Raw genomic sequence first — 72,089 nt, 5'->3', positions numbered from 1 at the left:
TTCTGCGCTGACATAAGGCCAGATTCTCTGTTACGGGACCTCTCTCCTCTGCCTGGGTGCCGGGGCCTAAATGTGTGACAGTGGCCTGTTCCAGTGGTGGGTGACGTGAAGCCTGATTCTCTGCTATGACATGAATACAGATTCTGCGCTGACATAAGGCCAGATTCTCTGTTACGGGACCTCTCTCCTCTGCCTGGGTGCCTGGGCCTAAATGTGTGACAGTGTCCTGTTCCAGTGGTGGGTGACGTGAAGCCTGATTCTCTGCTATGACATGAAGACAGATTCTGCGCTGACATAAGGCCAGATTCTCTGTTACGGGACCTCTCTCCTCTGCCTGGGTGCCTGGGCCTAAATGTGTGACAGTGGCCTGTTTCAGTGGTGGGTGACGTGAAGCCTGATTCTCTGCTATGACATGAATACAGATTCTGCGCTGACATCAGGCCAGATTCTCTGTTACGGGACCTCTTTCCTCTGCCTGGGTGCCTGGGCCTAAATGTGTGACAGTGGCCTGTTCCAGTGGTGGGTGACGTGAAGCCTGATTCTCTGCTATGACATGAAGACAGATTCTGCGCTGACATAAGGCCAGATTCTCTGTTACGGGACCTCTCTCCTCTGCCTGGGCCTTAATGTGTGACAGTGGCCTGTTCCAGTGGTGGGTGACGTGAAGCCTGATTCTCTGCTATGACATGAAGACAGATTCTGCGCTGACATAAGGCCAGATTCTCTGTTACGGGACCGCTCTCCTCTGTCTGGGTGCCGGGGCCTAAATGTGTGACAGTGGCCTGTTCCAGTGGTGGGTGACGTGAAGCCTGATTCTCTGCTATGACATGAAGACAGATTCTGCGCTGACATAAGGCCAGATTCTCTGTTACGGGACCTCTCTCCTCTGCCTGGGTGCCTGGGCCTAAATGTGTGACAGTGGCCTGTTCCAGTGGTGGGTGACGTGAAGCCTGATTCTCTGCTATGACATGAAGACAGATTCTGCGCTGACATAAGGCCAGATTCTCTGTTACGGGACCTCTCTCCTCTGCCTGGGTGCCTGGGCCTAAATGTGTGACAGTGTCCTGTTCCAGTGGTGGGTGACGTGAAGCCTGATTCTCTGCTATGACATGAAGACAGATTCTGCGCTGACATAAGGCCAGATTCTCTGTTACGGGACCTCTCTCCTCTGCCTGGGTGCCTGGGCCTAAATGTGTGACAGTGGCCTGTTTCAGTGGTGGGTGACGTGAAGCCTGATTCTCTGCTATGACATGAATACAGATTCTGCGCTGACATCAGGCCAGATTCTCTGTTACGGGACCTCTTTCCTCTGCCTGGGTGCCTGGGCCTAAATGTGTGACAGTGGCCTGTTCCAGTGGTGGGTGACGTGAAGCCTGATTCTCTGCTATGACATGAAGACAGATTCTGCGCTGACATAAGGCCAGATTCTCTGTTACGGGACCTCTCTCCTCTGCCTGGGCCTTAATGTGTGACAGTGGCCTGTTCCAGTGGTGGGTGACGTGAAGCCTGATTCTCTGCTATGACATGAAGACAGATTCTGCGCTGACATAAGGCCAGATTCTCTGTTACGGGACCTCTCTCCTCTGCCTGGGTGCCTGGGCCTAAATGTGTGACAGTGGCCTGTTCCAGTGGTGGGTGACGTGAAGCCTGATTCTCTGCTATGACATGAAGACAGATTCTGCGCTGACATAAGGCCAGATTCTCTGTTACGGGACCGCTCTCCTCTGTCTGGGTGCCGGGGCCTAAATGTGTGACAGTGGCCTGTTCCAGTGGTGGGTGACGTGAAGCCTGATTCTCTGCTATGACATGAAGACAGATTCTGCGCTGACATAAGGCCAGATTCTCTGTTACGGGACCTCTCTCCTCTGCCTGGGTGCCTGGGCCTAAATGTGTGACAGTGGCCTGTTCCAGTGGTGGGTGACGTGAAGCCTGATTCTCTGCTATGACATGAAGACAGATTCTGCGCTGACATAAGGCCAGATTCTCTGTTACGGGACCTCTCTCCTCTGCCTGGGTGCCTGGGCCTAAATGTGTGACAGTGGCCTGTTCCAGTGGTGGGTGACGTGAAGCCTGATTCTCTGCTATGACATGAAGACAGATTCTGCGCTGACATAAGGCCAGATTCTCTGTTACGGGACCGCTCTCCTCTGTCTGGGTGCCGGGGCCTAAATGTGTGACAGTGGCCTGTTCCAGTGGTGGGTGACGTGAAGCCTGATTCTCTGCTATGACATAAAGACAGATTCTGTGCTGACATCAGGCCAGATTCTCTGTTATGGGACCTCTCTCCTCTGCCTGGGTGCCGGGGCCTAAATGTGTGACAGTGGCCTGTTCCAGTGGTGGGTGACGTGAAGCCTGATTCTCTGCTATGACATGAAGACTGATTCTGCGCTGACATGAAGCCAGATTCTCTGCTATGGCATGAAGAGACTGATTCTCTGCTGACATGAAGCCAGATTCTTTGCTATGGCATGAAGAGACTGATTCTCTGCTGATGTGAAGCCAGATTCTCTGCTATGGGACCTCTGTCCAATTGATATTGGTTCATTTTTATTTTTTTAATTTTTATTTTAATTCATTTCCCTATCCACATTTGTTTGCAGGGGATTTAACTACATTTGCTGCCTTTTGCAGCCCTCTAGCTCTTTCCTGGGCTGTTTTACAGCCTTTTTAGTGCCCAAAAGTTCGGGTCCCCATTGACTTCAATGGGGTTCGGGTTCGGGACGAAGTTCGGATCGGGTTCGGATCCCGAACATTTCCGGGAAGTTCGGCCGAACTTCTCGAACCCGAACATCCAGGTGTTCGCTCAACTCTACTTCTGAATCGAATCACACAAAATTTGGGTTTGATAGAATCAGAAGTTCAGGACTTAACATTTTTTTTTTATAATTTGGATAGAATTTCTGAATTTTAGAATCTATTCAATCATCTGTAATATAATTTAGATGGTCAGCAGGCCCTGCCAAAATCGGGTTTGGATGTCCTTACTTTAATGTGTATGACCACCTTTAACTTTGTATGAGAACAGGGTACGGCCACACGAGCCAAAATCGGGGTGGATCATAAAAGGAGAGAAAGTATAGAGGTCAAATAAAACTTCTCTTCTTTTATTTTTTATTTACTCCTGGTCTTGGCTTTCAAAACTGCATCAAGAAACCTGACCGTGTGGTTATACCATAAAGAATCAGCACATTACTCATTATTGCCTATGATTCTCAGAGGTGCTTGATATACGGATGTAGTAGGGTTAAGACTCATGCTTTATGAGATGTGTTAACTAAACTAAAGTTAACTAAACGCGTTAAGCAATTGCTTTTCAATGGCTTTTGTTTCAAGATAATGCGATGAGATAATGAAATTTGAGTTAAGGGTTTGAGTGTTACCCCTGCTACATCTGTAACTCCTCTACAGGGTGAGTCAAAAGTTTCAGGACAACCTTTTATTTCAGAAATGAAAGGGAAAATGAATACACAACAGCAAGTAATGGGTGAGCCTATCTTTTAGGCTACGTCCAGAACATGGCTGCCATCTTGAAAGCCGCCATATTGGATCAAGGGCAAATTTTTCCAATTGGGGAGGGGATTATATAGCATATCAAAGACCAGAATTTTCCCAGAAATCGATTGAAATAGCTCTGGTTTGTTGCTAAATGAGGTTATGTGACTTTGCTGTGTATAATATGTTTCACAGACTATATATGGAAAATTAATCTCTGGCCATAGACTCAGTTGCTAGGTGTGGGCTGGTCCCATTCACTCTTAGTTGGGAGCTGTAGAATAGAGTAGTGTGCAGCTGATGTGTGAACAGCTAAACTGGCTAGCTGAAGTCTGAGAATGAAGCAGCAGACCAGGGTTACACCAGCCTTGCAAGCTGAGAGGTACCAGAAAAGTGGCTGGAAACCTGTACCAGCCTTAGAGAGGAAGGAGCATTGAACTTTGCAAAAGGTTGAGGGCCATTATAAAGGGACAGTGCATGGAAAAAATGTCCGGTAACACATGCATTGAGTCTGTGGACTTCACTGCATTTGCTTGGGGAACAGCTCCAGGTACCCTGTTATACTACTCAGAACGACTGGTCATCTGTAAAAGACTACACCCCACAGTTGGGCATTGAAGTGCCATCTTGAGATTGAGGATTTATTTGGAGAAAGAATTTGCATCCCTTGGCTGAAGTTTGCTTGGATTGACTGGGAAGTGACTCAGTGAGGTACTCGTGTTATGTCCTATATGCTTATATACAGCCTTTGGGAAACTGTACCTGTGACTGGAACAACTGAACTTACTTTTTGCAAGTGCCTGTGTGTGTGTGATCTACCCAAACTGACTCAGAAATGTACAGTGGACTCGTTACCCCAGAACCAGCCATATCATTGCCATGCATTGCTAACCTGTGCTGCTGCATCATTAGCCCTTTCTCCAATATTTCAAGGATGCCCTGCCTTGCACCCTAAAACCCACAGACACTAAGGGCACCTCACCTAGCACCAGGCAAGAGACCCCAGGGTGAAGAAAAGGATGCTTCCCTTCCATCACTACAAAACCCAGGGACCAACTGCTACTGGGACTACTACTACTACTACTACTACTACTACTCCGATCCTCATTACCACTACTACTCTTCTGCTCTTCCTTCCTGGGCTCACTGCATATTTGCCTCAAATGTCCGCCCAGAGTCACATAAATATTATAATTAAAAATGAGTCATACAAATCATGGGACGGTCGACACATGGGCCATTACAAATAACGCACAGTATATAAAATAGGAGAAGTAAAGGTCACTATAGAAAATACATTTCAAAATTACAGTGCATTTGGAAAGTCTTCAGACCCGTTCACTTTTTTCACATTCATGTTGCGGCCTTGTTCTAAAATTTAAAAAAAAATCTAGTTTTCCCACATGATTCTGCACTCAATGCCTCATAATGAGAAGGTGAAAACAGAATTTTAAAAATGTTAGCAAATTTATTAAAAAGGAAAAACTAAACTTTTGTGTGGGTGTAAGTATACAGGCTCTTTCCTTTGACACATGAAATTTAGTTCTGGGGGCATCCCATTTCTCGATTATCTTTGAGATGTTTCTATACCTGGATTGGAGTCCACCTGTGGTAAATTCAGTTGATTGGACATGATTTGGAAAGACTTCTGTCTATGAAAGGTCTCACAGCTGACAATGCATATCAGAGCAATAACCAAGCCATGAGGAGAAAAGAACTGTCTGGAGAGCCCAGAGATAGGATTGTGTGGAGGAACACATCTGGAGAAGGGGACAAAAACATTTCAACTGCCCTAAAAGTTCCCAAGAGCACAGTGGCCTCCATAATTCTTAAATAGAAGAAGTGTGGAATGACCAGGACTCTTCATAGAGCTGGCTTCCCACCAAACTAAGTAATCAGGGGCGAAGGGCCTTGGTAAGAGAGCTGACCAAAAACCCAATGGTCATCCTAGCTGAGCTCCCAAGATCCTGTGAGCAGATGGGAGAAACTTCCAGAAGGTCACCCACCACTTCAGTACTCCACCAATCTGGGCTTTATGGCAGAATTGCCAGAAAGAAGCCTCTCCTCAGTAAAAGACACATGAAAGTCTTCCTAGTGTGTGCAAAAAAAATCACCTAAAGGACTCTCAGACTATGAGTAACATGACTGTCCGGTCTGATGAAATCAAGATTGAACCTTTTGGCCACAATTCTAAGGTTCGTGTCTGGAGAAAACCAGACACTGCTCATCACCAATACCATTCTTACAGTGAAGCATGAGGGTGGCAGCTGGTGGGGTGTTTTTCACCGGCAGAGACAGAGAGACTGGTCAGATTTTAAGGAAAGGTGAATGGAGCACCTGATCCGGAGTGCTTTGGACCTCAGGCTGGGCTGAAGGTTCACCTTCCAATAAGACAATGGCCCTAAGCACACAACCAAGACAATACAGGAGTGGCTTAGGGACAGCTCGTGAATGAGTGGCCCGGCCAGATTCCTGACTTGAACCCAATCGAACATCTCTGAAGAGACCCGAAAATGCCTGTCCACCGATGGTCCCCTTCCAACCTGACAGAGCGTGAGTGGATCTGCAGAGAAGAATGTATGCAAACCTTGTGGCATCATACCCAAGAAGACTAGAGGCTGTAATTCCTGCCAAAGGAGCTTCAACTAACTCCAGAGTAAAGGGTCTGAATACTTCTGTCGATGCAAGGAAATATGTTAATGAGTTAAGATTTTTGAATATTATGTTTTCTTCTTCTCATTATGGGATATTGAGTACATAATAATCGGGGAAAACTTGAATTTTATTTTATTTTAGCACAAGGCCACATCATAACAAAATGTGAAAAATAGTGAAAGCGTCTGAAGACTTTATGAATGCACTGTATTAAGTGTGGACTAAGGCTATGTTGAAACATGCATCAGGGCTAGTGCCATGTCAGGAAATGTGGACTTCCCCTGACAATGACTGGTACTGGTGTGATAAGCTCTTTGTTAGAGACCTGTATTGTAAATAGGTGACATGACCAACTCAGTCCTGCTGCATCTGGACATAGAAGTTAATTTGTGATGTAATGTCCATGTTTCGATGACACTCCCTCTATAAAGTAATCTTCTTCGGTCGTTCCAAGATCATAGTTGCTGATCTGTCACGCTGATGCTTGTAATTCATTTTATTTTTATCATCGCTGCGTCTATCTTCTGGATAACTTTGTAGAGGTTTTGAATTTCATAAGAAGCTGAGAAGATTGAAGTCTCTGGGGGATCATTTATGAATAACAGCTGGTAAAAGAAGACGGTAACACGGTGGTATCGACTCATCTCGCAAAGAAATATAGACACTGATACATATGTCGTCTAGCCTGTCCATTTTCTTATCTACAGTAAAAACCCCCGACGATGCTTGATCATCAGCCTGGCCCCATTCTTCAAATATTCTTATGTCTGTACTGCTCAGTTTTACATAATTTCTTCTGTCTTGTCCATTATTTCCCCAAAACAGGTTTCAAATGCACCTTAATACTTGAATAATGCATACAGTATGGGGGACATAAAGGGCAATTTCTCCCCCTTAAGACCTATGTACTTCTTTTATTTAAAAAAAACTATAACAAGTGTGTAGCAGACTGCATGTGACCACGTATTTGAAATGCCATAATGTCATACATATATCCTGCAGTGGCCACTGCAGAAGAAATGTGTGGCGAGTTCTCAGATCATCTTAGGAGGTTTCGGCAGGCAGAATTCTAGTGATCGGGTGATCCAGTTTTGACACTTCCACTCTCCAAGTCAAAGTCTCCATCTAGCATTGCTGCCGAAATCCACGGGGAGCCTCTGTGGAGCCAGAGTAGAGGATGGGAGTGGTAGTGGCTCTGATGAGATGTATCACTGTGTACTCCCTCAGGCCATTGCTACCTGATGATCAGTGCAGTGGAAATGTAGTTGGAAGAATGAGGCCAGACGTGAATGTATAATAGTCACTTCAATAGCAGCAGATTCAAAGTGCAGTTTCTGGAGATATGAAGGTAACTTGGATGGCTACAGTGTCCTCTGTCTGGTTCAAACTTGAGCTTTGTCTGGCATAGTGGTGATTTAGGTGATGGGTGTTTGAGTCGTAGTCCTTCACCTTACAGCAGTGTCTATAAAGCGCTTCTCAGCTTTTTACTTTGCTGTCTTGTCTCTCAGGTACTTTTCCTGAGGCTCACTCGAGTTGGTCTTTCTAGAGAAGATTTATCATGAGCAGGAGCTCTGCAGTTTGCAGATACCTCCAGGTCTGGGGTACTGCACCCAGCCATCAGCTAGTATTAGGCAGCCACAAGTTTCCTGCAGAGAAAACTTGGTATACCCTAATAGGGCATTTAAAAAGGCAGGGGCCAATAGGTTGCTGGGGCCCCCAGGAGTCTAACATAGAATAAAAATTAAATAATTTGTATGTATCCCATGATACTAATGAAAACTACAAAGAGAACTACACAGAAATCAAGTCTTCACACAGCTAGATCAAAGGAAAAATAGAAATGTCATGCCTGTTGGAATGCAGCAAAATGGAAATAAGCGACTATTTAAAAGTACAACAAAAGAATTATTTATCTAAAGCGCTGACCGAAATAAAGCCCAGCCTGCTGCAACCACCTAGCTACAATACTTCAGGATCCAATAAATGGCTGGCTTTGTTTTTACCTTTTATTCACAATAAAATACCCATTAACAACAATACAAAATAAAAATATAATAGAATTTGTGGTCCTGGCTACGGCGCGAAGCCTGATGAGTGTGACTGAACCTAAACTAGCTAAAGTGGCTGGTGGTGTGCCTGTTGCCACGTGATGAGGCCAAATAAAGGGGGCATACCCTGGGAGATGTAAGGAGAAGGGCCGGGAGGGAGGGGCGAGAGAGGACGTACACCAGGAGAGCTGGGCGGCGGAGCTTAAGAAGCCCCCTACGCCCCTCCCACAAAAGCAGGCTGGATTCATCCTGCTGAATTTGTGGTCCTGGCTACGGCGCGAAGCCTGATGAGTGTGACTGAACCTAAACTAGCTAAAGTGACTGGTGGTGTGCCTGTTGCCACGTGATGAGGGTAGGCCAAATAAAGGGGGCAAAAATACAAGTAGGAAAGGTTTAGGAAACAACTCTTTATTGTGGAAGATGGAATTACAGAACCAAGTCAGAGAAAGCTGCGGCGATTTCGGCTTTTGGATGCGGGATGTATTGTGAGAAACAAGAGGACTTCCAGCGACCCATTTTGCGTATGATGTGGGCCGGTACCCCATGTTTGGATGCGGCGGAGGCGGCTCCGATCCTGAATGAATGGCCCGTGATGGCCTGGGGGTTGAACCCTAGCCCTGACGCGAGGCTGCGAATGTGTTTGACGAACTGCGAGGAGGCGAGTGGCCGTGACGGGAAAGGAAGGAGAGGGCTGGCGGGAGCCCGGTTGCCCAGGGTGATTAGCAACCTGTTGAGGACGGCCACGGGACACCAGGAGTTGGAGGTAGGGAAGTATTCTATGCGCACTGGGGGCCCGATTTGTGAAGTTTTGGAGACTGGCATGGTGAAAGTGAAATGCTCGTGACTACGGGTGAGTTGGTTTAGAGTGGGGCCTGTGTTGTGAGGAGAGGTGCCGGTGAATTCCCCGGGCCGGAGAAAGCCGTAAAAGCTTAAGTAGAGGGCGGCTTTGAGAATGCAGCTTCTGAAAGGGCCAAAAGGACTGCCGTCTAGGGAGGATGAGAGTTTCCTGAACAGGTCCCCTGAGACGGGTCGCCTGGAGGGAACGGGTTTGTGAGAGCTTTTTTGAATACCCCGCAGTGTGGCTTTGATGGCGTGGGAAGAAAAGATTGAGTTGCTGTCTGGATGACGGATTATGAGGTGATGTTGGACCCCTGACAGATACGATCTGATGGTGCTGAAAGAGAGGTGTAGATCCTTGTGGCAGTATGCCATTAAAGCCATCACAAGAAAGGTAGTAGGGAGGAATCAAGCAACTATAGACCAGTGAGTCTGACATCAATAGTAGGCAAATTAATGGAAACCCTATTAAAGGATAGGATTGTGGAACATCTAAAATCCCATGGATTGAAAGATGAAAAACAACATGGGTTTACTTCAGGGAGATCATGTCAAACAAATCTTATAGATTTTTTTGACTGGGTGACTAAAATAATAGACGGTGGAGGTGCAGTAGACATCGCATATCTAGATTTTAGTAAGGCTTTTGACACTGTCCCACATAGAAGACTTATCAATAAACTGCAGTCATTGAGCATGGACTCCCATATTGTTGAGTGGATTAGGCAGTGGCTGAGTGACAGACAACAGAGGGTTGTAGTCAATGGAGAACATTCAAAACAAGGTCATGTTACCAGTGGGGTTCCACAGGGATCTGTACTGGGACCAATTTTGTTTAATATCTTCATAAGTGATATTGCAAAAGGCCTCGATGGGAAGGTGTGTCTTTTTGCTGATGACACAAAGATATGTAACAGGGTTGATGTTCCTGGAGGGAAACGCCAAATGGAAAAGGATTTAGGAAAACTAGAAGAATGGTCAGAACTCTGACAACTGAAATTTAATGTGGATAAGTGCAAGATAATGCACCTGGGGCGTAAAAACCCAAGGGCAGAATATAGAATATTTGACACAGTCCTGACCTCAGTATCTGAGGAAAGGGATTTAGGAGTAATTATTTCAGAAGACTTAAAGGTGGGAAAACAATGTAATAGGGCAGCACGAAATGCCAGCAGAATGCTTGGATGTATAGGGAGAGGTATAAGCAGTAGAAAGAGTGAAGTGCTTATGCCGCTGTACAGAACACTGGTGAGACCTCACTTGGAGTATTGTGCGCAGTACTGGAGGTCATATCTCCAGAAGGATATAGATACTCTAGAGAGAGTTCAGAGAAGAGCTACTAAACTAGTACATGGATTGCAGGATAAAACTTACTAGGAAAGGTTAAAGGACCTTAACATGTATAGCTTGGAAGAAAGAAGAGACAGAGGGGATATGATAGAAACTTTTAAATACATAAAGGGAATCAACTCGGTAAAGGAGGAGAGCATATTTAAAAGAAGAAAAACTACCACAAGAGGACACAGTTTTAAATTAGAGGGGCTAAGGTTTAAAAGTAATATAAGGAAGTATTACTTTACTGAGAGAGTAGTGGATGCATGGAATAGCCTTCCTGCAGAAGTGGTAGCTGCAAATACAGTAAAGGGGTTTAAGCGTGCATGGGATAGGCATATGGCTATCCTTCATATAAGATAGGGCCAGGGGATATCCATAGTATTCAGATATATTGGGCAGACTAGATGGGCCAAATGGTTCTTATCTGCCGACACATTCTATGTTTCTATGTTTCTATGAAAGTGGTTTCGCTTACGTTGCCCCTGGGGTGAAGGTGACGAAAAACCTGGAAAGTTTTCCAACCTGACTGGTAATTCCTGGTGGAGTTTTCGGACAGGGACTTGCGGATGAGATTTTGAGCCATGGATAGGTGTCTGTCTAGTCCAGGATCAGGGAGCCGAAGTCCGGGGGGGGGGATCCCGATTCTCTCGGCTTGTGGCATGACCTGGAAGAAGAGAGTTAGATTTAGGCGAGACAAGGCATCCGCTGCGACGTTTCTGATGCCCTGGATGTGGGTGCAAGAAACATGAAAATTGTGTTTGAGGGCAAGCCAGGTGAGTTTGCGTAGGAAGCGCATGACTTTGGGTGAGCTGGATCTGCCTTTAGTGATGATGTCGACGACCGTATGGTTGTCGGTGATGAAACGTACTGGCATGTTACTCCATTCTTCGCCCCAGACTTGTGGGGCTGCCACGATGGGGGACAACTCAAGGAGAGGAGAGGACTGAATGGCTTGAGGGTCTGAGTGGATTTGAGAGGGCCAGGAATCGGCGAACCACTGGTGGCCAAATAAGGCGCCAAACCCGATGGACGCATCGGAGTACACGGTCGGACAGGTGGGACTCCAGCGAGGGACAAACATGGAGATGCCATTCCATGCCGCCAGAAAGACCCTCCACATGTCTAGGTCGGCCAGGGCTTCACGGTCCAGTTGAATCAGCGAGTCCTGGGTTGTGGCTGTCGGTAACAATTGGAGGAGTCTTGCTGTGAAGGATCGTCCTTGTGGCATGATGCGAGTTGCGAAGTTGAGAGAACCCAGTAGTGACTGCAGGTCGCCCTTGGTCATGGTTCTGGATCCTATGTGAGCGGAAATGGATGATTGGAGTCTGACTAGTTTGTCCTCTGGGAGTCTGGCTTCCATTCTGCAGGTATCTAGCGTGATACCCAAGAAGGTGAGGGCCGTATTAGGGCCATCGACCTTTGATGGCGCCACTGGGACCTGTAAGGCGGAGAAAATGCTAAGGAGACTTTCCAATCGGTCGGGCACGTGGTTGGGGTGCTCGATCAGCAAGAAATCGTCCAGGTAGTGTATGACTCTGGGACAATTGCCGTGGTTTACCAGGATCCAATGGAGGGCCTGGGCGAACTGATTAAAGAGCCAGGGGCTGCTCTTTGACCCGAACGTGAGGCGGGTGGCGAAGAAGTACTGGTCCCTCCATTTGATCCCGTGAAACCCCCAGAGGTGTGGTTGGATTGGCAGGAGCTTGAAAGCTTCCGAAATGTCCGCTTTTGAGAGCCAAGCGCCTGCCCCGACCTGTAAGATGAGTTGGATGGCTTCATTCAGGGAAGAGTAGTGCATGGAGTATTCTTCTGATGGTATCAGGGAGTTGAGGCTCGGGACGCTGGATGCATGAGGCGCAGACAAGTCGTAGATTAAGTGTTTTTTATTGGTATTTTTCTTGCAGACCAGCCCGATAGTGCTCACCCTGTAGACCTGGAAGGGAGGGGTGGGAAAAGGGCCTATGATGAAACCCTTCTGCAGCTCGACCTGCAGAAGAGAATCAACCGAGGCAGGGTCCTCTATGGCCGACATGAGATTGGGGGTCTCCCAGGAATCCCGGGGCAGAGTGACAAGACCGGTGTGGAAACCTGTTGAAAAACCGGAACGCAGGAAATCAACGAAGGCGGGATCGTGGTGGGTGTTGAGGAGGGAGACGAGAAGGGGGACATTAATGTCGGCTAGTCAGCTTTTGGCCGAGCGCTGGGAGCAGGAGGACTGGGGATGGGCCCGGAAGCTGGTGGAACAAATGTGGAGCGCCTTACATTTGCTGTAGTTGCAGAAGCTGGAATTGAAGTTATTGCACAACTGGTTTTTACCCAGGAACACAATTGGGCGACCTAATTTGTCCAGGAGCGGACCCGGCTTCTGGGGGGCAGAAGTGCTGGGCAACTGTTTGGGCTGGGATGAGGCGTGGGCGTTTGGGCACCAGTCGGATGCGTGCAGAACTGACTGGCAGTTGGAGCAAAAAGGTGACCTGCAAAGTGTCTGCAGAATAGCTCCATGTCCAGAGAGGCCCAGTTGGTGATATGCCGGAACTGGGCGAGGGCTGCGGCTGCCTTCGCCGAAAACAACCGGTGATAGTCGTAGAAAGCGCAACCTCCGTATTTGTGTTCGAGCTCCGTGACCCGGTATAAGTAAGCGTCCAGCTCCTCTCTTCTAGCAGGATGTGCCGAGCAGATGATGTCGCGGTAGAGGCTGAACGCGAGCACGAACTCTGGGATGGAGAGTTTTTTATTCAGGCGGGAGTCTTTGGCCTTCAGAACTACGGACACATCCCCGCATGCGATGGTCCGATTTTCCACCGTGTCATGCGTGGAGATGAGGACCGCTGCCAGGTTCACGTCCTTGCCTGCGAGTATGTCTCTGCGCAGGTTTTCGGGGACGAAAAAGGAAGGAGCTATTTCGGGAGCCCCGGACGACCTACCTGGGGAAGACGGCTGGGAAGTGGAAGGACCAGGGGCGGGACTGGAGGGAGCAGCAGGCGAGGCGTCCCTGCTTTCGACTGCCTGGAGCCTGGTGTTGAAGTCGCACATGGCACTGGACATGTTATTGATAGCGGCGTGTAGTTGCGTCAGTGACAACTGTATGGTTGACATGGAGACCTGCTCCGTGGACTCTGTGGATGGCTCAGGAAACAAGAGTCGATATAATTCGGCCTTTCGGGCTGTGGCCGAATGGCGGATTCCTCGCTTGTTGAGCTCGGCGATCATCTTGGGAATGGTCCATGTCCGATAAGAAGAGCGACTTGCTCGCTCCGATACCGCGGACTCTACGGTCGATAGAGCGTCCTCGAGATCGGAAACATGGGACATGTTAGAGCTGAAAAACGAAGAGGGAGAAGACGAAAGGGAAGACGAGGGGAAGCGAGAGCGTCTGGGGGGGCGGCCGGAGGACGCGTGATCCCCTTGTCGGGCGTGATTTATCAACTTACCTTAAGTCACAGGAGCCGTCTATGCCGCGAATAACGGGGACGGGAAAACTGGGGAAGCCGAGATTGTCACTGCTTCGCCTACAAAGAACGGTATATGATGCTACGATTGGCTATGCCGGGCGGCCAGAATAGCGAATCGTGTCCGCTACTTACCTGGAAGATCGAAATAGATTTTAAGGGAGCACTTCACAGAGTAACTTAGCCACCTGAAAGAACAAGATTTTGGGAAAACCATGGCTGGTGCGCGACCAGCGGTTTCCTGAGATATGACCGGGCCGGTGCCGGGAACGCCGCGTGTGACTGCTGCAGCGGCAAGCAAAGGGGTGGGAAGCGCGCCATGGGTGGGAATGCATCCCGGCGAAACTGATGGAGTATGCAACAAGGGGTCAGAGAGTGAAATGTGTGCCAGGGTGATCCTGGGTGGACGAGGTTTAAGGAGTGGTTCAGGGCGTACCTTTGGAGAAGACTATTGGGACAAGGTAGGGCCTGGGCGTACCAGGCCCAGGGTAGGTGAGGGAAAGCGAGGTGGGCGCACCACCTTGAAGACACATGGGTTGCGTGACCCGAGCGAAACACAAAGAGAGAGAAGGACACAGACAGGTGATGCCGGATGGACGGAGGGAAACAGGTGTGGACAAGTGACCAGAGAGAGAGGAGAGAAAAGAGAAGAGAGCAGGGCGTTCCTGCGGACAGAAAGTAGTGGGTGTGCGAACCGGGTTTGGGGGGGGGGGGGCAAAAGCGGGAGGGACAGATGTCGGGCGAAGACCGTACTGTCCTTCCCCTGACGCAGGGGGTGTTTTAATTTATTTATTTATTTTTTCCCTTTCTTTACCAAGCGAAAGAAGAGACCAGGAGGTGCACAGTCCCTGTGCTCAGAGAAGAAGGTCAGCGGAGATACATTCTCTGCATGAAGTCAGAGGGAGATGTGTATGTGCCTAATCAGCTGCTATGAGTATCCCCTGATCCCTGTGAGACTAGAGACCCCATGCACATCTAAGGACAGGCTGGCGACAGGAGGAAGAGGGGGAAACAGCATGGCGGGGGAAAGATAATTTACTATGCACCGGAAGGGAGAAGTTGTGCAACGGATTTCCGGTGGAAAGTAAACTGTGATACCGTGATTAGAATGTAAAAATACTGTGCAATGGAAATATTGTGAACAAATATATGCACATACATTGCCGGGAGCTGGGCAGGGGCACAAGCACTGAAGGTACATCAGCATGCACGGAGACTGACGCAATTGTGGGCGTTCCCTCAGAACCTAGCCATGCATGCTGATGTGTGACTGAGGTGGTCAGGACTGAAATCAGTCTGAGCGGCTGCGTGGGAAATCAATACTAGATACACTGCGTGCAGAATTATTAGGCAAATGAGTATTTTGACCACATCATCCTCTTTATGCATGTTGTCTTACTCCAAGCTGTATAGGCTCGAAAGCCTACTACCAATTAAGCATATTAGGTGATGTGCATCTCTGTAATGAGAAGGGGTGTGGTCTAATGACATCAACACCCTATATTAGGTGTGCATAATTATTAGGCAACTTCCTTTCCTTTGGCAAAATGGGTCAAAAGAAGGACTTGACAGGCTCAGAAAAGTCAAAAATAGTGAGATATCTTGCAGAGGGATGCAGCACTCTTAAAATTGCAAAGCTTCTGAAGCGTGATCATCGAACAATCAAGCGTTTCATTCAAAATAGTCAACAGGGTCGCAAGAAGCGTGTGGAAAAACCAAGGCGCAAAATAACTGCCCATGAACTGAGAAAAGTCAAGCGTGCAGCTGCCAAGATGCCACTTGCCACCAGTTTGGCCATATTTCAGAGCTGCAACATCACTGAAGTGCCCAAAAGCACAAGGTGTGCAATACTCAGAGACATGGCCAAGGTAAGAAAGGCTGAAAGACGACCACCACTGAACAAGACACACAAGCTGAAACGTCAAGACTGGGCCAAGAAATATCTCAAGACTGATTTTTCTAAGGTTTTATGGACTGATGAAATGAGAGTGAGTCTTGATGGGCCAGATGGATGGGCCCGTGGCTGGATTGGTAAAGGGCAGAGAGCTCCAGTCCGACTCAGACGCCAGCAAGGTTGAGGTGGAGTACTGGTTTGGGCTGGTATCATCAAAGATGAGCTTGTGGGGCCTATTTGGGTTGAGGATGGAGTCAAGCTCAACTCCCAGTCCTACTGCCAGTTTCTGGAAGACACCTTCTTCAAGCAGTGGTACAGGAAGAAGTCTGCATCCTTCAAGAAAAACATGATTTTCATGCAGGACAATGCTCCATCACACGCGTCCAAGTACTTCACAGCGTGGCTGGAAAGAAAGGGTATAAAAGAAGAAAATCTAATGACATGGCCTCCTTGTTCACCTGATCTGAACCCCATTGAGAACCTGTGGTCCATCATCAAATGTGAGATTTACAAGGAGGGAAAACAGTACACCTCTCTCAACAGTGTCTGGGAGGCTGTGGTTGCTGCTGCACGCAATGTTGATGGTGAACAGATCAAAACACTGACAGAATCCATGGATGGCAGGCTTTTGAGTGTCCTTGCAAAGAAAGGTGGCTATATTGGTCACTGATTTGTTTTTGTTTTGTTTTTGAATGTCAGAAATGTATATTTGTGAATGTTGAGATGTTATATTGGTTTCGCTGGTAAAAATAAATAATTGAAATGGGTATATATTAGTTTTTTGTTAAGTTGCCTAATAATTATGCACAGTAATAGTCACCTGCACACACAGATATCCCCCTAAAATAGCTAAAACTAAAAACAAACTAAAAACTACTTCCAAAAATATTCAGCTTTGATATTAATGAGTTTTTTGGGTTCATTGAGAACATGGTTGTTGTTCAATAATAAAATTAATCCTCAAAAATACAACTTGCCTAATAATTCTGCACTCCCTGTATGTTTATGGAAATTTATTTGTGGGGAATCAAGTGCGGTTATGTGGGGGCGCTGCACAGATAAGCCCCCTACATCCAACCCTGTCCCCACGTGCGGCAGCGGTCGGACAGATAGCAGGAGTGAAAGCTGGAGCCGGGCCCCACCCCGCCGACCCCTGACCCGCAGCGGCCGCGCGATGCGTTCCACGCTGGGACGCACGGCGGGCGGAAGGGGCGGGAGTGGGGAACCAGACGCAGGCCGCAGCGATGGACCCGATGGAAGGAGCTGGCCGAGCGGTGCGTGGTCCTGCGGGGAGAGGTGGCACGGTAAGAGGGGACCCTGGGGACTGGATAAGCCGATTTCTGAGTGCGGGGGGCAGGATGGATCAAGCCGGCGGCCCCCGCCGACTTCTGCCCTGCGGTCACGTGATGCGCTCCGAGCTGGAGCGCATGAAGGCAGGGCGGGAGCGGCAGGCGAAGGAGCGGACCGGCGGGGGGTGAGGTGGTGGCTGCGGGGTGGTTGGTGTGGATGCAGGAGGGGGATGGAAGGAAGCTGGAGGGGAGCAACTTACCAGGGTAGCGGCGGGTTCTGGCCCGCAGAAACGCCGCACGTGCGGGCAGCTTGGCCAGAAGCAAAGGACTGACGGATGCAACTCCTCCTACCAAACGAAAAGGCGAGAGAGGACGTACACCAGGACAGCTGGGCGGCGGAGCTTAAGAAGCCCCCTACGCCCCTCCCACAAAAGCAGGCTGGATTCAACCTGCTGAATATATCACAAATAAAAAACACTTACGAACCGCTAAGTATAACTCTCTCTTACATATCTCTCTCTCTCTCTGACATATCATTGCGGACAGAATATGAACAGCAGTCTGTCCCCTATCTTTCATTATAACTTTTGACCACTTGAGGAAGAAACCGGACGGTTTCGAAACGCATTTGGGAAGAGAGTTATACTTAGCGGTATCCAGACACCAAAGGACTCACCATTAAGAAGAAGCATATGGTTTACGGCGAAGTCGGCTTCCCGATAGCCTTAGCCCGCACGCGCTACAAGAAAGAGTGTCGGCACGAGCGCAGAAACCAACGGGGGCAATACAGCGGCTTCAGAGGATAAAGCATACAAAGGGAAAGGCCACACGTAGGTATAAACGAGCGCTGAATAAGGGTTTCTGGACGCCGGTAAGAGACATCAGCACACTATAATATGACACGGTACAAGTGAAAACTGCAACATAGGCTACATTGAGATTTTAATATATCATTGCAAAGGAACATTCTGTGAAACAATTGGAGAACCAAAGTCTGAAAATAAAAAGCGGCAACAAAAAGCCACATAAAAAAACGCTATATATGAATACAGGTTCCAGGTAATTGCGGGAGCTCCGCAATGGGAACCAGGAGAAGGATTGGGACTATTACTTGCTGCTATATTTGTTAATAAGTGTTTTTTATTTATGATATATTCTATTCAATTTTTTTTTTTTATTGTTATTAATGGGTATTTTATTGTGAATAAAAGGTAAAATATTATAACAAAGCCAGCCATTTATTGGACACTGGATTATTTAAAAGTGTTTTTATTGTCCAAAAGTAATAAAATATAAAAGAAAAATTTGGTATCTTTGTAATGATAAGCCAATCAAAAAAACATTTTCTGTCCTTAATTGCCAAAATATCTGTGCCCTTAAAAGGGTTGCCTGGGATTTTACTATTGATGGTCTAGCCTCAGTCATCTGTATAATTGTCAGGGGTCCTACACCGCCCCCATCCTGATTTGCAGTAGCTCTGGACAGTCCCTTTAAGGGTAACCCATCATGTTGAACATGGTGTCTGACCTGCATGTTATAGAGCAGGAGGAGCTTATTCTGGTCTTAGGAGTCTTGGGGGTAGTCCTACTCAGTGACTGACAGCCTTCCCTGTATGACGGTGTACGCAGAGATAGCCGTAAGTAAGACCTCCCGCTGAACTCCTAAGAGCAGAATAAGCACAGGTTTGAATGAATCTTGTCCCACAAAACTATACGTCCATCTGCTCAGCTCCTCCTGCTCTATAACATGCTGCCCAAAGTTCAAACACCATGTTTAACATGACCGGTTACCAGGGGTGCACCCCCAATGAGGACAGGTGAGGCGATCGCCTCAGGCAGCACTAGGTAGGGGCAAGGGAGGGGCAGCCGAAGGGAAGGGGTTAGGTTAAGAAATTGGCATAGGGGGGGCGTTTCAGTTTTGCCTCAGGCAGCAGAAAGGCTAGGTGCACCCCTGCAGGTTCCCCTTGAAGGGATATTTGGGACACATCTCTATTTGCAACGGCAGGAACGTGAAAGACTCAATTCTTCATTTTCATTATACCAGCAATTGTCTGACCCCCATCTTGCCATCAGAAGTCCCAACCATTGAGCTGGTCATGGACGGCTGATGTGCAGATTCAGACCACCATTCCTAATGATGAAGCCCCCTCCACGGCGGACACAGTGGCTGCCTCTATGTTACATACGGCCTCGGGCAGCAGCGTTCTTAAATACCATATATTTTTATAATAATGATTGACGCTTCTCATAAATGCTTACAGTTCACAGAAGGACTATGGCATGAGAAGGCGTATTATTCTCCTGGGTCTACTAAATCATGTGGGAAAGGGATGTATTTGTATTCTTGAAATAGCCTATATTCTCTGAATCTACAGAGCCTGTTACACAACATGAGGCCCTGCCCTCGGGTCTGGTGAGATAGCTACAATGGCATTTACAATTGGAATAAATCTTGGGAACCTCTGGCAACCAGTTTTCATTATATTTTCTTTACAATTTATAGAGCTGAATGTATTCTGATACGGAACAGATAAAAAGTAGCTAAAACCGAATATATACATATACTGTATACATACAGTAGCAAGAAAAAGTATGTGAACCCTTCGGAATGATATGGATTTCTGCACAAATTGGTCATAAAATGTGATCTGATCTTCATCTAAGTCACAACAATAGACAATCACAGTCTGCTTGAACTAATAACACACAAATTAAATGTTACCATGTTTTTATTGAACACACCATGTAAATATTCACAGTGCAGGTGGAAAAAGTATGTGAACCCCTAGACTAATGACATCTCCAAGAGCTAATTAGAGTGAGGTGTCAGCCAACTGGAGTCCAATCAATGAGATGAGATTGGAGGTGTTGGTTACATCTGCCCTGCCCTATTAAAAACACACACCAGTTCTGGGCTTGCTTTTCACAAGAAGCATTGCCTGATGTGAATGATGCCTTGCACAAAAGAGCTCTCAGAAGACCTACGATTAAGAATTGTTGACTTGCATAAAGCTGGAAAGGGTTATAAAAGTATCTCCAAAAGCCTTGCTGTTCATCTGTCCACGGTAAGACAAATTGTCTATAAATGGAGAAAGTTCAGCACTGCCGCTACTCTCCCTAGGAGTGGCCGTCCTGTAAAGATGACTGCAAGAGCACAGCGCAGACTGCTCAATGAGGTGAAGAATACTAGAGTGTCAGATAAAGACTTACAAAAGTCTCTGGCATATGCTAACATCCCTGTTAGCGAATCTACGATACGTAAAACACTAAACAAGAATGGATTTCATGGGAGGATACCACAGAGGAAGTCACTGCTGTCCCAAAAAAACATTGCTGCACGTTTACAGTTTGCACAAGAGCACTTGGATGTTCCACAGCAGTACTGGCAAAATATTCTGTGGACAGATGAAACCAAAGTTGAGTTGTTTGGAAGAAACACACAACACTTTGTGTGGAGAAAAAGAGGCACATCACACCAACATCAAAACCCCATGCCAACTGTGAAGTATGGTGGTGGGGGCATCATGGTTTGGGGCTGCTTTGCTGTGTCAGGGCCTGGACGGATTGCTATCATCGAAGGAAAAATGAATTCCCAAGTTTATCAAGACATTTTGAAGGAGAACTTAAGGCCATCTGTCCACCAGCTGAAGCTCAACAGAAGATGGGTGTTGCAACAGGACAACGACCCAAAGCATAGAAGTAAATCAACAACAGAATGGCTTAAACAGAAGAAAATACGCCTTCTGGAGTGGCCCAGTCAGAGTCCTGACCTTAACCCGCTTGAGATGCTGTGGCATGACCTCAAGAAAGCGATTCACACCAGACATCCCAAGAATATTGCTGAACTGAAACAGTTCTGTAAAGAGGAATGGTCAAGAATTACTCCTGACCGTTGTGCACGTCTGATCTGCAACTACTGATAACGTTTGGTTGAAGTTATTGCTGCCAAAGGAGGTTCAACCAGTTATTAAATCCAAGGATTCACATGTTTTTTACACCTGCACTGTGAATGTCTACATGGTGTGTTCAATAAAAACATGGTAACATTTAATTCTTTGCGTGTTATTAGTTTAGGCAGACTGTGATTGTCTATTGTTGTGACTTAGATGAAGATCAGATCACATTTTATGACCAATTTGTGCAGAAATCCATATCATTCCAAAGGGTTCACATACTTTTTCTTGCAACTGTATATTCACTCAGATAGAAATGGCAGGTTGCTGCAAAACTCGCCTTGCAGTTACACAGTCGAGTCATGTTATTATGACCACATCCTATTTTCGTCATCGGCAGCATGTAGCTCCTGGAAAGTAGTGTTGGGCGCGAATATTCGAATAGCGAATATTAATCGCGAATATCGGCACTTTGAGAATTCACGGATATTTAGAATATAGTGATATTTATTCATAATTTCAAATATTCTAGTTTTTTTTTCCATCAGTAACCTCCCTTCTGGCTTGTGGGCCAATGAGAAGGCTGCAATGTCTTTGTCATAGCTTAGCAACATTCCTAGCAACCAATAGAAAAGTTGCCTACCCCTTACTATATAAGAACCTCCCCAGCAGCCATTTTCTGCAGTTTTTTTTTGCAGTTCTGAGAGAGAGAGCAGTGACATTGCTGTGCTCTGTGCTTTCCTGTGTCATTACATTAGATAGTTAGTTAGTTAGTTAGTTAGTTATACTGTATATATAATACAGATAGTTAGTGGGAGATAGTCAGTGTAGGTTAGATAGTGATATAGTGTATGGTTCTGGTGTCCATACATACATTCTACAGACATAGTGCTGCGATGTCACAAGTTCACAACAATACTTAGTGCACCAATCACTAATATGTAGTCAGACCTGTTAAAATGTGAAAATGCACGTATTGCGCCAAAATATTCGCATCATTAGTGCATAAAGGCAATCAACAAGGTAAAAGAGGAGAGAATATTTAAAAGAAGAAAAACTGCTACAAGATGACATAGTTTTAAATTAGAGGGGCAAAGGTTTAAAAGTAATATCAGGAAGTATTACTTTACTGAGAGAGTAGTGGATGCATGGAATAGCCTTCCTGCAGAAGTGGTAGCTGCAAATACAGTGAATGAGTTTAAGCATGCATGGGATAGGCATAAGGCCATCCTTCATATAAGATAGAGCCAGGGGCTATCCATAGTATTCAGTATATTGGGCAGACTAAAAGGGCCAAATGGTTCTTATCTGCCGACACATTCTATGTTTCTATGAATTCGCCGTCGCGAATATATTGGAGCACGCTATCTGCATATAAAGCTATTGTAATGTTCTGCCGGGCCAACCATTTTCTCCAGTCTCAGGAAACTTCTAGCAGCTTGAAAAATTTAGCTATAGTGACCCATGCCTGTATTTCGCGCACATTACGCAAATATTACATTGCCGATTTTTCGCGATCAAGAAAATAATCTCGAATTCGCGAATATATGACGAATATTCTACCAAATATTTGAGAAATATCACGAATTCCTGGGCTACCAGGAGTGTGTCTAAAAGAACAGGTCAGTGAACCCTACTGCATACAGGGTTTTGAAGTAGAAAGATGGTCACTGCACCTCTGCTAACGAAGTTGCATGGGCATAAAAGTTGATTTTCAAAGAGTTGCCATCTTCAATGGGTCACATTTTTACCGAACGGATGGATGTTGACCTGTCAGGCGAGAAACATCAGAGAAAAAACACCCTCAACCATTGCTGGAAGAACACAAGCTGGTGTAGGTAGTGTTATGTTTCCATGACATTCTCTGGGTCACTCATCCATGTAGAAGGCACTTTCAACCGATTTGGGTATGAATCTATCCAGATTCACCCAAATCATGTTCACCCATACATGCTGATTGTCTTCCCTGGGGCAGAAGAGATCTTACAGCAAGACAATGTAACATCACATGACATTGATTAGAAGAGCACGACCAAGACTTCAAGTACTACCTTGGCCCCTTAATTTCCCAGAACCAGGACCTTATTGAGTCACTCCCAGGAGAGGACCACTACCATTATCTGGCCTCTACCACCACTCCCATCTTCTCCACCTCCCACCTCCCTAGTGGGTATGTTACACAGGCTCACTCACACACAGCAAGGGTTTCCCAGGAATATCTCCACCAGATGGTAACACTTCCTTGGCTGCCCGTTTGCCAGATTTATCACCAATTGAGCATTTATGGGACCAGCTGTGATGCCAGTTTCAGGCTCCAGGCTAGAGGCCGTATCCCATCTTGTATCCAGGCTAGAGGCTGTATCTCATCTTGCCTCCAGTCTAGAGACTGTAAGTCATCTTTTTTCCAGGCTAAAGGTTGTATCTCATCTTGTCTCCAGGCTAGAGGCCGTATCTCATCTTGTATCCAGGCTAGAGGCCATATCTCATCTTGTATCCAGGATAGAGGTCGTATCTCATCTTATCTCCAGGTTAGAGGCCATATCTCATCTTGTATCCAGGATAGACGTCGTATCTCATCTTGTCTCCAGGTTAGAGGCCGTATCTCATCCCGTGTCAAGACTAGTGGTCGTATCTTATCTTGTATCCAGACTAGAGGCCGTATCTCATTGTGTATCCAGGCTACAGGTCGTATCTCATATTGCGTCCAGGCTAGAGGTTGTATCTATTCCTGTATCCAGGCTAGAGGCTGTATCTCATTGTGCATCCAGGCTAGAGGCTGTATCTCATCTTGTATCCAAGCTATCCACAGACATACTGTAACACAACCCTTCCGTCATAGACCCAGCACCTCCCATAAAAATACAACCCTCCACTTATGCTTCACGTTTTGAGGGGCGATCTATTCCCTGCCTCTCATTGTCCAATTTGAGGGATGCTCCACCTGCGGAAGGCTTTTAGAAATATCCTATTTCCAATAAGGCAATGATGAGCAGGAACTTATCCCCACTCAGAAGAACTTCAGTTTAATGCTGAGCTGAGATCCGTCTCCATACAGCATTACAATGTACGGCCTCCGACTAAGCAAAGTCTTGCAAGACTTCAGTGAATAACTTCAGTGTTTGATTTTTCAACTTTTAAAACTTGGATCCAAACTCGGCTTCGGTTCCGAGGTACAAGTCAGAACAGAAGTTTAGTTTGGATCCAAGCTTGAAAATGGTTTTTCAGTTTAAAAATCAAATACCGAAGTTATTCACTAGGAATAACTCACTTCCCTTCGTCGAGGCCGTACATTGTAAACCGAAGTTTTGAGCAAAGAGACTTCGGATCTAGGATCTGGAGGTCGCTTCACTCATCCCAACTTATAACCTATCCTTTGAATAGGCGATAAGGACATGACTAAACACAACATCAGTACAAATAAGTATCAGCAGAGTTAATGGAGTTCTCCACCATGCACCACCCTTGTGCAATGGCTTCTTTCCTCGATGTTAAGTTGATTGTAGATGGTTCTCCTAGCGTGTCCAAAGTAGGCAAAGAAGTTCCTGGGCACTGTAACAGAACACCTTACCTTCCATGTCTTCTTAGGTGGTAGAGAGGCCTGTGGGCTCCCTCAGGTGCCATCTCTGCAGCTCCTATATTTTTTTCAAGATATGAAAGTCATGAAGAAATAAGAGCCTAAATAAGCCCTAAGATAATAAGCAGAAGAAGATTGCATAAGACTCCTTGCTATGTCCCATTCCTGGTCTAATAAACTTTGTGTAGTACAAACACTGAACTGCGATGCCAGCCTAGTGCCAAGACCATCAGTCATGCCATGAATATTTACTTTTTACCGTTTTATGGCAGAGCGTGCGGTTTTATAAAGTCAGGGCAATACGATTGTATTCTTGGCAGGATATGGGGGCACCTACTGCTCAATGTACACTTCCCTAGGCTGGGTCCTTTCACATTTCCTAGAATTCTATTAGGCCTTGTCTGAGCTGGCGTGAAGATGTACTGCTGCACACGTCCAAACACATACTTGATACAGAAAGTTATGTTCAATCAGAGAAGTTCTGAGGTGGAAATGAAGTCTTGGTCGAGGTCCAGGCACATAGTGTCCGGCCTGCATGCTGTTTCTGGGGATATGCTCAACATCAATTACTGTTGTCTGCTGAAGCTACGTAATAATAGACGTAGAGAATGTAACACGAGCGGATGCCAAAGAGTGCAATAATACGGTACAACTGGGCATGACAGTCAATCACAGAGAACCACACTACAGAGTTCTACATAATGGGAAACTCTTCCCCGCCAACATGGTCATCAGTCTACCTAGCCCAGGCAGAACCTGTAAGATGTGGGCCATTATTAGAAGCTACAATATGTGCGAAGGCTATGCACACTGCTGGGCACATTTTTATATTATTGCTTTCTACTTATCTTGGGCTAAAAATTAGTTTTTGAAATTGATCTTTCTTAAAAAATTTCAACTCTTCAGCTACTTTGCTGTAGCTCTGTCACTATCAAAGCTCAGGGGATGTGCCCTTTCTGCTGCAGCTAGCTCCGTATCAGAGCTCAGAGGGTGTAACGCTTCTTCTGTTGCTCTCTCCCTATCAGAGCTAAATGGCTGTGCCCTTTCTGCTCCAGCTCTCTCCCTATCAGAGTTCATGGGTTGTATCCTTTCTGCTACTGTGCTGCACTCTCCCTATCAGAGCTCAGTGGGTGTATGCTTTCTGCTGTTGCTCTCTCCCCATCAGAGCTCTCTCACCCATAGCCAGTCTCCTGCCTCCCTTAATCATACCCAGTGTCACCCAGAGCCAGTCCCCTGCCCCCTTAATCATACCCAGTGTCTGTCACCCTTAATTTAAGGGGGGCAGGGTCTAATTGAGGGGGGCAGGGGACTGGCTCTGGGTGACACTGGGTATGATTAAGGGAGCAGGGGACTGGGCAAAGGTGACAGGGTATGATTAAGGGGGGCAGGGGACTGGCTATGGGTGACACTGGGTATGATTAAGGGCCTTAATCATACCCAGTGTCACCCATAGCCAGTCTCCTGCCTCCCTTAATCATACCGTGTCACCCAGAGCCAGTCCCCTGCCTCCCTTAATCATACCCTGTCACCTTTACCAAGTCCCCTGCCCTTCTTAAATCATACCCAGTGTCACCCTTACCCAGTCCCCTGCCCCCTCAATTAGTCCCTGCCCCCCTTAAATTAAGGGGGGCAGGAGACTGGCTATGGGTGACATTAGGTATGATTAAGGGCCTTAACCACCTCCCGACCGCCTAATGCAGGGATGCGTCTTGAGGGCGGCCGGGTTATTCCTCCTTCACGCATCGGCGCGTCATCTCGCTAGACGCGAGATTTCCTGTGAACGCGCTCACACAGAAGCGCGCGTTCACAGGATCAGAAGGTAAACGAGCTGATCTACAGCCTGCCAGCGGCGATCTTTCGCTGGCAGGCTGTAGATGCGATTTTTTTAACCCCTGAAAGGTATATCAGACGCTGTTTTGTTAACATCGTCTGATATACCTGCTACCTGGTCCTCTGGTGGTCCCTTTTGCTTGGATCAACCACCAGAGGACACAGGCAGCTCTGTAAGTAGCACCAAGCACCACACTACACTACACCCCCCCTGTCACTTATTAACCCCTTATTAACCCCTGATCACCCCATATAGACTCCCTGATCACCCCCCTGTCATTGATCACCCCCCTGTAAGGCTCCATTCAGACGTCCGTATGTGTTCTGCAGATCCGCGGATCCGCAAAACACGGACACCGGCAATGTGCTTTCCGCATTTTGCAGATCCGCACATTGCCAGAACTATATAGAAAATGCCTTTTCTTGCCCGCAATTGAGGACAAGAATAGGACATGTTCTATAGGCTCTACAAAAAACGCAGTGTTCGCCCGATCAGGCCTGATCTTGTGCGCACACTTGCGTTCAGTCTGCCCCACCGCAGTGACAGAATTTTTTTTTTTCTGATCACTGCAAAAACACCGTAAAATCGCTGCTGGGCTATAAAGATCACTTTTTGAGGGGCATGGCGAGTTCATAGAAGATTTTTTTTTTTGGGCAAAAGTTAGCGGAAATTGATTTTTTTTTTTTTTTCTTACAAAGTCTCATATTCCACTAACTTGTGACAAAAAATAAAATCTCACATGAACTCACAATACCCCTCACGGAATCCAAATGCGTAAATTTTTTTATACATTTATATTCCAGACTTCTTCTCGCGCTTTAGGGCCCCTAAAATGCCAGGGCAGAATAAATACCCCACATGTGACCCCATTTTGGAAAGAAGACACCCCAAGGTATTTCATGAGGGGCATGGAGAGTTCATGTAAAATTAATTTTTTTGTCACAAGTTAGTGGAATATGAGACTTTGTAAGAGAAAAAAAATATAAAAAATAATTTTACGCTAACTTGTGCCAAAAAAAAAATATTCTAGGAACTCGCCAAGCCCCTCACGGAATACCTTGGGGTGTCTTCTTTCCAAAATGGGGTCACTTGTGGGGTATTTATACTGCCCTGGTATTTTAGGGGCCCTAAAGCGTGAGAAGTAGTTTGGAATCCAAATGCGTAAAAAATGCCCTGTAAAATCCTAAAAATACCCATTGGAATTTGGGCCGCTTTGCGCACCTAGGCTGCAAAAAAGTGTCACACATGTGGTATCGCCGTACTCAGGAGAAGTAGGGCAATGTGTTGGGGTGTATTTTTACATATACCCATACTGTGTGTGAGAAATATCTCTGTAAATGACAACTTTTTAATTTTTTTTATACAAAGTTGTCAATTTACAGAGCTATCTCTCTCACCCAGCATGGGTATATGTAAAAATACACCCCAAAACACATTGCCCTACTTCTCCTGAGTACAACGATACCACATGTGTGACACTTTTTTGCAGCCTAGGTGCACAAAGGGGCCGAAAGTCCAACGAGTACCTTTAGGCTTTACAGGGTTGCTCACAATTTAGCCCCGCCCAAAATGCCAGAACAGTAAACACACCCCACAAATGACCCCATTTCGGAAAGTAGATACCCCAAGCTATTTGCTGAGGGGCATATTGAGTCCATGAAAGATTGAACTTTTTGTCACAAGTTAGCGGAAAGGGAGACTTTGTGAGAAAAAAATTATAATAATCAATTTCCGCTAACTTGTGCCAAAAAAAAAAACTTCTACGAACTCTCCATGCCCCTCACAGAATACTTTGGGGTGTCTTCTTTCCAAAATGGGGTCACTTGTGGGGTATTTATACTGCCCTGGCATTTTAGGGGCCCTAAAGCGTGAGAAGAAGTCTGGAATCCAAATGCCTAAAAATGCCCTCCTAAAAGGTACTCATTGGAATTTGGGCCCCTTTGCGCACCTAGGCTGCAAAAAAGTGTCACACATGTGGTATCGCCGTACTCAGGAGAAGTAGGGCAATGTGTTTTGGGGTGTAATTTTACATATACCCATGCTGGGTGAGATAAATATCTCTGTAAAATGACAACTTTGTATAAAAAAATTGGAAAATGTAACGGTCGCGTACACACACACACAGGGGGAAGGGAAGTGACCACTGCGCTCCACCCTTACCCCTAGCCCTGCCTACTTGCCTCGCGAGTCCTAATGACAGGGGACAACTGGACGGCAATCCCTAACTTGGAGTAAGTGCAGGGATGACAGACAGACAAACAACAGGACGTGAACGGACCGAGTCAATACCAGGAAAGCTGCAAAGTACAAATGGAGCAAGCAGAGAATTGTCAGGAGAAGCCGGGGTCATAAATACCAGGAGAGCAGAGAAGTACAAGAGGAGTCCTAAGAGAGTAGTCAGGTGGGAGCCGAGGTCACAATACCAGGACGGATGCGCAGTACAGGAGGATCAGGCAAAAGGATGGTCAAGGAACAGGATCAGGTAAGTATTCAGCAGTCCAACAAATACCAGGAACCTAGAAATTAACAGGCAACCTGTAGCCAGCAGGCTGCCTGTATTTATAGTGGGGAGTGAGGGTCATGTGACGTGGCCAGCGTCACATGACCGACAGACCAACCAGTCGAGCACCGAGTGATCAGCTCGGCGCTCAAGGCAGACTTAGGAGCAAGGAGCCACCCAGCTAGTAAAGCCGCCCTGTGAATGAGGTCAAACACAGAACCTCATTCCAAAAGCTAAGCAACAGTTCTGCGGGCAATGGGGGACCGAGTGCACCTTCGGAACCCCGTGACAGTACCCCCCCTTTTACGAGGGGCCACCGGACCCAAGACTTCAGGCGATGGCTTTTCAGGGTGTTCTAAATGAAATTTACGAACAAGTCTAGGAGCATGAACCTCCCTGGCAGGTACCCAAGATCTCTCTTCAGGTCCATACCCCTTCCAGTGAATCAGGTACTGCAAGCAATTACGCACCTTCCTGACATCCACTATTTTAGACACCACATACTCGACAGCATCATTAACAAGAACTGGCGGAGGTGAGGCTTTTGATGGTACTACCGGTTCAAAATATTTTTTAAGCAGAGATTTATGGAACACATTATGAATGTGGAATGACTCAGGCAGCTCCAACCTAAAAGATACCGGGTTAATCACTTCCGTGATCTTATATGGTCCAATAAAACGGGGAGCAAATTTTTTAGAAGTTACCTTGGGAGATAGATTCTTGGAGGACAACCATACTTTATCCCCAACCTGAAAGTTTACCCCCCTTGAACGTCTCCTATCGGCCTTGAGTTTTTGAGAACATTGAGCCTTTTCTAGGTTCGATTGAACCCGGGCCCAAACTGTGCACAGTTCGGAGGAGAGTTTATCAGCTTCAGGGTTAGAGGAGGAGAGGGACGACCCAGAATGAAAACGGGGATGAAAACCATGGTTACAAAAGAAAGGGGAGACCCCAGCAGAAGAATTGACACGGTTATTCAGAGCAAATTCAGCCAATGGAAGGAATTTGACCCATAATTGCTGGTCATCAGCAACATACAACCTCAGGAATTGTTCCACAGACTGATTAAGGCGTTCAGTCTGCCCATTACTCTCAGGATGGTAGGCGGAAGAAAAAGACAACGAAATTTTACATCTTTGACAGAAGGCTCTCCAGAATTTGGACACAAACTGCACACCCCTGTCCGAAACAATATTTTCCGGGATACCATGCAATCGAACAATTTCTTTCACAAAAATAGACGCCAGGGTTTTGGCATTCGGGAGTTTAGACAGGGGAATGAAATGGACCATCTTGCTAAACCTATCCACCACTACCCACACTACAGTCTTACCCTCCGCCAGCGGTAGGTCAGTTATAAAGTCCATCGAGATATGGGACCAGGGTCTACTGGGAATGGGTAGGGGTCGTAGGGTTACCAGCAGGGCGAGTCCTAGGTGTCTTGGACCTGGCACAAACCTCACAGGCTGACACATAGGACTTGACATCCCTAGTTAGAGTGGGCCACCAATAAGATCTAGAAACCAGATCCTTAGTGCCCTCAACACCCGGATGTCCACAAAAGGCAGAATCATGACACTCACCCAACAGCTGGAGACGAAATTGTACGGGAACAAACAACTTATCTGTTGGGGTGGATATCGGTGCCAGATGTTGTTCCGACCTAATGCGAGCCGAGATATCCTGGGTAAGAGCTGCTAAGAAGATTTTTGCTGGTAGGATGGATTCAGGTGTTACCTCAGTAGGTTGAAAAGCCTGGAAGCTCCGAGATAATGCGTCCGCCTTCACATTTTTACTTCCCGGCCTGAACGTGATGGAAAAATCAAAACAGAGCCCATCTGGCTTGACGGGGATTCAACCTCTTAGCAGACTCGAGAAACATAAGGTTTTTATGGTCAGTGACAACAGTTACACAATGCCTTGCCCCCTCCAGAAAATGCCTCCACTCCTCAAATGCCCATTTAATGGCCAGCAGCTCCCTATTCCCTATGTCGTAGTTTCTCTCCGTGGGAGAGAATTTCCTGGAGAAGAAGGCACATGGTCTCAGATTAGTGAGGCTGGCAGGACCTTGTGAAAGGACTGCTCCTGCGCCGTCCTCGGACGCATCCACCTCCACAATGAAAGGTTTCTCCTGATCAGGCTGGATCAGAATGGGAGCGCTACTGAATGCCTTTTTTAATTTTTCAAATGAAGAAATGGCCTCAGTAGACCAATTCTCCAAATCCGCCCCTTTCTTAGTAAGGTCGGTCAACGGTTTAGCAATTACGGAAAAATTCATAATAAATTTACGATAGTAATTGGCGAAACCTAAGAACCGTTGTAAGGCCTTTAAGGATGAAGGTCTTACCCATTCCTTAATTGCTAGTACCTTACCAGGATCCATCTTGAAGGCGTGAGGAGTCAGAACATGCCCTAGAAACAGAATCTCCTGCACACCAAAGACACATTTCTCTTGTTTAGCGGATAGCTGATTCTCCCTAAACACCTCTAATACTTGTCTAACATGAGACACATGGGATTCGAAGTCAGGAGAGAATATCAAAATGTCGTCAAGATAGACAATAACAAATTTACCTAAGAATTCCCTAAGAATGTCATTCATGAAGTTTTGGAACACAGCTGGGGCATTGCTGAGTCCAAAAGGCATCACCTGATATTCAAAGTGTCCTACCGGAGTATTGAACGCCGTCTTCCATTCGTCTCCCTCCTTGATTCGGATTAGATTGTATGCCCCTTTCAGGTCAATTTTGGAAAACCAGGTTGCCCCCAGGACCTGGTTAAATAAATCCGGAATCAATGGGAGGGAGTATCTATTCTGGACAGTGATTTTATTTAATCTCCGGTAATCGATACATGGCCTAAGACCACCATCTTTTTTCTTAACGAAGAAAAACCCCGCCCCCATAGGAGAGACAGAAGGTCTAATATGCCCTTTACCAAGGCTCTCCTTAATATAATCTTCCATGGCCTTGCGTTCGGGCATAGAAAGATTATAAATTCGTCCTTTAGGAAACTTGGCCCCCTCTACTAGCTCTATGGTACAATCATAAGGTCTATGGGGGGGTAGAACCTCTGGGGTTGGTGATGAGAATACATCAGAATATTCTCTAACAACAGAGGGTAAAGTATCAGACTTTACTGAGACCCCAGCCTGTACCACGGACAGGCACGAGTCACACTTAGGCCCCCATCTCACCAACTCCCCATTGGACCAATCTATAGTGGGGTTATGTAGTCGGAGCCAAGGCAACCCTAGTACCACCTCAGCAGGTAAGTTCTCCAGGACTAGAAGCGAACATCTCTCTGAGTGGCACACACCCACGGTTAGAGAAATCTCCGAGGTACATAAGCTCACTGTACCACCAATAAGAGGAGTAGCATCAATAGCCATGACATGGATAGGAGTTGGTAAGGCAAACATAGGAATACCCAATCTAACAGCATACTCAGAGTCAATAAAGCTAGCCGCTGAGCCAGAATCAATAAAGGCCTTACCCGCCCATTTATCTACTCCCAGAGAAATCGTAATGGGTACCGAAAGCTTACATTTAGAAAATTCAGGGTGTACCTGGTCTTTAGGTTGCCTTGCCTTAGGAGACTTGACAGAGAGGACCTTCTTAGGACACTGGTTGATCCAATGGTCAGAATCTCCACAGTAAAAGCATTCTCCACGTCTGCGGCGAAGATTCCCTCGGGTCATGCCAACCTGCATGGGTTCCTCGGTGGAGACCTCAGCATTGTCTCTGGGATAGGCCTCTGGCTGGACCACCATCTGGGAAGAGAACTGTTGTTCCTGTCGTCTCTCTCTAACCCGTCGGTCAAGTCGGACAACAAGGGTCATCATCTCCTCTAAGGTCTCTGGAAGTTGATAACTGACCAGAAGATCCTTTAATTTATCAGACAGACCTGACCTGAACTGACTCTTCAGGGCTGGTTCGTTCCATCCTGAGGGGACACACCACCTTCTGAATTGGGTGCAATAATCCTCCGCTGGTAAATTGCCCTGAACCAGTGCCTTTAGAGCCGTCTCGGCTACTAGAGCCCTGTCTGGTTCATCATAGAGGGTACCTAGGGCCTGAAAGAACCCCTCCACAGAATATAAACAACTGGCGCCAGCAGGTAAAGAGAACGCCCAGTCCTGGGGATCACCCTGTAATCGGGAAATGATAATGCCCACGCGTTGACTCTCGGGGCCAGAGGACACGGGGCGCAAACGGAAGTAAAGTTTACAACTCTCCTTAAAAGAGAGAAACTTCTTCCGGTCTCCAGAAAAGGTTTCTGGGAGCTTAATCTTAGGCTCAAAATGCGGACTGGAGGCCTGAGGAGTGGAAGAGCCTAGCCCTAACTCAAAAGAGCTGAGTTTTTCCCCTAACTCCTGCACCATCTGCGTCAGATTAGAGACATAGTCAGTCAGGGTCACCAGAGGATTCATAATACAGTGGTTATTGGGCCTGTTAATCTGTAACGGTCGCGTACACACACACACAGGGGGAAGGGAAGTGACCACTGCGCTCCACCCTTACCCCTGGCCCTGCCTACTTGCCTCGCGAGTCCTAATGACAGGGGACAACTGGACGGCAATCCCTAACTTGGAGTAAGTGCAGGGATGACAGACAGACAAACAACAGGACGTGAACGGACCGAGTCAATACCAGGAAAGCTGCAAAGTACAAATGGAGCAAGCAGAGAATTGTCAGGAGAAGCCGGGGTCATAAATACCAGGAGAGCAGAGAAGTACAAGAGGAGTCCTAAGAGAGTAGTCAGGTGGGAGCCGAGGTCACAATACCAGGACGGATGCGCAGTACAGGAGGATCAGGCAAAAGGATGGTCAAGGAACAGGATCAGGTAAGTATTCAGCAGTCCAACAAATACCAGGAACCTAGAAATTAACAGGCAACCTGTAGCCAGCAGGCTGCCTGTATTTATAGTGGGGAGTGAGGGTCATGTGACGTGGCCAGCGTCACATGACCGACAGACCAACCAGTCGAGCACCGAGTGATCAGCTCGGCGCTCAAGGCAGACTTAGGAGCAAGGAGCCACCCAGCTAGTAAAGCCGCCCTGTGAATGAGGTCAAACACAGAACCTCATTCCAAAAGCTAAGCAACAGTTCTGCGGGCAATGGGGGACCGAGTGTACCTTCGGAACCCCGTGACAGAAAAGTTGTCTTTTACAGAGATATTTCTCTCACCCAGCATGGGTATATGTAAAAATACACCCCAAAACACATTGCCCTACTTCTCCTGAGTATGGAGATACCACATGTGTGACACTTTTTTGCAGCCTAGGTGCACAAAGGGGCCCAAATTCCAATGAGTATCTTTACGATTTCACAGGGCATTTTTTACGCATTTGGATTCCAAACTACTTCTCACGCTTTAGGTCCCCTAAAATGCCAGGGCAGTATAAATACCCCACAAGTGACCCTATTTTGGAAAGAAGACACCCCAACGTATTTCGTGAGGGGCATGGCGAGTTCATGTAAAATTTAATTTTTTGTCACAAGTTAGTGGAATATGAGACTTTGTAAGGAAAAAGAAAAAAAAAAAAAAAGAATATAATTTTCCGCTAACTTGTGCCAAAAAAAAATATATTGTAGGAACTCGCCATGCCCCTCACGGAATACCTTGGGGTGTCTTCTTCCAAAATGGGGTCACTTGTGGGGTATTTATACTGCCCTGGCATTTTAGGGGCCCTAAAGCGTGAGAAGAAGTCTGGAATCCAAATGCCTAAAAATGCCCTCCTAAAAGGTACTCATTGGAATTTGGGCCCCTTTGCGCATCTAGGCTGCAAAAAAGGGTCACACATGTGGTATCGCCGTACTCAGGAGAAGTAGGGCAATGTGTTTTGGAGTGTATTTTTACATATACCCATGCTGGGTGAGAGAAATATCTCTGTAAAATGACAACTTTGTATAAAAAAATGGGAAAAGTTGTCTTTTACAGAGATATTTATCTCACCCAGCATGGGTATATGTGAAAATACACCCCAAAACACATTGCCCTACTTCTCCTGAGTACTGCGATACCACATATGTGACACTTTTTTGCAGCCTAGGTGCACAAAGAAGCCCAAATTCCAATGAGTATCTTTACGATTTCACAGGGCATTTTTTACGCATTTGGATTCCAAACTACTTCTCACGCTTTAGGTCCCCTAAAATGCCAGGGCAGTATAAATACCCCACAAGTGACCTCATTTTGGAAAGAAGACACCCCAAGGTATTTAGTGAGGGGCATGGCGAGTTCATGTAAAATTTTATTTTTTGTCACAAGTTAGTGGAATATGAGATTTTGTAAGAAAAAAAAAAAAAAAAAAAAGAATATAATTTTCCGCTAACTTGTGCCAAAAAAATATATATTCTAGGAACTCGCCATGCCCCTCACGGAATATCTTGGGGTGTCTTCTTTCCAAAATGGGGTCACTTGTGGGGTATTTATATTGCCCTGGCATTTTAGGGGCCCTATAGCATGAGAAGTAGTTTGGAATCCAAATGCGTAAAAAATGCCCTGTGAAATTCTAAAGATACTCATTGGAATTTGGGCCCCTTTGTGCACCTAGGTTGCAAAAAAGTGTCACACATGTGGTATCGCTGTACTCAGGAGAAGTAGGGCAATGTGTTTTGCGGTGTATTTTCACATATACCCATACTGTGTGTGAGAAATATCTCTGTAAAATGACAACTTTGTATAAAAAAATGGGAAAAGTTGTCTTTTACAGAGATATTTATCTCACCCAGCATGGGTATATGTAAAAATACACCCCAAAACACATTGCCCTACTTCTTCTGAGTACGGCGATACCACATGTGTGACACTTTTTTGCAGCCTAGGTGCACAAAGGGGCTCAAATTCCAATGAGTACCTTTACGATTTCACAGGGCATTTTTACGCATTTGGATTCAAAACTACTTCTCACACTTTAGGGCCCCTAAAATGCAAGGGCAGTATAAATACCCCACAAGTGACCGCATTTTAGAAAGAAGACACCCCAAGGTATTCCGTGAGGGGTATGGTGAGTTCATGTAAAAAAAAAAATTTGTCACAAGTTAGTGGAATATGAGACTTTGTAAGAAAAAAAAAAAAAAAAAAATCATTTTCCACTAACTTGTGACAAAAAATAAAAACTTCCATGAACTCACTATGCCCATCAGCGAATACCTTAGGGTGTCTACTTTCCGAAATGGGGTCATTTGTGGGGTGTTTCTACTGTCTGGGCATTGTAGAACCTCAGGAAACATGACAGGTGTTCAGAAAGTCAAAGTGCGTAAATTCACATTTTTGCACCATAGTTTGTAAACGCTATAACTTTTACCCAAACCAATAAATATACACTTATTGCATTTTTTTTTTATCAAAGTCATGTAGAACAATAAATTTAGAGAGAAACTTATATAGAAATGTAGTTTTATTTGAAAAATTTTACAACAGAAAGTGAAAAATTTCATTTTTTTTGCAAAAATTTCGGTCAATTTTGATTAATATCAAAAAAAGTAAAAATGTCAGCAGCAATGAAATACCACCAAATGAAAGCTCTATTAGTGAGAAGAAAAGGAGGTAAAATTCATTTGGGTGGTAAGTTGCATGACCGAGCAATAAACCGTGAAAGTAGTGTAGTGCAGAATTGTAAAAAGTGGTCTGGTCATTAAGGGGGTATAAGCTAGGGGAGCTGAGGTGGTAATCATACCCAGTGTCACCCATAGCCAGTCTCCTGCCCCCCTTAATCATACCCTGTCACCTTTGCCCAGTCCCCTGCCCCCTTAATCATACCCAGTGTCAACCAAAGCCAGTCCCCTGCCCCTTAATCATACCCAGTGTCACCCTTATCCAGTCCCCTTCCCCCTTAATCATACCCAGTGTCAACCAAAGCCAGTCCCCTGCCCCTTAATCATACCCAGTGTCACCCTTATCCAGTCCCCTTCCCCCTTAATCATACCCAGTATCTGTCACCGTAATCCAGTCCCCTGCCCCCATTTAATGAAAGATATTTGAAAAAAAAAAACAATAAGACCAAGTACTCACTATTTGAAGTCTTCTGCTCCCTCCCTGTCTGCCGAGCACCCGCCGCCGCCCTCACACATTGAGCGGATCCATCCGCGGCTCTCTGTGAAGGCGCAGCACTTGGACGCTGCGCCTGCGCCCCTAAGCTCCTCCTCCACGCTCCGGAACCTGACCTGGCAGCTGCAGCGGCTCAGCTCGCCAGGCTCGCCTCACACAATCTCGAGCCAGCCTGCTGTAAGGCCTCTTTCACACGGGCGTTGCGGGAAAATGTGCAGGTGCGTTACGGGAACACCCGCGATTTTTCCGCGCGAGTGCAAAACATTGTAATGCGTTTTGCACTCGCGTGAGAAAAATTGCGCATGTTTGGTACCCAAACCCGAACGTCTTCACAGAAGTTCGGGCTTGGGTTAGGTGTTCTGTAGATTGTATTATTTCGCCTTATAACATAGTTATAAGGGAAAATAATAGCATTCTGAATACAGAATGCATAGTAAAATAACGCTGGAGGGGTTAAAAAAAAATAATAATAATTTAACTCACCTTAGTCCACTTGATCGCGATGCCCGGCATCTCCTTCTTTCTCCTTTACTGAACAGGACCTGTGGTGAGCATTCATTACAGGTCAAGGACCTGTGGTGACGTCACTCCGGTCATCACATGATCCATCACCATGGTAAAAGATCATGTGATGGATCATGTGATGACCGGAGTGACGTCACCACAGGTCCTTGACCTGTAATGAATGCTCACCACAGATCCTGTTCAGTAAAGGAGACAGAAGGAGATGCCGGGCTACGCGATCAAGTGGACTAAGGTGAGTTAAATTAGTATTATTATTTTTTAACCCCTCCAGCGCTATTTTACTATGCATTCTGTATTCAGAATATTATTATTTTCCCTTATAACCATGTTATAAGGGAAAATAATAATGATCGGGTCTCCATCCCGATCGTCTCCTAGCAACCGTGCGTGAAAATCGCACCGCATCCGCACTTGCGATTTTCACGCAACCCCATTCACTTCTATGGGGCCTGCGTTGCGTGAAAAACGCAGAATATAGAGCATGCTGCGATTTTCACGCAACGCACAAGTGATGCGTGAAAATCACCGCTCATGTGAACAGCCCCATAGAAATTAATGGGTCGGTATTCAGTGCGGGTGCAATGCATTCAACTCACGCATCGCATCCGCGCGGAATACTCGCCCGTGTGAAAGGGGCCTAAGAGACCGATTGCGAGCTGTGTCGGCCGCCGGGCGCCCCTGTTGCCATGGCGTCCTGTGCGGCTGCACAGCTCGCACACCTCAAAGACCGGCCCTGCTCACAGAAGTCATTGCACATGCACCCGCTTCACCGCCCGCCCGGGTCAAGCGAAGCTGGCTCATGCGCAATGACTTCTGTGAGGCCGATGCCAGGACACCGCCCGGGGGCGCTGACATGTGTATCCAGGGCGCATGCGAGGGATTACGGGCGCTGCACAAACATTACGTCGGCGAAGAGGAGTGAATAAATTAGCAGTGGGGCGGTGCTGTGCTTCGAAGTTGACAAATGAGTTCTAGTTTTCTACAGAAACAATGACTTCATGGACACGTTTGGGAGAATGGGGCGCTGAGGGAAGGGACAGACATCCAGGAGAACGCTTTTTTTCACCTCCGCCCTGAAGGATTTTCGGTTGCCGACTCAGTATAATGAGCGAGCTACATGCAAAGAATGTATTACAGATAAAGAAAATTGCTCTCCCCGGGGAGCGCGTGTATGTCAGCTATGTGACCGCCGCTAATTGCTCTGTATACGTAATGGGGATCGGTTGAAAAGCTAAATTGTACTATTCTGGGCAAATCACCCTGACTGACTTTACATTAACGCATCCGGCGACGGAGGGTTCAGAATGTCCTTATCAGATCTGACCCAGATTCTGGAGCGGACGGTGTATGGCGGTTTTCTGAGCGTACCTCAGCATTTCCTATTAAGGAGTTTACATTTATTACCAGGCTATTTTTAAGGAAAGCGTGACTGGATGAAAAAAAAATTGGTTACATTGGTCACGTCTTGTTTGCTTCTCCAGCCCCTAGAGCCATAGATCCGTCATGTCCTGTGCACTGTATCGCTGTTTTCTGGAAAAAAGAAAAAATTAACATGAGCTGTTAGTTCTAGTTTATAATCAGCCTGTTCTTCTCTCCCTGCGCTGGTTTCTTGGTGATCTTATACCGATTCAATGTATCAATGTAAAGAAGCATTGCTGCAGTTTAAAGTATGGTAAAGAGACTAAGGCCTCATTCACACATACGTGGATTTTCACGGACCACGGTCCATGAAAACCGGTCCTGCTGAGTGCACGAGCACACAACGTCATTGATTGCTATGACGTCATGCGCTTGGTGCCGCCGTTGCTGTACAGGGAATCTTGAGCAGGGGAACCCCTCCGGTGAAGTATGGCAAGACAACAACTGTAATGTAGCATTAACGGAGTCCGATGGGGGCTAGATTAACAAGTTTTCTGTATGATTGGAGGGTCAAAGAGCAGAAAAATGTCCAGCTCCTTCCAGCATTTTGCAATCACACAAAAGTTCTGCCGTGAGTAAATCCAGAGCCTTTCCACCTTTCATTGCCTTCTGTTGTGACTCTCCCTTATGACATAAGCCGTACACAGATTTACTAACAAATGGTAAGTATTAGTCACTAAATGCCTACTAGATGTATAAGGATTATACTGTATCCCGCATGCCTCTGGTCAGTGTCAAAACCGAAAAAAGTCTGTTTTCGTCTCTTACTTGGGGAACGAGAGTTTTGTGAGGAGGCATCATACGAAGAAAACCCCACTGTTCACTGTGATATATGCTTCCAGAAACAGGAAATGGCTGGTTAGAAGTCTTGTTAGTCCACTCTTGGGAAAGACTACAGTGGTCTAGGAAAACAAAATGTTCTCCAAACATTTTATTTCTGAAAGAAAATGTGAGGCTCCATAATCAAGAAGATGCCCTTGACATGTCTGTGGACTAAGGTGTCGTGAGGTGTACCATATGGAGCTCCTTCAGCTGTACTTGTAGTGTACGGGAGCTGTAATGCCCATCACTACAGAAGGGTCACTTGTGTGCTGTCGTTTCCCCTTATTTATGGGGAGGTTGGTATAAGTCATCTTCATAAAATATAATGTAATGTAATGCTATGTACTTCCCTGTTACTGTGAAATGTGCATGTGCAGGCCTGCTAGGGGTGTCATTCCAGCTCTGAGTCAATAGAGGGAGCTAGGGAGCCCTAGGTTATATAAGGCCCAGTCAGGGAAAGGAAGGAGGAGATCAGACTGTGTCTGAGTTAAGTCCAGGCCATGAGCCTGTGAAAGCAGAGCAGGCCTGGAGCCTGCAGACTAGGAGAGGGTATCGCAGTCTCTGTAACCGGGTTCCAGATCCAAGTAGAAGGTTCCCCTCCTGAGTCCATATTTGCAGAAGCAGGAACACCATGGTTAACCAGCCTGAGGAAACTGAGAGAGGCAGAGACAAGTCTGGGAAAGCAAGAGGTACTAAAGACAGCAGAGGAGGTACTTGATAATCACAGACCCAAGGATATACGCCAGAGCTAGGGCATTGGGCCTTGGGGAATAGTTTCCATGTCCCAGGATCAGTCAGGAATAGAGTGCAAGCCGCCTGTACTGCAAGTCCTGTGTTTAACCCTCTGAGATCACCTTACTACATATTGCCTGCATTAAATGTACCGAAACCAACTGTCTTCAAAGGAACTGCGCTTCCATCTATGTCCATGTATGATGACTACTAAAGATCAAGTAAAGTTCAAGTTCTGTTTTATCATCACGTGGTTCCTCAGTTATTCCTGCTATCAGCAAACGGCGTGCCACCGTTCAATTGGCACTGGCGTCACGAACACTACCTATCACTACCTTCCCTTGCAGAGAGTCAGCTGTCCCAGGTTAGTGGTCACGATTGCACTACAACACCCAGGAACACTATTAACCCTAACTTGAGTACACTGCAACTCTCTTTTGGCGTCACGAACAGGATGCGTACGCTTTCTAGTGCAAGAAGCGTGAACTTTGTGCCTTATCCAGTTTGCCCTGTGACCAAAGTGACAAATTGCCTGTTTATTTGAAGTGGACTTTGTGGACTGAAAAACATACAAAAAGTGTCCCTAAAACCTCCAAAAAGCGCTGTGCAGTGTTGCGCTATCAAGAGGAAGAAAATCGTCACATCAGAGTGTGTCTTCATGGACTTTTTATCATCCTGCTTGCTGTCACTGAATAGCTGCATCATGGCACCCAAGATGGCTGCCGGCGCCGTTGGACTTCTTCCTGCGCCATCACTGTCTGCAGTGGCGCGGATATTTGGCGCCAAAACCCTCCAAGAGGGAGGAGAAAGCTACCTTGGGACACCACCCACCTTGATGGATGATAATGTGGCCGCCTTCCCTATTGTGTTATGCCTAGGGGGCGGGCCTTTGACCAGGAGAGATCTGCCCGATCGCCTGCACAACCTCGTGATGGGAGAAATAGTAGAATGCACTCCAGCAGAGGGTTTAAGGGGACCCTATGCCACTGCGGTTAGCTGCCCCGGGGTACGGCCTGAGACCTGGGAAGATGAGGATCCGGGATCCAAGCCGCCCCGCTCCACTTACCTGCATAGCCAGATCTTTTTTGGGCCCGACGTGTTCTGGGAGCCCATTGTGCTGCAGAGCCCTCCCTGCGGACCAGTATCCCCCTCCTGAGGCAGTACAGCGGGAGATAAAGCGGGAGATTCAGGACAGTTGCCAGAGGTCCGAGGTCTGCGCTGAAGCCCGACGACTGGCAGCGGTCAAAGCTGAACGAGTTAATTCACCTCCATTGGAGCCGCCTGCAAGCGGACCGTCGGCTGTGGAATTGCTGCAGAGAAGGATATACCGGGTGGAAAGACTCGGTTACGCTGGGTGTGTCCAGTGGGTCCTTTTTCCCAGAACCGAAGCAGAAGTGGAAGCTATGCTGGATAGACCCCCTCCAATCAAAATAGTACGGGGAGACGGCTTCCAAATATGGCCTGCTAGGCCAGAACAATTGCTGTGGGAGCCCAGTGATTATTCCTCTGAAGAGGAGTCAGAGGAGTTTGACACACACCTGTGAGTAGGCCTGCTTGGCCATTTTGCATATCCTCACAGAGACATTACCTTTGTTGCAGGAACTGTCCCTTACGTTTGCCAGGCTGGTGGAGCTTGCTGCCAGTTCTCCACGGCCGGTGGCATTTTCGTGAAGCCAAGTTGCCACTGTGAACCACTGCTCCCAGTCTGCCCTTTTCTGTTCTCGGGACACCCTGCCTGCGTCCGAAAAAGATTGCTTAATAAATCCCAGTTGTGCCTTTGATTGCACCTTTTCCCCTTTTAACCCCCATTACAGGTTGAAAGGGCTCTTTTATGTCAGCACCGTTTTAAAGGGTAAGCAGGACTTGCCAGGATAACATGGCCCTGGTATTGTCAGAGTCCTGTATTGTCATTTTATATGTGTGCTGCTGACCGTATTTATTAACAGGTGTTATTCAAGTCTATGTGCCCAGAGATGGACTTCCTATGTGCGAGCCTCTGAGATATTGCTTTTATTATGGACTTATTCATTGTCATGGACTATCCTGGTATTATTGTCACGCTGTGCCAGGTCAGCCCCCCAGTTCCACTCACTATCCTGAGAAAAGAGAACGACGCCCCTTGTCACCACACTTCACCTTTGCCAATTGGACCTGATATGAATGTATATGCAGATGAATTACATATATGTATGCCTGCATGTGTCTTTTTCTATTTCAGGAAAAATTCCAGTTGGGCGGGCCCTGATGGAGTACGAGGTCGTACTCAGCTTAAAGCAGCGGGGTATGTAGTGTACGGGAGCTGTAATGCCCGTCACTACAGAAGGGTCACTTGTGTGCTGTCGTTTCCTCTTATTTATGGGGAGGTTGGTATAAGTCATCTTCATAAAATATAATGTAATGTAATGCTATGTACTTCCCTGTTACTGTGAAATGTGCACGTGCAGGCCAGCTAGGGGTGTCATTCCAGCTCTGAGTCAATAGAGGGAGCTAGGGAGCCCTAGGTTATATAAGGCCCAGTCAGGGAAAGGAAGGAGGAGATCAGACTATGTCTGAGTTAACGGAAAATGCAAATGTGATCGCACACTACATCCAGCACTCTGCCCTCCATGCTGGACGAGACATTGGTTTATATTTTGGCCAAAGCATAGTAAGCCACTCACCGCGTCAAGGTTGTCTCATGAGTGGTCCCTAACTCTTGTTCCTACCTGTTCATGGGCCATGACAGCCACATAAAATCCAGGGAATGCAGGTCAGCATGCAAGCCAAGTACACTTTGCTTGTAACCCCGTCCGGTGCCATTACAGCTTTCATCGGATCCAGGGATGCAAGTACCAACATGCATGCTGAACCCACCATATACTTCTCCTGGAGCCAGATGGCTAATGGTAGGTTCTATACAAGCAGACTCAGTTTTATACTGACTTTAAAACCAGCCTCAAGGACAGATTAACTGGTCAGGTGTGCAATGACTCCAAGGAGATCGCCACGCCTCCAATATATACTACAAAGAAAAAAATAAGGGGTTGGGTCAGCACAACCTGCCTGTAGGTGCACATCACTATGGCGAAATACATATACAAACGGAAAATGCAAATGTGATCGCACACTACATCCAGCACTCTGCCCTCCATGCTGGACGAGTGTAGTATATATTGGAGGCGTGGCGATCTCCTTGGAGTCATTGCACACCTGACCAGTTAATCTGTCCTTGAGGCTGGTTTTAAAGTCAGTATAAAACTGAGTCTGCTTGTATAGAACCTACCATTAGCCATCTGGCTCCAGGAGAAGTATATGGTGGGTTCAGCATGCATGTTGGTACTTGCATCCCTGGATCCGATGAAAGCTGTAATGGCACCGGACGGGGTTACAAGCAAAGTGTACTTGGCTTGCATGCTGACCTGCATTCCCTGGATTTTATGTGGCTGTCATGGCCCATGAACAGGTAGGAACAAGAGTTAGGGACCACTCATGAGACAACCTTGACGCGGTGAGTGGCTTACTATGCTTTGGCCAAAATATAAACCAATGTCTCGTCCAGCATGGAGGGCAGAGTGCTGGATGTAGTGTGCGATCACATTTGCATTTTCCGTTTGTATATGTATTTCGCCATAGTGATGTGCACCTACAGGCAGGTTGTGCTGACCCAACCCCTTATTTTTTTCTATGTCTGAGTTAAGTCCAGGCCATGAGCCTGTGAAAGCAGAGCAGGCCTGGAGCCTGCAGACTAGGAGAGGGTATCGCAGTCCCTGTAACCGGGTTCCAGATCCAAGTAGAAGGTTCCCCTCCTGAGTCCATATTTGCAGAAGCAGGAACACCACAGTTAACCAGCCTGAGGAAACTGAGAGAGGCAGAGGCAAGTCTGGGAAAGCAAGAGGTACTAAAGACAGCAGAGGAGGTACTTGATAATCACAGACCCAAGGATATACGCCAGAGCTAGGGCATTGGGCCTTGGGGAATAGTTTCCATGTCCCAGGATCAGTCAGGAATAGAGTGCAAGCCGCCTGTACTGCAAGTCCTGTGTTTAACCCTCTGAGATCACCTTGCTACATATTGCCTGCATTAAATGTACCGAAACCAACTGTCTTCAAAGGAACTGCGCTTCCATCTATGTCCATGTATGATGACTACTAAAGATCAAGTAAAGTTCAAGTTCTGTTTTATCATCACGTGGTTCCTCAGTTATTCCTGCTATCAGCAAACGGCGTGCCACCGTTCAATTGGCACTGGCGTCACGAACACTACCTATCACTACCTGCCCTTGCAGAGAGTCAGCTGTCCCAGGTTAGTGGTCACGATTGCACTACAACACCAAGGAACACTATTAACCCTAACTTGAGTACACTGCATACTGACCATACCATGGAGCATGAAATAAGAGAAGGGAACACAAAAGAAATCTGACCACATGGAGAATACTATGAAGAATTAGGTTTGGTTTTAACGGAATTCCATGGGATTTCAAGCTTTTCAATATAAAGCAATGGGAAATTTCTTAGAAATGAATTACTGTATTTTTCGCTTTATAAGATGCTCCTGCTGATAAGACGCATCTAGGTGTTTGAGGAGGAAAATAAGAAAAAAATATTTTCCTCAGTACAGACCCCCAATCTTCATCAGACCTCAGATCAGATCCCTATATCAAACCTCAGATCAGACTCTAAACCAGACCTCAGATCAGAACCCCATTTCAGATCAGGGCCCCATGTCTGGGCTCTGTTCTCACAGCTTCCTGGTCTTCCTCGGCCGCTTGCTGTGGTGTGTCCTGCGCACAGTATGAGGACATCGGCGCTCTGTGACCTCACGCTCATGTTTGTTGTTGGGTCACAGCACAGTGCAGCAGGAAGAGCGCTGGATGCTAGGAGCAGGGTCCGGAGCAGGTAAGTTGCTTTATTTTTTTTCTCTGATCTGAGGTCTGATTAATATGGGGGACTTATTAACATGGAAGTCTAATCTGAGGTCTGCTTTACATTGGGGCTTATTTACATGGAGGTCTTATCTAAGGTTTGATTAGGGGTGTGATCTGAGGGGCCTTATTAACACTGGGGCCTGAATAGTGTCCTTATTAACATTAAAGGTGTAATCTGAGGTCTGATTGGGGGTCTTATTAACATTGTGGTGTCTGTTCTGAGGTCTGATTAACATAGGGGGTCACAGTGGCGTAGCGTGGGTTGCCAGCACCTGGGGCAAGCCAAAAATTGCGCCCCCTTCCCTACCCCAGGCACGCCCCTTTTAACAGATACTGTAGTAGATCACTAGCAGTCCTATGTAACACCTCAGATAACACAGAGATAACTCTCTGAGTACAGATAATGTAGTAGATGGGTGTGAGGCCCCAGAATTCAAAACACAGTGTGACCTGAACTCTGGGGCCAGGATGCGGCAGGGTGGGCCATATTCTCAATCTTCTCCCCCAACCCTACCGTGAAACAGATATGTGCATGGACATTATTATTACAGTAGAATACCACACCATACCTGTTACATCCAGTGACGTCTCCTGTGAAGTAGACTTTCCTCAACGTCTTCATTCAGAGATAAGACCACCATGACACCTTCTTTCAGCCGCTTCTCGTCTCTGCAGAGTTTCACAGAATTTTTTTTAGGTTCCTCCCTTTACTATCATCCTCTCCTTCCTGGTGTCTCAACAACTCATCCTGCTGCACCCCCCCCCCCCCCCCCCCAATATTGTGCTAGAGCCAGACAGATAGTCCCCCACTCCCCATATAATATTATTCCCCCTGTATATTATAATGGCCCCCTCTTTATTATTAATATTATGGCCCCCTCTTTATTTTTAATATAATGCCCCCTCTTTGTTATTAATGTAATGCCCCCCTCTTTATTATTAATGTAATGGCCCCTCTTTAATAACAAAGAGGGGTCCATTATATTAATAGCAAAGAGGGGGCCATTACATTAATAATAAAGAGGGGCCATTACATTAATAACAAAGAGGGGGCATTATATTAATAATAATGTACTGGCCCCCTCTTTATTATTAATATAATGGCCTCCTCTTTGTTATTATAATGTCCCCCTCTTTATTATTAATATAATGGCCGCCTCTCCACTCTAATTACTATGCCATTCAGTAGGATATCCTCTTTCTGCTCCAGTCCTCTCCCACCCCCCATACTGCCCCCAGTGCCTCTGCAATTAGGTAAGGTTACATAAAAAAAATACTTACCTGTCTCCATCACCGCTTGTGGCATCATGTGCCTTCCTGCGCCGCGTCATCGCGTCATCTTGCGAGATCCGACGCAGGAGGTAACAGTGAGGTTATCGTGACCGAGTCCTGCATCGCTCTACTGCCTTATAGGCTTCAGGTCTAGTGGCCTGAAGCCTATGAGGCATAACGGAGGGGACGGAAGCCATAGGCTCCCGTAGCCCTCATTTAAATTTCGGTGCCTGGCGCCCCCTGCAATTTGGCGCCCGGGGCAACGGCCCCTCTGGCCTCCCCCACGCTATTCCCCTGGACCCCATATTGAGGCTTTGAGCTGAGATATGATTAACATTGGGGGTCTGAGCTGAGCTCTGATGAAAAATACTTTTTTTCGTATTTTCCTCCTCTTTGCAAAGTTAAAGGCTATGTAAACCTTCGGAGGCAATTTTTTTATGATTGCATTTTACTCATTTTTTGCCAAAAATAATTTTTTCAATTGGCGTTTATCAAAAATGTTGAGCCGTTCTGTCACAAAGGGTTACCGTATTTTCCAGCGTATAAGACGACCGGGCGTATAAGACAACCCCCAACTTATCCATTTAAAATAAAGGTTTTGGGCTATACTCGCCGTATAAGACTAACCCTGAATGCCCAGCCCTCCCTGTCTTCAAGACGATCTTCTCCAGTCCAGGGAACTGACTGGGATCTGTGGATGGCACTGTTATGGGGAGGGGGATCTGTGGATGGCATTGTTATGGGGAGAGGGATCTGTGGATGACACTGCTATGGGGGGGATCTATGGATGACACGATATAGCATCTTATGTTATATGTGTCATCCACAGATCCACCCCATGACAGTGTTATCCACAGATCCCCCTCCCCATAACAGTGCAATCCACAGATCCCCCTAAACAGTGCCATCCACCACAGATCCCCCCTAAACAGTGCCATCCACAGATCCTCCCCTAAACAGTGGCATCCACAGATCCCCCCTAAACAGTGCCATCCACAGATCCCCCCCTAAACAGTGTAATCCACAGATCCCCCCTAAACAGTACCATCCACAGATCCCCCCTAAACAGTGCCATACACAGATCCCCCCTAAACAGTGCCATCCACAGATCCTCCTCTAAACAGTGGCATCCACAGATCCCCCCTAAACAGTGCCATCCACAGATCCTCCCCTAAACAGTGGCATCCACAGATCCCCCCTAAACAGTGCCATCCACAGATCCCCCCCTAAACAGTGTAATCCACAGATCCCCCCTAAACAGCACCATCCACAGACCCCCCCCCCTAAACAGTGCCATCCACAAATCCCCCTCCCCTAAACAGTGCTATCCACATATCCCCCTAAACAGTGCCATCCACAGATCCCCACCTAAACAGTGCCATCCACAGATCCCCCCCTAAACATTGCCATCCACAGATCCCCCCTAAACAGTGCCATCCACTGATCCCCCTCCCCGACTCTCACAGGAGTACATTTATAAAATGTAATCCGTAACTTTAACTTTAATCATCGCTCATCTCTTTACTAGGATACCTTACTCTCAGCTCCGGTAACAGCAGGCAGTGCGGGCGGCGCTCACTCACTGACGTCACGCGCCTGCGCCGCCTAGTGGGAGGAGCAGGCACGTGACATCAGTGAGTGAGCGCCGCCCGCACTGCCTGTTACTGGAGCTGAGAGTAAGGTATCCAAGTAAAGAGATGAGCGATGATTAAACTTAAAGTTACTGATTACAGTTTATAAATGTACTCCTGTGAGCGGCGTGGCCCTGTATATTCTAACCCCCAGGCAAGCGTCCCTGTCACCATGGGAACGCCTGGGGGTTAGAATATACCATCGGATTTGAGTTTTCACAATCTCACTGACAACCCCCGACTTTTGAAAATAATTTCTAGTGTTAGAAAGTCGTCTTATACGCCGGAAAATACGGTAACTGTTTTTCTAGCTGTGTGACTGGTATTTTCACTTTGTGCGGTCATCTAATAAACCTTACCTCTAGAGGTCATAAACACTTATTTAAGCCACATTCTTATCAGTAAGATAAGAACTGAGCTATAATGAGTATTTATAATGTCAGAGAGCAGAGATAAGGAGTCCGTCTGCTCATGGTCTGACTGAAAAGACAGAAAATCCAAATCTCAGCTATGTACAGAAAAAAGGACACCATATTTTTAATAAAGACCAATTTAAAAAATATATAGTTTTATCTCAAAATGAGTACAATGTCATAATTAAAAAAAATGCCCCTAAAGGTGTACATAGCCTTTAACTATTGACCATCTGGACGTGTATACTGAATGGGCAGACTGGAAGTGATTAAATTATATATTTAAAGTCACAGAAAATAATGCACTATAGAAATAGATGCAAACATAACATATGGACTAAGCCTTTACTCTAATGATAAAATCTGATATTCTTAGCCAATATATTTTGATCAAAACACATCTGTTCCCACCTACCCCCGCCAAGGTGGTCTCAGTCAGGCAGGTCCTACTCTAAACCTCCCTATGCAGTTGCGCATCTATGTTCAGGAGCGCAGACCCTGCACATATACTGTAGTGTGCTGCTCCTAGTTACTTCTGTGTGCATCAGCAACCAATGAGAGGAGTAGCGCACACACCTATATGTACCACCTAATCAAGGTCGCCTCTTAGATAGGTGGGGGCAAAAGTGCACATGAATGCTACTCCCAGGATAGAAGCGCATTCACACCTGAAGGTGCCACTCCTTCAAGAGAAATAAAAAAAAATCACGGAAAAAAGATACAAAACATCCTGTTTTGATCAAAATATATTGGCTAAGAGTCCTAGATTTTATCATGAGAGTGAGGGCTTAGTCCATATGTTGTGTTTGCATCTATTGCTTTAGTGCATTATTTTCTTTGACTTTATAAATGCAGCCATGCACATCCGCATATTTACGATCATATCGTGCAGGATGTTTTGTATCTTTTTTCCGTGATTTTTAAAAAAATTATGTATCTAGATTTAAATGCTGTTCAAATACGGTGAGCAAAATAATTTCTAACAGAATTGTGGTATTGGTTTTGTTTATATTTCCTTCTCTACTGTTAATGAACTCAGGACAAAGGGCGCTACATTTAGTACAATTTTAGGAAAAAACTGGCAAAATCTTTAAAGGGGTTCTTCTGTTTGAGGAATTCCCACTTGTTAGAAGGGTCCATTAACAATCTGTAAGGAAGCCTGACAGTAATTGTTCAGTTTCCCCTGCAGCACCACCACAGTGGAAATTAGGAATTACACAGTGTCCATTCAAATTAATGTTTTGTCTATGTAATACAGGAAAGTATAGGGCTGGACAGGTCCTCCAGAGTGGTAGACATTCTGTGTAGCCCTCTACTCTCCGGCCAAGAAATGAGGATCCCAAACGGGGACACCCAACCCCCTCACCCGCCTTTCAGTGAAGGATGTCTTGTATAACCAGCTGTTGGCATGTCTTCTCAGTTTATGCTTTCTTCCTGAAATCTTCGGGTGATACCCAATTTCCGATTTAATCCTAAACATGTTATTATAAAGTATTATCCAATTACGCTTAAGACTAAGATAATTCCTTAGGATCCGACACTGGCAACCGGACAAATCTGTGGATCAAGATCCAATTGAAATTCTTGGAAGAAAGGATATATAGTCTTCTCTTTTTCTGTTGCAGTCTTCTCACAATACAAAATTTTGGACCACAAATCCGCAAAGTTAAATAAATATATTTTTGGTGCAATTCCAAATAGTCCCAAGAGGTTATACACAAGTACTAAAGAATACTTAGAGGGGTTTTGATGTTTAGTGAGCAGAGTTTTTGTATTCCAGAAGCTGTGATAGTCTTGCCTCTGGGCTTTGTCAAGTGTTAAAGGGAACCTGTCAGTGGCAAAACCCATGCCAAAGTGCCAGCAGTACCTTCAAGTAGCGGGCAGTGAGTTTCGAATGATGATTTTCTTACTGCATTCTGATGAGGCAGAAGTAGGAAAAACGTTCTTTTATCCTCCATCCGCACTATTTTCCAATCACGCTTGAAGTCAAGGGGGCAGCGGCCTCTTTGCTTGAAGTCAAGGTAACCGCGGCCCCTTCCCTGCCCCTTCGCTGTGACTGACCGCGCTTATGCCCGACAGCCGGCTGTCAGTCACAGCGAAGGGGCAGGGAAGGGGGCGCGGTTACCTTGACTTCAAACAAAGAGGCCGCTGTCCCCTTGACTTCAAGCCTGTCTGGAAAATAGTGCGGACGGGGGATAAAAGAAGATTTTTCCTACTTCTGCCTCATCAGAATGCAGTAAGAAAATCACTTACTGCTACTTGAAGGTACTGCTGGCGGTTTGGGATGGGTTTTGCCGCTGACAGGTTCCCTTAGCCATGCAAATGAGGCTAAGCTGCAGTACCAGACAAAGCCATGGATAAGAGTGGCGATGTTTCTAGGGGGAAAAAAACACTCATTTCATATGATCCTCTTCTTTAATGCTCTTTTTACTGTCTCTTTTGTGTGTATATTATTAGGTTTTGCCGCCTGCCCCACCTTCATGTTGATGTTTATGGCCTTTGGATTTCTGCTGTAATCTTCTTGCCTGATTCTGAAGTATGTTGCTTTGCTTAGTCGTCAGATTTTGTTTGGGGACATTGATCTTATTTCTGGTTTATGTTTCCTAAAGGGAGGAGGTGTTGTGCTCTATCTCAGTCACCACCCCAATTACCTAGTGTCGGACTGGCCCACCAGAGCACCAGAGGATCCTCCGGTGGACCCAAGCTCTGACAATAATGGACTAGTAAAACAGGGCCCTTAAAGTCTTATATACTCAGAGGCTGGACCGTCAGAATCATTTCCTCTGGTGGGCCCAAGGGACTTCAGTCCTACACTGCCTTTACCCCTCCTTGGTCTGACTGGTAGTCTCTGCCATGTTAAAAGTCCAGACAGAAAGTTAAAGACTCTGGACAGAAAGTAAAATACATAGTAGTGATTTGAAAAAATGATATTCAAAAAACCATCCATAATTAAAATGCATAGAATATTCATATATTGATCATTACTATGTGATGAAAGTGTCACAGGTAAAAAAAAAAAAGTAAAAATCAGTTAGAGTTTTCAGAAATATAAAAAGAAAATTAAAATTAAAAACATCAGATTTCTCTTATAAAAAATAATTAAAAGATAACATAACTGGTATCACTGTGTCCAAAAATGTCCATTTCCCATTTCTCGTATAAAAAATAATAGCAAAATATAAATATTATTGTATCTCTGCATCCAAAAATGTCAATTTTTTATTTATTTATCCTGTGTGCTGAACGCCACGCATAAAAAATCACAACACCAGAACTGATGTTTTTGGTCAGCACATATCCCCCCAAAAAATATTAAAATATTATCAAAAATTTCCGTTCATCAAAATGATATCATTAAATTTACAGATTACCTTGCAACACCTCTTCACACACCGCCATCAATAAAATGAAAAGTTATGGGTGTCAGAATATGGTAACAAAACTTATTTTTTTTATTTCAAGTAGTATAACATCATGAAAACTATATAAATGTGGTGTCACCATGATTGTACTGAATAGAGATGAGTGAATTGATTTGTCTCATCAAGCAGAGTTTGATGAGTTGTCCCAGAAGCGGAGGACTCTTTCCTGCTGCTTGATTGACAGGACTGGACAATACTGTGCTCTGCTGCTCCGAGCCGATGGTACATCAAAGGCTATGTCAATGGAAGAATAAAAAAGTTATGTCCCATGGAAGGAGAGAAGGAAAAATGAAAATGTTATTTCAAAATTGGCTGCGTCCTGAATGGGTTAAAGGGGATTGATTGACAGGACTGGACATCTCGGCCGGCCTTGACAATCTTGTGCCCTGCTGCTCCGAGCCGATGGTACATCAAAGGCTATGTCAATGGAAGAATAAAAAAGTTATGTCCCATGGAAGGAGAGAAGGAAAAATGAAAATGTTATTTAAAAATTGGCTGCGTCCTGAATTGGTTAAAGGGGAAATACAGCTAAAATTACATTCTGATTTGTCATACAGTAGACACAAGTCAAGTTTGCATTGGTGAAGTCTATGATCTCCAACCACCACAGATTTCCATCATGGACTATAGGTCATTTAAACTACTTTGGTATGACCAAAAGTTTATTTTACTAGAAATCCAACACAACAGTCTGAATAGAGGTCCATTCAGTCTAATGACCACTTGATTAGAATATCATCCTAAATTGCCACTGACAATTATTAAGCAGTAGAAATGGGTTTTAGAGTTATCTCATGGAGAAAACCCATGATTCCATGCACCATAAGGCATATGGACATCACAAAAGGGGCTCCCCTTCTGGTGGACTCAAGCTGCCCATGTACTGTATTACATAGATTGACATTCATCTTAATGAATCCCTGCTGTAGGAGAAATGTCTGGCTGACCTTTGTTCAGCTTTTCCCAGCAAAATAAGCTTACACCTGAAAGAAGTTGTCTTTGGCGAGATGTGCTCTTTAAGCTCTATAGAGTTCATTCATTTTGAAACTCAGAGGTGGTCTGAGATCACAAATGGTACAATTGTGGTCTTCTCACTTGTTTATTTTTATAGTCTGCCCGGTTCAAAGATTGTCTTCTTAATTGGTTCTCTGGCATGTGAATACCGCTTGTGAATGTAATATTGAAATATTTCTACCATTTGACTGACATTTATCAAAGAACTTCATCATCCAATGCATCCCATAATCCTAGGTCAAATAGATTTAGGAGGTAGAATGGGAAGCCCAATGTAGGACATAACACCATGACGTAAATAATATAGATAACTAGAGATGAGCGAATTTCTTAAAAGTTCGATTCAGCTGATTTGCCGAATTTCCCCCAAAAATTTGCTTTGTGACAAATTACTTCGTCACGAAGTGCATTTTTTTTGTAAGTAGCGGGTGCAATGACAGGGAGCTGCGATACCACCGCCCCGTCATTGTAACTATCAGATGCCGCGTTCATACATGATCGCGGCATCTGAGTGTAAAATTAACAATAAAAAAAATGTAATCAAACTTACCACCTCCATTTGCTTGCAACGGGCCAGCCACAGTCATCTTGCTTGAAGATCTTGGCCGAAATCCTGTGCGGCGCGAGATTAGGTCATCACGCCAGCCGGCGTGATGATGTAATCTCGTGCCGCACAGGATTTCGGCCGAGATCTTCAAGCAAGATGGAGGCTGGCGGCCCGTCACGAGCAAATGGAGGAGGTAAGTTAGAATTTTTTTTTTTTTTTATACTATTTCAGTTTAAATCGATTCGCTGACACGAAGCACAAGGAAATACGACTTCTAGGCGAATCAAATTTATCCTGAAATTCGGATCAAATTCCACTTCGTGGGATTCGATTCGCTCATCTCTATATAACCAACTTGTGTCTTTCTGAACAAGAAAGGTCTATCATTATTTAATGGTTAATGATTTTCTAAGGAAGTTCACATAATGAAGAGAAGCACCTCCTTGACTTCAGTGTCCCAATAATAAGGTTCACAGAGCTGGGTGCACATCTCCAAGAGGATAGTTTGGACAAAACATATCCACTCTTTGCATACAGTATATCCCAAGTGTTGTCTCCTCTTTTGATGGAAAAGCTAAGGAAGAATACATTGTATTTGGCCTCGTGGTGTCCATATGGCTCCCCAGAATTTCCTCCCTTCTGTTTGTATTTTTAGGCTTGTTCATTTCTGTGGTTGCATCCACCCATCTTGTTGTTACTCATTCTTTCTTCTTCAACTTGTATGAAGATGGAATTCTTGTACCCTTAATTAATACGAAGTGCTTTGAGTGATTGACGAGATCCCAGACCTTAAAGGGAATGTGTCATCAGAAAATTACCTATTGTTTAAATCACATTTTTATGTTAAACATATTTTAAAGACATTTTGGTGATGTTATTTTTGGTTCTACAGTGTATTGAAAAAAAATGAAATCATAACAAGATGCGTTTTTTTGCAATGGCCACTAACTCTAATAACAGGTGCTTCTTCTTGGTCTGTACAGACCACCTTTCAGCAGTCATCTCATTAACATCACCGGCAGGGTTACAAACACAAATATAACCTTTATATAGATAACACAGGATCCACCATTCACAATAGGCGATATCACAGTTTATCTACTCCCTCCTGACTAGAGATAAGCAAGTTTTTAGAAATGTGTTTTGTGTCTGATTTGGCAAATTATTATTATTATTTTAATTCATTCTGGTATGAATTGATTCCACCCAAATCAAACTTTTTCAATTGCCCTGAAAATTAGTATATAACAGTCTCTGGTGTCATATATGCCAGTGAGAGAGAGACTGGGAAAAGGACATGCAGTTTAGTTCTCCTTCCAAAAGGACATGAAAATTGAATGTGCCCGGAAAATCTCTCTTTCTTAAGAAATTAGGGGAGAATTCCAAACCGGTAGAATTAATTCACTAATCTCTACGCCAGACCTCTGCCTAGAAAAATCTCCATAGAAGTCAATAGGTCTCCTCCAGTCTATTGTGTCTATGGCCCATGGTGGTTGCTAGTGTTGAGCGAATCAAAGTCGACTTCAAGTGGACTTCAATCAGAAATTCAGGGAAAATTACATTAGCTGCGAAGCCGAATTTCCTTGTGCTTCGTGGTAGTGAATCAATTTTCCCTGAAATGGTATAAAAAAAATCATACTTATTTCATCCATTTGTTCATGACGGCAAAAGAAGATCTGATTGAAGATCAAGCATGAAATCCCGTGCCCAGTGACTTATAACGTCACTACGCTGGCCGATGTGGTGACTTCATTACGGGCCGTGCAGGATTTTACAACAGATCTTCAATCAAGATGGCGGCGTCCGGCCCGTCACGAGCAAATGGATGAGGTAAGTGGTAAGTATGATGTAATTATATATTTTTTTATTCTACACTGTATTATTACTGTCAGATGCTGCAATCAGCTATGAACGTGGAATCTGAGGGGCACTATGACGGGGAGCGGCGCAATCACCGCTCCCTGTCATTGCACCCACTACTTACAAAAAAATGCGCTTTGTGACAAAGTAATTCGCCACAAAGCAAATTTTTTTGCAAAATTCGGTGAAGCAGCCGAATCAAACTTTTTTGAATACTTCGCTCAATGCTAGTGGCTGCCGTAAAGTATATCTCTAAATACTGTTAACAACAGCACAAGCAAGATGGCCGTCCCCATGATCATGTACAGGAAGTAGAATTAAAAATCTACAGAAAATAAAAACAGATTGAGAGGACCATATATAATTATATTGAGAGGACCATATATAATGATATTGAGAGCACCATATATAATGATATTGAGAGGACCATATATAATGATATTGAGAGCACCATATATAATGATATTGAGAGGACCATATATGGTATAAGTAGAGGATATAAGTAGATCTTGGATTGAATTAAGCAATTATGATGCCTAGTGATCCTGTTCATTATGTATGAACTTAGGGCTCATGCACAAGACCGTATGTATTTAGCGGTCCGCATATTTTGTGTAACGGAACAGCTGGCCTCTAATAGAACAGTACTATGCTTGTCCGTAATGCAGACAATAATAGAACATGTTCTATTTTTTTGCAGAACGGACAGGCAGACCTACGGAAACTGACTGACTGAGTAGCTTCCGTTTTTTTGCGGATCGATTGATATGAATGGTTCCGCATACGGTCCACAAAAAAAAATGGAATGGACACGGAAAGAAAATACATTTATGTGCATGAGCCCTTATCATGTTTTTAATGAGATTGTGATCATGTTTTTAAGGAGAATGTGATTTATGTAATTAAATTAATTTATGCAATAAAAAAGAAAAGAAAAACAGATTAGGACAAAAGGTTGTGTCTCATTATCTGGTTTTAACTTGGTGACACATTTTCTTTGAACTTTCTGCATAGATACGGTATCTTGGATCTCTAGATGACACTAATTATTACTGTTACATTTCGAGACTCCAAAAAATTCCTAAATCTGAAAACAAGCATATCTGTGACGGGATTATCACCTCATGGAAGCATAGGTAACATATGATTATTACTGTACATCCTGTGGATTACATCACTTCGTCTAAGAACCTTGGCCCTTTGACAAGATAGTTTTTAAAGTTTTTTTGTGACATCAAATGACAACAGAAACATTAAGTTGTCTTAAAATTCATTTTGTTATCCTGAAATTTCACGGCCTCTTATTTTTCTCCCACATATTATTTTTTTGCATTGGAAAACGTAATTCTTTCATCTCTGCATTTTTAATTTGTTCTGCAACCTTTCAAAACTTGAAAATAAGCAGCCGTGTCTTACGTCCGAAACAGTAGTGTCTGTGGCGGAGAGTTCTGTAGATGAAGGCCGGTCAGATAAGCTGATCCAGGACATAATAAGGCCACGTAGCTAACAGAAAGAAACGTGTAGTGTATCTGGATGACACCCATCCTAAGATACGAGAATAGGGCTTAAAAATACAAACTCAAAATTATATTCTGTAGTGATGGACGACTCTCCTCAAAAAGGTGGTCATTTGCCAAAGAAACTTTTTTCTAACAATATTTAATTTTGTCTCCTTTATACTAAACTGATGAGGGTACACTTCTATGTTACAGACCCTTGTCCTATTCCCAGCCTTGCGAAGTTATGAAAACTTCAATTCGGCTGTTACACCGAATTACACAAAGAAATTTGCTTTGTGACGAATTACTTTTTCTACAATTTCTTTGTAAGTAGCGGGCGCAATGACAGCCGATCGCCGCATCTGATATAAAAATGGAGGCCTTTCAGGTGTCTAAATAAATAAATAAATAAATAACACTCACCTCAACCATTTGAGCGCGAAGAGGCCTCCGCGGCCATCTTCTTTGAAGATCCACCGCAAAATCTCACCCGAGGTGAGTATGTTTGTTTGTTTTTTGTTTTTTACGCCATTTGAGGAAAAACTGATTCATTACCGTAAGGTGCGAGGAAATTAGGCTTTGCGTAAAATCTAATTTTCCTTGAAATTCGGATCAAAGTCTACTTTGGATACTTCGATTCGCTCAACTCGACCAACCTTCACACACTGACCGACTAGGGGATAAGGCCTCGTCCACATTTCCATGTCACATCTGTGAGAAAAAGCATACGTGTTTCATCCGTGAAGATGTCTGTGAAGGATTTATGGTTGGTCTGGATGCCCGTTTTTACCATCCGTGTGTCATCCGTAGTTCACTGACGTTGCTCATCTGAAAATTAATATCCAAAGGGTCTCCTATCAGTCTTCAGTGAAAAACGGATGCAACACGGATGCCATCCGTAGTTTGTCCGTGATTTTCACAGACCCATTGACTTTAATGGCTGTGCTTGGTCCACATCACCGATCAAAGTAGTGCATGTCTTCGTGATTTTTTACTGACCCATGGTCATTTAGCCATATGATACTACATACAGGTAAAAATAAATGTATAAAAGTTGTGTCCTAATGGGACAATAAAAAAAATAATAAAGGCGAAAACTTACGTCTTTGTTAGAGATGAGCGAATCGATTCTTAACTAATTTGGAGGTAAATTTGAGGTAAATCCAAAACAACATTTTTGGTGATTTGATTTGGGCAAATTTTGCAGAGAGGGGACAGAGAGGATAAAATAAAGAATTTAAAAATAATAAATAAAAATAATTACATTTTAAATAAAACATTTATAATTTTTAAAAAGTGAGAAACAAGATAAAAAATATAGGAGACCTCAGAGTGTCATTCACAAAGGCCACCTGGACTACTTTATATTCAGGCAGAATCGATTTTGACCTCAATTGAATTAGTCGACTAAATTGGCCACATTGAGCCCAAATCGAATTTTGACCGATCCACTTATCTTCTTGTTATTGAGCCTGGACTTTGGAGTATATGTCACATCCAGTTTTAGACCTATTTATGAAGCAAATCAGCAAAATCATCCACTTCTTCCTCCAAGGAGGTTTTGCTTAATGGGAAGGGTGTGACTGAATATGCAAATATGTGACCAAAATACTGCCACAAAATTGTGGTTAGCCAATGGTGTAAAATTACACAAAGGGTGTAGCCATGAACCAAACTTGTCATAGTGGAGGAGCCACTTTCATAAATTTGGTGCAACCTTAGACTGTCTGCCTACTTTACTCTGTCTACCTCTTAGACATGTTAGTAAATCTACCGTAATGATTTTTAATTCATATATATATATATATATACACTGCTCAAAAAAATAAAGGGAACACTTAAACAACACAATGTAACTCCAAGTCAATCACACTTCTGTGAAATCAAACTGTCCACCTAGGAAGCAACACTGAGTGACAATCAATTTCACATGCTGTTGTGCAAAGGGGATAGACAACAGGTGGAAATTATAGGCAATTAGCAAGACACCCCAATAAAGGAGTGGTTCTGCAGGTGGTGACCTGACCACTTCTCAGTTCCTATGCTTCCTGGCTGATGTTTTGGTCACTTTTGAATGCTGGCGGTGCTTTCACTCTAGTGGTAGCATAAGACGGAGTCTACAACCCACACAAGTGGCTCAGGTAGTGCAGCTTATCCAGGATGGCACATCAATGCGAGCTGTGGCAAGAAGGTTTGCCGTGTCTGTCAGCGTAGTGTCCAGAGCATGGAAGCGCTACCAGGAGACAGGCCAGTACATCAGGAGATGTGGAGGAGGCCGTAGGAGGGCAACAACCCAGCAGCAGGACCGCTACCTCCGCCTTTGTTCAAGGAGGAACAGGAGGAGCACTGCCAGAGCCCTGCAAAATGACCTCCAGCAGGCCACAAATGTGCATGTGTCTGCTCAAACGGTCAGAAACAGACTCCATGAGGGTGATATGAGGGCCCGACGTCCACAGGTGGGGGTTGTGCTTACAGCCCAACACCGTGCAGGACGTTTGGCATTTGCCAGAAAACACCAAGATTGGCAAATTCGCCACTGGCGCCCTGTGCTCTTCACAGATGAAAGCAGGTTCACACTGAGCACATGTGACAGACGTGACAGAGTCTGGAGACGCCGTGGAAAACGTTCTGCTGCCTGCAACATCCTCCAGCATGACCGGTTTGGCATTGGGTCAGTAATGGAGTGGGGTGGCATTTCTTTGGAGGGCCGCACAGCCATCCATGTGCTCGCCAGAGGTAGCCTGACTGCCATTAGGTACCGAGTTGAGATCCTCAGACCCCTTGTGAGACCATATGCTGGTGCGGTTGGCCCTGGGTTCCTCCTAATGCAAGACAATGCTAGACCTCATGTGGCTGGAGTGTGTCAGCAGTTCCTGCAAGACGAAGGCATTGATGCTATGGACTGGCCCGCCCGTTCCCCAGACCTGAATGCAGTTGAGCACATCTGGGACATCACGTCTCGCTCTATCCACCAAAGTCACGTTGCACCACAGACTTTCCAGGAGTTGGCAGATGCTTTAGTCCAGGTCTGGGAGGAGATCCCTCAGGAGACCGTCTGCCACCTCATCAGGAGCATGCACAGGCGTTGTAGGGAGGTCATACAGGCACGTGGAGGCCACACACACTACTGAGCCTCATTTTGACTTGTTTTAAGGACATTACATCAAAGTTGGATCAGCCTGTAGTGTGTTTTTCCACTTTAATTTTGAGGGTGACTCCAAATCCAGACCTCCATGGGTTGAAAAATTTGATTTCCATTTTTTTTTGTGTGATTTTGTTGTCAGCACATTCAACTATGTAAAGAACAAAGTATTTCAGAAGAATATTTAATTAATTCAGATCTAGGATGTGTTATTTTTGTGTTCCCTTTATTTTTTTGAGCAGTGTATATACACAGACAGCAAAAAAAGACAATAAATGTCATGTTTTCCAATAAGTCATTTTTATTAGTGTTGAGCGAATACTTAGATCCAAATTTCAAGGGAAATGCGATTTGCCACTAAGCTGAATTTTCTCGTCCTTCGTGGTAGTGAATCGATTTTCCCTGAATGGCGAGAAACAAAATCATACTTACCTCATCTGTTTGAGTGCGAAGATCTCGCACGAAATCCCGTGATCAGTGACGTATTACGTCAGCATGCCAGCCAACGTGATGATGTCATCATGGGTCGCACAGGATTTCACGCTAGATCTTCAATCAAGATGGTGGCGGCCTGCTCTTTGCGATCAAATGGAAGAGGTAGGTATGATTGCAGCTCCCTGTTATTGCACCCACTACTTACAAAAAAATAGGCTTTGCAAAATTCGGCAAAGCAAACGAATCTAATTTTTATCATATAAAAGTCCACAAAAATAAATATAATAGATTACAAAATAAAATTTAAAAATTATAAATATTTCATATCCTGCTACACATAATAACCCATGCAATGAATATACAGAGACAGCATAAAACTTTTTAAAAGCTATGGCAGAAATACTTTTTTACGTATTCAACCATTTTCATATATTAAACGCCAATTTATATGTACTTTACACCTCCAAATGAATGCTAAAAAATCCCATTAAAAAAAGGCCACAAACTGCACCTTTAGTCATCATAATAAAATAATGTAATGGTTGATGGAACATGGAGAGGCAAACACTTGAAAAATTCTTGTGGCCTTTCATACAAAAAGAGCCTGGCTCTTAAGGGGTTAAAAAGCAGCTAACCAAGTGATAAAAGTTATTCTAGAAATGTCAACCGGTTTCCTTCTCGAGAACGTCAAACAAATTAACATCAATTCCAATTTTCCACTTTGAACAAACAAAAAAAAAAAATGTGTAAAAATGTGCAAAAAGCTGTACTACTAGGGGAGCGTGAATTGGGCAGAATTTTCTCCTGTGAAGAATGTTTTATCAAGTCTTATGTGTTACCTGTTAAAGAGCGAGGCCTCAGAGATGGAAGTTATGCAACAATCTGGGAACTCTCATCAGTTATAAATAGCCCATTGAGGGCTGAATTGTTTTTTTATTCCCCAGCACATATGATCCCCCTCAGTACTGGTACAGTGAAACCTGGACTTGCGGTGAAGGGTGAAGGCCAGTTATGCAATCACAGCAGAGGCCAAAGTCCCGATGGCTTCTTCCAAAGTCTTTACTTGTTCAGGAAGACGTCTTTTCCATATTCACACCAGGGGTCAACGTCTTTCTTAAACAGTCTTCCTTACATAAATAAACCTCCTTACATGCATGTATGTAGAAGTAAAAGAGCACCTTCAATTACTTAAGTTACTGAGAAAATGAGTGTTTAACTTGTGGTATGAAGGGATTCCCAGACATTTCCACCTACAAGAAAAAAAAAAATGACATTTCGAGATTTTTTTTCAATTCAGCAATTTCTTTCGTAATATTTTTATTTCTGGAAAAGGTGGATAACAGTAATATGACCACCATGACGCTGCCCACAGGTATCATTCAAGTATTACTATTCTTCCATATGGATTAGATTGGGCCGAATAGAATGTTTAACAACATGGCAGCTCACTGATTTTTGCATTTTTTTGTGAGAAATTTACTACTAAGCTGCAAAGAGGCTGAGGATGATTTTTAAAACACCAGAAGACCCCTTTAAAGGCTCATGCACAGGAACGTATTTTCTTTCCGTGTCAATTATGTTTTTTTGCGGACCATATGCTGAACCATTCATTTCAAAGGGTCCGCAAAAAAAACGGAAGGTACTCCGTGTGCATTCCATTTCTGTATGTCCGCATTTCTGTTCTGCAAAAAAATAGAACATGTCCTATTATTGTCTGCATTACGGACAAGGATAGAACTGTTCTATTAGGGGCCAGCTGTTCAGTTCCGCAAAATACAGAATGCACACAGATGTCATCTGTATTTTTTGCAGATCAGTTTTTTGCGGACCGCAAAATACATATGGTCATGAGCATGAGGCCTAAGTCTGGTGTCACACATAGGTTTATTTTTGGGAGGTCTTGTGGTTTTCTTTTTTTTATTTTACAGGTGGTGTTTTGCCGTGATTTTGAGGCTAAAAATCTAATGTTAGGTGGGAAACACAGGAGAAACAGTCAGTTTTTGTTGTGGCGATTTTTCACCCTTGAAATATATTATTTTGGTTTATGGCATATTTTTATGGATCTGGCAACGATACACTGTGTTTTGCCATTTTATATTGGTGTTTTTCTTTTTAACAATGTATCTTTCCCATACATTTCAACAAAGAAAGTGACATCACAGGGTCCACATACTTTCCCATAAAAATAATGATAGGCGTGCAAAAATCACCATAAAAAAATACCAGGTGCTAAAACACATTTTATGGGCAAAAATACGTAAAAAATGCTACAACAACACCGATCAAGTCAGGCGTTTTATTTAGCCTTTTTTTGGGCTCCACAAATACCAGGTAAAAATCTGTGTGAAGAAACATTTTTTGATTCTGGATCTGTAGGCTTCTTCTGGCCATAGGACCTAGAGCACTGTCCTTATGTCTAAACGATTTGTCCGCTCGTTCCTTAGACATGTTTCTAGAACAGGTCAATAGCAGGTTAGAACCAGAAGGTTTTAGTTGTAGTTGGTGTAATTGCCCTTCCTGACATTTGACATCACCACGTCATCACGCTGGGCGGGCGTGGTGATGTCATCACTGATGATGTTACCGTGCCCGCCCAGCGTGATGACGTGTGTTAGGAATATGAATTAATATTATCACGGTCGGCGTGGCTATCACATACGTGACACAGAGGGAGGGAACGAGGAAGGCCCTGCCCAAGTGAGAGGGAAGATGGTGACCCCTGACTCACCTGGCGGCTGGCACCTGGCTGCCCTGACGTCCCTAGACGGGTTCCTCACCCGTACGCCGATCACGTGCCTAAAGCCCTGGCTTTCCCTGAGCTGAGCCCTAGGTAGTGAACAGGGCGATGGGAACACTAGTCCGCACCACTAACTCTAAGGGAAAACACCAAGGGGAGGACAGACAACACAGACTCAACATATATTCCCAGGTGGGCGACAACAGGAGACAACAATAAGCCAAACAGGGATCCGGAGGGTAGCACACAGGAACAACAACCAGGATTAACCACTCCAGTGGGTCAGTATAGATGTCCAGGCAGGAAGCTCTATAACTGGCAACTAGAGAAGTGTGAGGGGAGAATATAAGGAGGTAGGGAGTGGCAGACACGAAACAGCTGAGGAGGAGAAGCTACGGATCCCTGAGAGAGACAAAAAGGATAGCAAGGCAAACACAGAAAACAATAACTAAGAAACACCATGATCTTTAGATATAGAGCGCGCAGCCACCCGCTGCGACTTCCTGACCCCGGGTATAACGGAGTCAGACGTGGCTCTTGATACCCTCGTGACAGTACCCCCCCTTTCACGAGGGGCCTCCGGACACTCAGGACCAGGTCTCTCCGGATGAGAGGCATGGAAAGTCTGAATTAACCTGTTGGCGTTTACCTCTGACGCTGGAACCCACATTCTTTCCTCGGGACCGTAACCCCTCCAATGCACAAGATACTGAAGAGAGCGGCGGACCCGACGAGAATCAACAATTCTGGCTATTTGAAACTCCAGATTACCATCCACAATAACAGGAGGAGGTGGCAGCGGCGATGGTTCTAGAGGTGGAACATACTTCTTGAGTAACGATTTATGGAAGACGTTATGGATCTTAAAAGTCTGAGGTAGCTCCAGGCGAAAAGCCACAGGGTTAATGACGGCTACTATTTTATAGGGACCAATGAACCTAGGACCCAGTTTCCAAGAAGGAACCTTCAACTTAATATTCCTAGTAGACAACCACACATAGTCATTCACTCCTAGGTCCGGACCTGGCGACCGTTTCTTATCGGCCAGTTATAATATCACGGTCGGCGTGGCTATCACATACGTGACACAGAGGGAGGGAACGAGGAAGGCCCTGCCCAAGTGAGAGGGAAGATGGTGACCCCTGACTCACCTGGCGGCTGGCACCTGGCTGCCCTGACGTCCCTAGACGGGTTCCTCACCCGTACGCCGATCACGTGCCTAAAGCCCTGGCTTTCCCTGAGCTGAGCCCTAGGTAGTGAACAGGGCGATGGGAACACTAGTCCGCACCACTAACTCTAAGGGAAAACACCAAGGGGAGGACAGACAACACAGACTCAACATATATTCCCAGGTGGGCGACAACAGGAGACAACAATAAGCCAAACGGGGATCCGGAGGGTAGCACACAGGAACAACAACTAGGATTAACCACTCCAGTGGGTCAGTATAGATGTCCAGGCAGGAAGCTCTATAACTGGCAACTAGAGAAGTGTGAGGGGAGAATATAAGGAGGTAGGGAGTGGCAGACACGAAACAGCTGAGGAGGAGAAGCTACGGATCCCTGAGAGAGACAAAAAGGATAGCAAGGCAAACACAGAAAACAATAACTAAGAAACACCATGATCTTTAGATATAGAGCGCGCAGCCACCCGCTGCGACTTCCTGACCCCGGGTATAACGGAAACAAATAGTAGTGTAGAAGCAGCACTGTGCGGTCTCAGGATAATGCGTCTATGTCAATGCAGCAGCCTAACCGTAGGCCCTTGATCCATCAGGCCAAATCGTATACGTGTAGAAAAGAAGATGGCTTCGGCAGCATTCCGCAATATCAAAAATACTTTAATCGTACCTCCAGACACAGATGGCAACGAACGTTTCGACTGTGTAACAGTCTTTGTCAAGCCTAATGACACAAAATCTGATAGGCATATATATACCCCCCTCATATAAAATACACACCCCGTTACATCATTAGTGCAGATCACTACACAATAGGATACACATGTTCATACTTTAACTCACAGCTAACGACATGTCCAACGAACTCGTGTAGTTCTCCTCGGCGTTCCCTTATCTGTAATGCGCAGTCGCGTCTCAACCCATCTAAAACCCGGAAGTATCATACGTCGCCATGGCGCCCGGAGGCGCACGTGTCTCTAGCCAATGAGCTGCCAGAGGGCCTCACTGACGTCACAGACTGCGCGTCAACCTCGTAACACTCACCCAAGAGCGCACATCCGTGCGTCGATGGCGTGGGTCACATGAGGTACGCAGCCAGTAACAACATCGCGCAGGTACCGGCGCCATGACAACGAAGACGCCACGATCCACGCTGCTTACTGTGGAGTAAATATGTGCTATCCGTATCCAAAATGAACTGGTTTGTGCAACATATAGACAACACAGATAATAGCCCGATTACAGAGGGACATCAAGCCGGACTGTACATATTCATGATCATAACAGGTATAGGGCAAAAACATATCATAGCAAGTACAGATAGCAATACAAACAGTGTATCCCATGTATACTTCACATATGGATCATCATCATAGCACTTTGACATATAAATTTGGGGACCAATCCCCCGGTGGATGCGCTACATATAGGTTAAAATCATAATGTCCCTATACTAAGAGGACAAAACAATGACACACATCAATCGATGGATGAGACATTGAACTCTAGATTCAAACCAAAGGGTTGAAGGGACCTAAGGGTATGGATCCATTTAAGTTCCTTTTTCCTCAGGATTCCCTTCCTGTCCCCACCCCTTCTCAAATATCCCACGCTATCAATAGCCCGAAATCTCAATTGATTGATAGAATGTTTGCAATCAATGAAGTGTTTGGCAACCGGTTTGTCGAGTGCACCTGTTCTTATTGTACTTTTATGTTTATTAATTCTTTCCCTCAATTCCATCGTAGTCTCCCCCACATAGATCAAGCTACATGGGCACTGTATCATGTAAACCACATCTGTGGACTTACATGTATAGTGACCCTTGATTTTGAACCGTTTACCACTATAGGGATGTGTAAAACCGTCGCCTTTCATGATGCCACCACAGTTGCAACAGGAAAGGCAAGGGAAATTACCATTCCTCATTGGTGCTAGTCTTTTCTGTCTTTCGATGTCCTTACCCCCTATATCCGCTTTCACCAATCTATCCCGTAGGTTGGGGCTCCGTTTGTATGCCATCATTGGGGGAACTGAAAATTCAGTGACTGTAGGCAATCCTTTCTGCAGGATCTGCCATTCCTGACGTAGGATGGTGGCTATATTGCCGCTATCACTCCCAAAGATGGATACAAATGGAATTCGGGGGGTCTCATGTTTCTGTGGTTTCTTTACCAAAGTGGAACAACGTTCCATAGATGTAATCCTATGCTTGGTACGGTTAATCAATTTGGTGGGATAACCTCTCTTACTAAACTTATCGCACATCTCATCAACTCTGAATTCAAAGAGGGTGTCATCTGATACGATGCGACGTACTCTAAGTAATTGACTCCACGGAAGGGAGCTTACCATATTCTGAGGGTGACTACTGTCATACATTAACAAGGTGTTCTTGTCTGTAGGTTTTTGGAAGAGATCAGTACAGATCCTTCCATTGAGCACCTGAACTCGGACGTCAAGGAACTGCAGCTCACGGGCAGAATGCATCACGGTGAACTGCAGGTCCCGGACCCCAGAGTTCAGGTGCGCATGGAACTCATCCAACTCGGGCACAGTCCCCGTCCAAATCAAGAAAATGTCGTCGATGTAGCGCCACCAGCACAGGACTCTCTCAAAAAATGTGGAGTGATACACCAGCCGATCCTCCACCTCCGCCATGAAGATGTTTGCGTAGGTGGGGGCCACATTGGACCCCATCGCCACACCCCGCTTTTGCTGGTAGAAGGTGTCCCCGAAGAGAAAATAATTCCTCCTCAGGACCACCTCCAGGAGGGCGAGGATCAGCCGGCGCGCCCCAGGAGAGAGCCCTGTGCCGGCCAGGGCCACATCGACGACATTTAGACCATAAGAGTGATCAATGGATGTATACAGGGATACAACATCAAAACTCACAAGCAAAAACTCCGCCGGCAAATCAAGTGAATTCAGCTTTGTCAAGAAATGGCCAGTATCACTGATATAGGAGGGAGCCGTGGTCGCGTGGATCCGCAACACTTTGTCCAAAAAGATGGATACAGGATTAAAGATGGAACCCCTGCCCGACACTATAGGTCGGCCAGGGGGATCCACAAGACTCTTGTGGATCTTTGGTAATACATATATCACAGGGGTGATCGGATGGCTCACCCGCAGAAAGCTGTTTAGTTCATCGTCAATGACTCCTTGACTAAGAGCCTCATCCAATAACACCCCTATGATATCTGCTATGTCCCACCTCGGATCCTTGCCCAACATCTCATAGACATTAATATCTCCTACCTGTCTTTTGATCTCGTCAATATATTTACAGGTGTCCATCACGACCACGGCGCCCCCCTTGTCAGCTGGCTTGATCGTCAATTGCTTGTTGTGTTCCAGTTCAAGAACAGCCCGCCTCTCATCTTGAGATAGGTTGTGTTTGAACTGGTGGGTTCCCTCCACCCTCAATTGCTCGATCCGTTTCCTGACAAAGCTGATGTAGGTTTCAATCACATGGTTGTTTTGCGGTGGAGTAAAGTGACTTTTATTGCGTAAATCGAAGTTTTTGCACATTAAGGTATCAGTGGAAACATCAAGTTGACTAATAGGTACATCAATATTTCTAACTGAAAAAAAAAGCCTTCAGTCTCAAGCGTCTAAAGAACTTTTGTAAGTCGAGCTCAAACTCGAACCAGTCCCTTGATGTTGTAGGGCAGAATGTTAGGCCACGGCTTAGCACACTAATTTGTGCTTTGTCAAGCTGGAAGGAAGAGATGTTCACGACCAGGTTCATCATTTCCGCTGTCCGCGTCTCGTTACTCTCCCCTGGATATGGGTGGGGGCCTCTATCGATATTGGGGGAAGGGTTCTTGTTGGATCGGTGGTGTTTCCTACCACCCCTTCTATATCGCCTTCCCCTCTTTTTCTGCTTGGGCCTAAAAAATTAGACGCACCTGATTCGTCAGCGGAATCAGATTCCCCAGTGCTGAAGCCAAATCTGCCTTGATCAAAGCGTTTACCCCGTCTACGCCTATTAAACCTTTGTGGCTGAGATGACTGCCAGTTGTATATTTTGCCAGACTGGTAATCATCTAAGTCTCTATGCCACTTATCTCTCTTGACGTGTTCCACTTCCAACTTATGTCGTGCAATATGTTGTGTGGTCTTGTCTTTGTATACTGTAAAATCCTCAGCACTCATGAGGTCCTGGATCTGGACTTCCAACTCGGCTGTGGTTTTCCTCAGGTTGTCAACCTCTTTCTGCAAAAAGTCTATGTTTAATAACATTAATTCAAAAGAATATTGATTGTTGATAGCTTCAAAGGCTTTACAAAAATCACCATTCGTCGGGAATAAATTGGGGCGAAGATTAGATCTAAGTCCCCTAGGTATCCTCTGTTGCTTGTAATATTCCCTTAAGGTAATCAAATGTAATTCCATAGTATTCAATCTCTTGAGGTCCTGCTCTACTTTACGTTTCAGGATATCAACAGAGGGGGAGCTTAAAAATGTCACATCACATCCATCTACATTGATAAGTCGCTGTATGTCCTCATCAGTATATACATACATGTGTCTTGGCGAGGTATCCATATTCTTACTTGGACCTGGGGGACCCTCCATGATGTGTATCACCACTGCGTCCAACTCCCCAGTGCACGCCTCTCGGATCAAATGTAGAGACAAATAGTAGTGTAGAAGCAGCACTGTGCGGTCTCAGGATAATGCGTCTATGTCAATGCAGCAGCCTAACCGTAGGCCCTTGATCCATCAGGCCAAATCGTATACGTGTAGAAAAGAAGATGGCTTCGGCAGCATTCCGCAATATCAAAAATACTTTAATCGTACCTCCAGACACAGATGGCAACGAACGTTTCGACTGTGTAACAGTCTTTGTCAAGCCTAATGACACAAAATCTGATAGGCATATATATACCCCCCTCATATAAAATACACACCCCGTTACATCATTAGTGCAGATCACTACACAATAGGATACACATGTTCATACTTTAACTCACAGCTAACGACATGTCCAACGAACTCGTGTAGTTCTCCTCGGCGTTCCCTTATCTGTAATGCGCAGTCGCGTCTCAACCCATCTAAAACCCGGAAGTATCATACGTCGCCATGGCGCCCGGAGGCGCACGTGTCTCTAGCCAATGAGCTGCCAGAGGGCCTCACTGACGTCACAGACTGCGCGTCAACCTCGTAACACTCACCCAAGAGCGCACATCCGTGCGTCGATGGCGTGGGTCACATGAGGTACGCAGCCAGTAACAACATCGCGCAGGTACCGGCGCCATGACAACGATCCACGCCACGATCCACGCAGTGTTTCCACTGATACCTTAATGTGCAAAAACTTCGATTTACGCAATAAAAGTCACTTTACTCCACCGCAAAACAACCATGTGATTGAAACCTACATCAGCTTTGTCAGGAAACGGATCGAGCAATTGAGGGTGGAGGGAACCCACCAGTTCAAACACAACCTATCTCAAGATGAGAGGCGGGCTGTTCTTGAACTGGAACACAACAAGCAATTGACGATCAAGCCAGCTGACAAGGGGGGCGCCGTGGTCGTGATGGACACCTGTAAATATATTGACGAGATCAAAAGACAGGTAGGAGATATTAATGTCTATGAGATGTTGGGCAAGGATCCGAGGTGGGACATAGCAGATATCATAGGGGTGTTATTGGATGAGGCTCTTAGTCAAGGAGTCATTGACGATGAACTAAACAGCTTTCTGCGGGTGAGCCATCCGATCACCCCTGTGATATATGTATTACCAAAGATCCACAAGAGTCTTGTGGATCCCCCTGGCCGACCTATAGTGTCGGGCAGGGGTTCCATCTTTAATCCTGTATCCATCTTTTTGGACAAAGTGTTGCGGATCCACGCGACCACGGCTCCCTCCTATATCAGTGATACTGGCCATTTCTTGACAAAGCTGAATTCACTTGATTTGCCGGCGGAGTTTTTGCTTGTGAGTTTTGATGTTGTATCCCTGTATACATCCATTGATCACTCTTATGGTCTAAATGTCGTCGATGTGGCCCTGGCCGGCACAGGGCTCTCTCCTGGGGCGCGCCGGCTGATCCTCGCCCTCCTGGAGGTGGTCCTGAGGAGGAATTATTTTCTCTTCGGGGACACCTTCTACCAGCAAAAGCGGGGTGTGGCGATGGGGTCCAATGTGGCCCCCACCTACGCAAACATCTTCATGGCGGAGGTGGAGGATCGGCTGGTGTATCACTCCACATTTTTTGAGAGAGTCCTGTGCTGGTGGCGCTACATCGACGACATTTTCTTGATTTGGACGGGGACTGTGCCCGAGTTGGATGAGTTCCATGCGCACCTGAACTCTGGGGTCCGGGACCTGCAGTTCACCGTGATGCATTCTGCCCGTGAGCTGCAGTTCCTTGACGTCCGAGTTCAGGTGCTCAATGGAAGGATCTGTACTGATCTCTTCCAAAAACCTACAGACAAGAACACCTTGTTAATGTATGACAGTAGTCACCCTCAGAATATGGTAAGCTCCCTTCCGTGGAGTCAATTACTTAGAGTACGTCGCATCGTATCAGATGACACCCTCTTTGAATTCAGAGTTGATGAGATGTGCGATAAGTTTAGTAAGAGAGGTTATCCCACCAAATTGATTAACCGTACCAAGCATAGGATTACATCTATGGAACGTTGTTCCACTTTGGTAAAGAAACCACAGAAACATGAGACCCCCCGAATTCCATTTGTATCCATCTTTGGGAGTGATAGCGGCAATATAGCCACCATCCTACGTCAGGAATGGCAGATCCTGCAGAAAGGATTGCCTACAGTCACTGAATTTTCAGTTCCCCCAATGATGGCATACAAACGGAGCCCCAACCTACGGGATAGATTGGTGAAAGCGGATATAGGGGGTAAGGACATCGAAAGACAGAAAAGACTAGCACCAATGAGGAATGGTAATTTCCCTTGCCTTTCCTGTTGCAACTGTGGTGGCATCATGAAAGGCGACGGTTTTACACATCCCTATAGTGGTAAACGGTTCAAAATCAAGGGTCACTATACATGTAAGTCCACAGATGTGGTTTACATGATACAGTGCCCATGTAGCTTGATCTATGTGGGGGAGACTACGATGGAATTGAGGGAAAGAATTAATAAACATAAAAGTACAATAAGAACAGGTGCACTCGACAAACCGGTTGCCAAACACTTCATTGATTGCAAACATTCTATCAATCAATTGAGATTTCGGGCTATTGATAGCGTGGGATATTTGAGAAGGGGTGGGGACAGGAAGGGAATCCTGAGGAAAAAGGAACTTAAATGGATCCATACCCTTAGGTCCCTTCAACCCTTTGGTTTGAATCTAGAGTTCAATGTCTCATCCATCGATTGATGTGTGTCATTGTTTTGTCCTCTTAGTATAGGGACATTATGATTTTAACCTATATGTAGCGCATCCACCGGGGGATTGGTCCCCAAATTTATATGTCAAAGTGCTATGATGATGATCCATATGTGAAGTATACATGGGATACACTGTTTGTATTGCTATCTGTACTTGCTATGATATGTTTTTGCCCTATACCTGTTATGATCATGAATATGTACAGTCCGGCTTGATGTCCCTCTGTAATCGGGCTATTATCTGTGTTGTCTATATGTTGCACAAACCAGTTCATTTTGGATACGGATAGCACATATTT

General features: G+C 45.3%; 1 long non-coding RNA gene across 1 annotated transcript; it reads right to left on the bottom strand.

Moving 5' to 3' along the window:
* Positions 1-20,928: 20,928 nt before the first annotated feature.
* LOC120986339 lies at positions 20,929-42,586 on the bottom strand. Its single transcript, XR_005775671.1, has 3 exons — positions 42,139-42,586; positions 29,294-29,299; positions 20,929-20,940 (listed from the first exon to the last, which is right to left on the bottom strand). It is a non-coding gene; the product is annotated as an uncharacterized LOC120986339 (long non-coding RNA).
* Positions 42,587-72,089: the final 29,503 nt, after the last annotated feature.

This window comes from Bufo bufo, chromosome 1, assembly GCF_905171765.1.
Source record: "Bufo bufo chromosome 1, aBufBuf1.1, whole genome shotgun sequence".
Taxonomy (NCBI): Eukaryota; Metazoa; Chordata; class Amphibia; order Anura; family Bufonidae; genus Bufo; species Bufo bufo.
Note: the sequence above shows the minus strand (reverse complement) of the source record. Positions and strands in the feature narration are given on the sequence as shown.